Genomic DNA, 72089 nt, shown 5'->3' with positions numbered 1-72089 from the left:
ACTCATCATGGAACGAACCATATCTAACAAGGTTCTGTCTCTCCTCTCTGCTACACCATTTTGCTGAGGTGTACCAGGGGTTGTGAGTTGAGACTGAATGCCATGTTTTATCAAATAGTTCTGGAATTCTATGTCCATATACTCACCACCTCGATCCAATCGAAGTGTTTTAATCTTTCTACCTAATTAGTTCTCAACCTCAGCCTTATACTCTTTGAACTTTTCAAAAGTTTTAGACTTTTGGTGCATTAGATAAATATGCCCATACCTTGAATAATCATCTATAAAAATGATGAAATATTCAAACCCTCCTCTTGCTCTAACATTTAGAGGCCCAGAGAGGTCTGAGTGAATCAACTCTAGGGGTTCTTTGGCTCTAAGACCTTTTCCAGAAAAAGATCTTTTTTTTCATTTTACCCTGAAGACAGGACTCACATGGTAGTAATGAACTGTCTTCCAACTTGTTTAGATGACCGTTCTTAACCAATCTCTCAATCCTATTGAGATTTATGTGACCCAGTCTCAAGTGTCAAAGATGGGCATTTGGAGAAATCTTCCTTTTCTTATGAGTCCCAGTAGTTTTAAACATCTCTATGTTCAAAACAGTTTTGAACTCAGTTGGTTTTAACATGTACAAGTTATTTTCCAATTTTGCAGAGCAAATCTGTTTATTTCCCATATTGATGAACACTTCACCATTTTCGAAATAAACTTTATAATTTTGTTATAGTAAACAGGAGACAGATATTAGATTCCTTTTCATAAAAAGAATATAAAATACATTTTTCAAATAAATGTACTTATCTCCTATAAATAACTTCATATCTCCCACTGCTTTGGTTGAAACAATCTCCCTAGTCCCTACCTTAAAGATTGTTTCACCTTCTGTCAACTATCTCCAGGAACTTGTTTCCTGTGACATAGTAAATATATGACTAGCAACACCTAAATCAATTATCTAGATTTTATTCAGCATCCTCATCAACATAATTCATAATTTTAGATGAGTTGAGAGATAGAGGACAATCCTCTATTAAAACTCTGTTAGTGTAATCAGCCACTAGTAATTTTCTTGTTGATTTAATTTTACTGTTAATAATATCGGAAGTGAGTATTCTAGAATTCGACATGCTAATAAAATTCAAACAAATTCCAATTAGCAAATTGTAACTAAATCCAAAATAAAAATTTTAGCAAAAAGTAATAATACACCCATAACCATTATTTATTTGCAACGATATTTTAGTGAGTCAAAATATGTGCTACCAAGAGGCAGTCATATACTCCTTCGCTAAAACAAACAATTTTGACCAAAAACTATTCCTGGAATAACTTTTATTCCTATAGTCATTTAGTTTTCGTTTTCGGTCAAGTTTTTTACTAATAACTTAGTAATTCTTGTAAGTGTGACCCGCCATTTTCAGATCCTATAGAACGATATGAACTTGCTTCCGAAATAGAAGACGACATCCAAGATGGAACTATAAGACCCTATTCATTTTACTGAAGCCTGGGTTGTTCTGAATCCTATGTTACAACCCTCCGTGAGGATAGCCATCGCTAAATGACTAGCAAATGGCCGCTTAAAGCTAACCAGCAGGTGCAACATAGAAATCTCACGATTCAGACTAATGGAGAAGACTGTAGGATATATTGACACATATCCTTCACCCACTTACTATGAATTACTTCCTCCGTTTACCTTGATATTGACTCATACAAAACACTCTCCGTAGGGAGGCCACTTCCAGGGTATATAAATCTCACTGTGTAAACTATGTGGAGACGTGGCAGTTGAAATCTATTTATCATATAATAGACTTATGTTAGAACAACTTCCTCTTATTCACCAAAATCTAGATTTAAGCTAAAAATACTTTCCGTAGGGAGGTCACTTCCAGGGTGACACGAAGCACCGCTTAAATATGGATTGTGAACTCTTAGAGACGTGAGAGCTAAAAATAACGTATCATATATGTCATTAATCTCCCACTGAAGTTTTCTAATAACTCTATCATATAGAAGTTATTAAACTGCCACTGAAGTGTTCTATTTTGGGTAGATTTTTAAACTGCCCTTGAAGTGTTCTATAAAACAACTCTAAGTCTATGTGGTTTATCCAAGTATAATTCTTAAAATTGGATTTTAACCTATGATGTCTAGATGATAAACCATTTTATTACCTCACATCACTCACGTATGCTCATAAAACCGATTACTAACGCTCAATTATTCAGCCATAATCCTTAGGTAGGAGGTGCTCCGTAACCCATCAACTTAAGTACCCCTAGCCTTAGACAGGATTATATACCGGTTGAGTTTGTAACCTAGGTTTTATAAGTTTTAACAATTAAAACAGGTGGTCAACCTACGTGAGCATGCAGCTATTGTTTATGGATTTTAAATGTCTAACCCAATTTTATAAAAACTTATAAAACTTTAGACATGCTATTTATCCATAATATACATGAGGCATTCAACATTGAATATAACATTTATATTAAATACAAGAAACCCAAACATGCATACTATATATTATAACAATTGTAACATACTTTCAGTGCATGTAACATGCTTCCTATGGTGGGATTTTAAATCAAAATGGCATACTATATGCATATACAAGATTTATTTAATTATAACATACATCAAATGCATAAATAATTAAACACAGACTGATATGTTTTTAGTTTTGGCAAAAACAAGCAAACAAAACCTAATTATTACAAAACAGCTTCCTAACCGCTCTCGGACCACTCGAATCGCTCCAAAACGAACTCAAGTAGCTTGAACTGGACCCGAACTGCCTAAACTGGACCAGCCAAGTCTAAATCGAACCAGCCAATAATAATTCGAAGCTGAACCGAACCAGAACACAAGAGAACCGGTCGAACCGGCAGCCCTTGCACATGTTCAACATCTCGTTAAGTCTTATCGTTTAGCAATGACGACCATCGCCTTGCATTTTGCCTGATTGTTTAGCAAAGCTACACGATCGTGTAGTGTTTTCCTATTATCGCATAATGTCATCATCTAGTGCCGAAGGAAGCTATACGATCGCTTAGTGTCTCACACTATCGCTCAAGTCCATCGTTTAGCACGTGCAAAAAGAAAACGATCATTTAATGCCATCGCATAGCATTCAACGCATCGCCCAGCTACCACACAAAGGTATGCGATTGTGTAGTGCTATCGCATAGCAATTCACTGCATCGCTTAGCTGTCGATCAAAAGTAAACGATCGTAGTAAATGATTGCTCAGGTCTATGTATAGCTCTTCATCGCATCGCTTAGTTCTATCATATAGAACCAAACGATCGCTTAACACCATCATCTAGCACTTCATGTCATCATTTAGTGTCCGTCGTAGCTAAATGATCGCTTAGCTCCATCGTATAGAACATCATCATGTCGTTCAGGATCGTAGATAAGCAATTTTTTTAGTTCCATCAAATAGAAACTTCAGCACATCGCTTAGCACTTCGTCTACACGATCGCTTAGCTCTACATTTAAACGAATGCTCAGCGCTATCGCGTAGCACTTCATTGTATCGCTTAGCACGCATCATAGCTAAACGATCGCATAGTACCATCGTATAGTAAATTCAATGTATCGTTTAGTTCCCACACCAAAGCTAAACAATCGCTTAGTGCTATCGTATAGCAAATTGAACGCATCGTTTAGCTCCCGCAGGTACAAGATCGTCTAGCGTTCAACATCACAATGACCAGCGCCCATTGCTAAACGATCATCTAGTTTTTTTCACATCGTCAAATGCATAAAACTAAACGATTGTTTAGATACTGAAGCTCAGTGACGATAAGAACTGAGGCTAACTTTCTGGAACTGCAACTCGGCCTCTTCACTTGTTTCTTCGATTTACAGCATAATTTCAACTCTAATAACTCCAAATAAATTATAGACTCTTGGGAACACATTAAAGCTCATCAAGCAAGAGCCAATTACAAATTTAAATGAGAAATTAAAGAGAATCAAACAGCCAAAACTCAGAAAACCATATCAGTGCACCAGTTTCATATTTCTCATATAAAACACCCACCAAACCAAAATTAAATCGAAATGAATGCTTATTTGATGCTCTGATACCAATTGTAGGAACGTATCAACAGCAGTGGAAGCACAAGAATCATCTAAGCACTCAAATTCACTAATTTTGGCAAAATATAAAGCATGCTTTTGTAGAAAAAAATGAGTTTCAAGACATACCTCTTGTAGAACTTCTTCAAAGCTCCTTCACTAACTGCTATCTTCTCCATATCTTGTTGTAGACAACCTCAAGATCTTCCCCACTATTCTCTTGGTGTTCTAGATTGAGTTGTGGGACTCAAAACAAGCTTGAATCAAGGGTAGAAGGAGAAATGCTCACTGTAGAAAATTAGCTAATGAACACTTTCTTCAAACCAATTTTTCTCTCAAAATCTCTATGGATTACATGCCCGATTTTCACTCCAATCTCTTCATTATATTGCAGATCAACATGCAAAGATAAGAGTTGCATGAGTTGCAGCTCATGCTTGGAGAAGACAAGGCCAAGATAATGGCATTTGAGTGAGCTACTTAGGTGATGGATGATGGAAAAACTTCTTTTTTCATTTTGTGTGAATTGTTTTCCAATTTTTCAATTTTATCTAAAAATAAAAATATGATTTGATAAAATCTATTTTGATTTTAAAAAATAAAAAAAATTAATTAATTTCATAAATTAATTATTAAATAAAACTTAATTAATTTAATATNNNGTTTTCTTTTCCTTTTTCAATTTTATCTAAAAATCAAATTTTGATTTAAAAAATCTATTTGATTTTAAAAATGAAAAATAAATTAATTTCATAAATTAATTATTAAATAAAACTTAATTAATTTAATATCAAATATTAAATTAATTTTAACACATATCCATCTTTATATATTTAACTCATATTTAAATATATAAATTTTCCTATTCTATTTAATTCTAAAATTAAACATGTAATTATATCTCATATAATTACTAATTCCTTAATTCTAATTTGAACATTTCAAATTAACTTATCACGCTATTCTAGAGCTAGTCCGTTACGAGCTAGTATGGGGACCTCGCGGACCTACAAATCATGGGCTCAAACGATCCAAGATTAATTGGCTAAACTCATTAGACCAAATTAATCCTTATTCGTTAACTAATGGGTCATTCCACTAAAGCCCATAGTTGCACTCCCCTCACTATAGATATATTATATCCATATGATTTAACCATAATCAGCAAGTCGACCCTTCACAGGTTGTTCGTAATAACGGTTGGGTCAAATATCTATTTTACCCCCTAGATTATATCTTATTCCTCAAGTCCCTACTAATCCTCTAATGAACAACTGGTTTTTTATCCAATCCTTAAACCAAACTCTCTCAGCCCTGTGAGAGGGTGGGACCCCTTGTTCAAAACCTAGATTTAGTACTTAAGAAAACAACCTTTCTCTTATCCCTAAATCGGGTAGGTGTGAACTTCATCTTGCACCCTATGTCCCTAGCTATCTATCCGGTCTTATCCCTAAAATGGGAGTCTTATTGAGTTGGCACTGTTGAGCCAACCCTCAACTCTGAAAATCTAAGGGCAATCTCAAATAAACAGGAGTTCATAGTTAGCTCAGGATTAAGATCGAGTTACCTAGGTCATCTAGGTGAAACAGTCAGTCTTACATAAACAGCGTTATAAAGTAAGAGTGACTTATTTCTTGGTTCTGATTTTATGCAAACACATTGCATAGAACCCGCCACTTCTCATGTCATAACATGTACGAATTAGGATCACATCGTATGCAGCACTTTATAACTCTTTGTAACAACTACAGAGTAGGCCGCATCCAATGATGCTACCAGAATAAGGTACCCAACCTCATTCATGTACCATAGATCATTTTGATTATTTACTCGAACTCGATTCACTCTTATGTCTCTACATAAAGTTCAAGTACTCATACAATAGTCATGGGTCTTAGTTTATTGGATTTAGACTTTCATACAATTTATGAGATCAATAACAAGTATATTGATTATAGAAAATGTTTATTATTTTACAAACTGCAAGTTTTTAGGACATAAAACCCAACAGTTAGAAGATAAGATATGCATATTACACCTGCATCAACCTTCTCCTTTATGAAATGCTTGTCAACTTCAATGTGTTTTATCCTATCATGTAGAATTGGATTATGAGTTATAGCGATGGCAGCCTCGTTGTCGCAATAAACTCATATAGGGCTCTTTTGAGACACTTTTATCTCTTCAAGGATCCTATTGATCCATATACCTGAAGGGAATCAGACATGAGGATTTCTATGAGCAGTGGAAGGGGTCGTTCCAAATTTTATGCGAACTTAACATAAACAATTATAGTCTACAAACGAAAACTAACAGGTCATGCATAAATAGAAATTACAGCATGTTATATGATGATACAAGGGATAGAGGATGCATACCTTTGAAGACAAATTCTTCACGAATCCCTCAATCAATCTTCAAGCGTCCAAGAACAGCACACTCGAACGCAACGATCGATATAGCCAACGAACATGAACACAATGAACGACCAACAACTCCTCAAACTCAATCGAGTCTAACTCGATCCACGAACTGAGTGAGGACACCACCACAATGGTTACCTTGGTATTCTCGGTGTGAAAATCAAGGAGTTGTGGCTTTGTCTGATTTTGGCTTAAGGAAGAGACTAGAGGACTACGATCGAGTAGACGATCAAACAAATGAGAGAAATGACACTGTCTATCGTATAGACAATATGCTCGATCATTTAGTAAACAGTAGCCTATCGTATAGACTTAGCCACTCGATCGTGTAGCTAAGATCAACTGATTGACTATCGTATGTCAACACTACACGATCGTTTAGTCTCTGAACAGCTATCGCTTAGTAAAACTCTTTCACATGATAGCTTGTCTTTGTGAGTCCTTTTCCGAATGAGGCAACTTCTAAATTTAGGAAAACTATTTTCCTTTTATCTCACGGTTACCATAAAACTTCTAATAACCTCCCACTCAATTGGTTATTAGAGAAAAAGAATTAATTATCACATAATTAATTTATTATAAATAAATATGATAACTAACTTATCATATTAATAATCTATAGTTTTAATATTTCATCTCATGAAACATACAAACCATAGTTCTTTTCTATTTTATGGTACTTAATGTAAATCATATTTATATTAATTCCTCCACTTGATGTATCTCATACATTATAACAATTATATCATATATAATTGAATTTCCTCTTGTTAATTTGAACACTTCAAATCAACCCCAAAATCTGATTCTCAACTTGAATCCACTAAGCTACCAAGGGGACCTTATGGACCTGTAGCTTGAAGCTCCAACGGTACGTGAATAACTGACTAAACTCTTTAGTCACGGGATTCATCATCCATTAACTATTGGACACTCCACTAAAGACCGACAACTGCACTCTTCTCACTACAGATATATTTTTGTGTCCATATCAACCAATCAACAGTGCGATAACCCTTCACAGATCGCTCGAAAGTACAGTTGGGCCAATTTACCGTTTTACCCTTGTAGTTACATCTAACTCCTTAAGTACCACTGATTCCTCTAATGAACAATAAGTCATAGTCCTACTATGACTGGGTCCTCTCTTCCAAAGATTGGATGTGGCCACTATGTTCAAGAACCGAAATCAGTCGTTAAGGGAGCAATCTATCTACTTACCCTGCTTCGAGGAAGGAATGAATTCTATCTTGTGTAACTGAGTTCCCAACTCCTCAATCAGACAAATCTCCAAAAAGATAGGCTTGTTGAGTTGACAATCTTGCCACTCTTACCCATACTAATCAAAGCACCACCCTCATAGGCAGGAGTTCCCAAAACATTCAGGATTAAGGTCATGTCACCTATGGTCGTTTTAGTAAGATGTAAGTCTCAAGTATCAATGACGTTATATAAAGAGATTAATCTTCTCGTGGTCCGGTCTTGTACAAACTCTTTATATAGGACACCCCCGCTCGCATGTCTCCACATGAATGGTCAGGATCAAACCATCTATAGTAGTTCACAACACTTGTAAACCTATACAAAGCGGGTCGTATCCGTAGTGTCACCAGGATAAGGTATCCCTTCTTTATCCTTATACTACAGACCTTTTAGGTTATTACTTATGGCATGATCCACTTGTATATCTCATATACATGCTTAAGTTTACATAAAATAACCATGAATCTTTGTTTATTGGATATAAGTAAATGCAAATAAAATAACTTTTATCTTATTAATAACAATGTATACAATGTTTACAAACCACGAGACTCCAAGAGAATTAGGACACAAATCCCAACAATACCTTCACAAATTCCATGGACTAAGGTTCTAAATTCTGCTTCAGCACTACTCCTGGCTACTGCATTTTGTTTTTTACTATGCCATGTAACTAAATTTCCTCCAAGAAATGAACAATAGGCAGAAGTACACCTTCTACCAGTAGTGCTTCCAGCCCAATTTGCATCAATGTACACTTCAACTTGAAAGTGATCATGTTTCTAGAATAATACACCTTTTCCTGGAGTTTGTTTCAAGTATCTCAAGATTCTGTACACTGCATCAAATGAGTAGGACCCGGTGAGTGCATAAATTGACTCACCATACTAACTGCAAATTCTATATCTGGACATGTACAAGATAAGTAGATGAATCTTTGATATAAATCCTATCTTTGTTCTTTACTTCTTTAGGACTTGCAGCTTATAATTTCAAATTCGATTCGATAGGAGTGTCTGTTGTCCGACAGCCAAGTAAACCTGATTTCAAAGTAAGTCAATAACATATTTCCTTCGATTAATAATTAACATAATGTATGTGATACATTATGTTATAAAGTTTTGTTTGAGAGAAATAAATATTTGAATATGATTCAAACATTAATTATATGAATAAGATTCATATGAATACTATAAGCTAAAATTAATATGAATATGATTAATATTAATTACTGTAGGCTAAATGAAAGAATAATAAACTATAGATTATATGTTATTTGGGATATAACATATAGTATAATTATATTAAAGTTGGCTTAATATAATTATATTAAGGTTGGTTAGTTATACATTAATTTTGGATTTTTTGAATTTCAATTTTTTTTAAAAAAAAATAGGGAGTTATTTTGATAACTCCTCTTCTCTCCTCTTTTATCTCTCAAACACAACATGTAAGCGGTTATACGAGATATAAATCACAAAGAGATCTTCTTCTTCAGACTTCGTGCATTTTTTCTCAATATCAACTTCTCCATTGAGTCTCTATGTGATTTTCTCTCAAGAAAACTAAAAGTCTTACTTTCTTCCAAAATTAACCTACGTTAAAGCCCATAACTCTCACTCGATTCCTAACCTTAAGAATATTGAGGACTTGTTTGTGCTGATGTCCAACATTTGGGATTTCATTTGTGTGTTTGTTAATTCGAAGGAAATTTTTCTAATTGTTTGTGACCAAGGAGGAATCATGAAGAATTTGGTCTTCAAGGGTTGATCCTCTTAATCCCTTCTTCCTTTTTATTTCTTCTATGGATAACATGCTGTATAATTTAGTATTAGATGTTTATCTTGTAAAATTTATGTTTTCTCTGTATTTTCTATTTGGTTTCAAATTGAAATTAAAATCATATCACGTTCATGCAGTTCCACTTGGGATTTAATCCCTTCAAAGGATGAGTATAAGATACTCAATAAGTGACCTCATTACCAGGATTAGGCTAGCAATCACATGTGGTGATTACTTGGGGTTAGTGGGACATGCATACTGCAACTATTCCTAAATGGCCATCTAAGAGGATAACCTATCTTGCCTTAACTCGCATGTCTAGTGGCATGATGGTACACCGGCAGATAAAACATGAAAGTGAACCTATCAATTCACGGAGTCGTAACATGCAAAAGAACCCATCGGTTCAGCATGTCTAGTGGCTTGATGGCGCACCATCAAAACATGGAACGGATCCGTTGGTCAACTGTATCGAAACATGTGTCGAGATGAAACGATAGATTGCCTTATTGATCTAACATGTAACCCTTACATAAATATCATAGTAGTCCCACAACAAAAATCATGACACAACATATAGATTTAGCTGACATTATGTTCTTGGAATCCAAATAGTTCGAGCTGACACAACATATATGAGGTAGAATATCTAGCTGACATTAAGAGATGGCTGGCTTTGCAATTCCAAATGAAAAATTTGGGAGAAGCACAGTATGTTCTTGGAATCCAAATAGTTCAGAATCGCAAGAACAGAACATTAGCATTATCTCAAGCATCTTATATAAACAAGATATTGTCTAGGTATAAAATGCAAAATTCCAAGGAAGGTTTGTTACCTTTAAGACATGGAATTCACCTGTATAAGGAACAGAGTCCTAAGACACCTCAAGGGGTTGAAGAGATGAATCAAATTCCATATGCATCAGCAGTAGGGAGTTTAATATATGCAATGTTGTGTACTCGTCCTGAAATATGCTATGTCGTAGGAATAGTCTGTAGATTTCAGTCAATCCTAGATATGATCATTAGACTGTTGTTAAGAACATTCTCAAGTATCTTCGGAGAATGAGAGATTATATGCTCGTGTATGGTGCTAAGGATCTGATCCTTACTAGATACACTGATTCTGAATTTCAGACCGATATTGATTCGAGGAAATCAACTTTGGGGTCAATATTCACTTTGAATGGAGAAGCATCAAGTAGAGTTATATTGCTGACTCCACAATGGAAGCTGAGTATGTAGCTGCAAATGAAGCAGCAAAAGAAGCAATATGGCTCAGAAAGTTCCTGAAAAATCTGGAAGTAGTTCCTAATATGCACCTGCCTATCACTCTCTATTGTGACAATAGTGGAGCACTTGCAAATTCAAAGGAACCACGAAGCCATAAAAAAGGAAAGCATATCGTGTGGAAGTACCATCTCATCAGGGATATTGTACACCGAGGAGACGTAATTGTCACCTAGAATGCTTCACAAGACAACTTAGCTGATCAATTTACAAAGATCCTCTCGGCTAAAGTGTTCGAGGGTCACTTAGTAGGACTAGGTCTACAAGTTTTGTATCACTAGGGCAAGTGGGAGAATTTATGGGTATTGTAATGCCCTAGTTTATTGTATTTGTACATTTTATTCTCTCCATGTAAACTCAACATTGTATATATTTGTATATATTGATCCACTAGAGTTTTAGTCCAAGTGGGAGTATTGTTGGGTTTTATGTCCTAAAACTCGCAGTTTGTAAAATGATAAACATTATCTATAATCAATATACTTATTATTGATTTTATAAATTCTATGAAAGTCTAAATCTAATAAACTAAGACCTATGACTATTACATGAGTACATGAACTTTATGTGGAGACATAAGAGTGGATCAAGTTCGAGTAAATAGTCAAAATGATCTATAGTACATGAATAAGTTTGGGTACCTTATTCTGGTAACACTATTGGATGTGACCTACTCTATAGTCGCTACAAAGAGTTGTAAAGTGCTACATACAATGTGATCCTAATTCGTACATGTTATGACATGAGGAGTGGAGGCATCCTATGTAATCAGTTTACATAAGATCGGACCAAGAATTAAGTCACTCTTACTTTATAATACTATTTACTATATAAGACTAACTATTTCACTTAGATGACCTAGGTAACTCGATCTTAATCCTGAGCTAACTATGAACTCCTATTTATTCGGGATTATCCTTAGATTTGCATAGGTGAGGGTTGACTCAACAGCGTCGACTCAATAAGCCTCCCATTTTAGGGGTAAGATGTCACACCCTGCCCCAGACCACCCTCTTAACCTAGAGAAGGGCGTGACTGCAACAGTTATCAACCCTTTGGCTGACACTTACTGCCTAATAACTCTTGTGGAATACCTATGATACCAAAATATAACTTATATACAGCGGAATTTCTTTAGGCCAAAAATTTATTAATTTAGAAACAGAACATATTTAGAGTCATTACAACACTAGATTCACAAGTCCCAAAACCCAAAAACCCTAGTACCTATATAAACAACAATAACATTTGTACAATATTAACAATAACTACCTAACAGACGGGTTACAAATCTCGTTATTCCTTAGTGGCAGAGCAGATGCAGAGCTATCTTCAGAGGATTTGACCGCTACCTGTGAGGGGGGGGGGACATTTGAAAACGGGGTGAGCTTGCACCCAGTGAGTGACTTAAGAAAGATAATTGATTCTCATGTAAGATCTCAATAAAGAGTTTAACTGAAATATAAGCTTCTACAGTACTTGTACTGCAGTATAAATATTTTCCAAGCATAGAACATATAAAGCTGTTTTAATCATAAAACAGTAAAACTATTTCTCAGTTGAGGATAACCCTACTATGGGTAAAAACAATCCCAACACCAACTACTAGTCTAGAGAGAACCCTTTTGCTCAATCTCTGACTTTACCTACATGCACATGGCCATACTAAGTACCGTCATACCTTAGGTACTTCTGCTCAGATACTTTCTCAAACGTCCTTCAATATCTGGTTGGTTTGGTACCTTCTCAAATGTCCTTCAGTATCTAGTTGGGCGGATACCTTCTCAAATGTCCTTCAGTATCGCGTTTTAAGTAAAACAAGTCATAAATGACTTTCTCTTTAAAGCATGTAAAGTATAACACATATAAAACATGGCTTTAAAGGTACTAACGTATGTTTCACATATAAATAGCTTTTTAACAAACTTCTCACTCATGCATGCATTTAAAACATAATTCATAGCTTGCTTGGAAATCACTTTGTAAAACTAGTTGGCAAGAGAATATTCTTCTTTAAAACATACTTTCTATAACACGTTGTAATCAAACATTTAAGCAAATGTTTGAGTCAAAACGTTTTAGCCACTCACCTTGATTGCTTAGGAGCTTTTCACTCTAGTAGCTTCCTTTTCTACCTCGGGCTCCCTTTTCACCCCTAGAATCCAGATTCAATTTACAGCTCAAGTTACTCATAGTTCTAAATCTTATTTTGAGTTACTTCCTTCTACAAACATATTCTAAAATATCTCAGGAATCTTACCCTAAAATTTGAGCTCAGAATCTCTCGTGGTATGGCCGGAATCACAGAATCTTTAAGACTGGCCTAAACTGATTCGACAGCCTGACCCTTCTGTCTTCTTCTCAGTTTCCAGCCTAATCCCTTCGAGCTTTTGCTCTAGCAGCCCTACACTGAAAACTAGACTCTTAGAGCTTTCAGGTGGTTTTAGAATCACTCCAAACTCACAAGTAAATTGGGAGAACTCCTCATCCTAAGTTGATATATCCTCTTCAGACCTCACTGTCCAATGCGTCCTCTATGACTAACGAATGGATTTGGCTCCAACGCAAGGTTTGCTCAACTTACCCACTCTTTTTATGGTATTTCTGAATTGTGATCTAAAAATGAAGTCTTTTGGCCCTATTTATTGGCATCCAAACCTTCTCTAGAGTTGACACCACCTACTTGGCTACATGGTGAAGTGTCTCATTCTCACCCCATCAACGCAATGTTGTGATCATCACAAGTTAAGTGTCTTCCTCCTGTGTAGCCAACGCATGAGCTTCCAATCAGATGCCACCGCCTCAAATTCTTAAGGCTTAACGATTTCCTTCCAAGAAGACACATGGTTTTGATTATGTTCTTCTACTGATCTCATCCCTTGTATGCGTCCAAATCTTGGATGTTCAACACATAATCCATACTCAATGCATAGCTTATCATCAACGCATAGCAAGCCAAATCACTACCATCACAATTCAACTTAGCCATTGCAACAACTAACCATCACCAACGCATAGGGTGACCATCCAACCTCGATGCATGGCTCACTAGGTAGCATTGCACGGCTTGCTTGGCATAGGTGTATGGTGCTGGCCACCAACGCATAGGCGCGCTGCATAGGTTGGTCGCTCGATGCATGGGCATGCTGCTTCGACGCATGGGTGTGCGGTGTATGCTGGCCATCGCTCACTCGCTCAGCCGCATGGCAGGGCACCTCGACGCACAGCATGGTTGCTCAGCAGGGCACTCGCCGCATGGGTGTGGACACTCGATAGGGCGCTCAACGCATGGCAGGGGCATCTGGCCGAGGCTGCTCAATGCATTGCAAGGGCGCTAGCCGAGGCTTCTCGACACATGGCATGGCACTGGCCTAGGCTGCTCGACGCATTGCATGGGCACTGGTCGAGGCTGCTCGACGCATGGTTGGCCATTTGGCCAAGGTTGCTCGACGCATGCCACCCTCTAGCCCTCGTGCCATCCCAATGCCTCACTTCCATTTTCCTTCCTTCACCAACGCATCCAATGCATCCAACGCATCCATCGCATCCATCATCCAACACATCCAACGCATCCAACGCATCCATCATCCAACATATCCAACGCATCCAACGCATTGGTCCCTTCCAACGCATCCCACACAAAATTCTATACTTAGCCAAATTTTCCAAATTTTCCCCAAAAGTTAAACTTCCACATTTCCTCTTTCCTTCAAATCTCCACTTTTCCTCTACCATTCCACACTAGTTTCTACATCAACCTACTCATCACACTAGTCTTAGTAGGAAACATACTCAAGTAGAGAAATTAGGATTCGGGGTTCACATAAGACCTAATAGATAGCTGGGGACATAGGGTGCAAGACGGAGTTCACGCTTACCCGATTTAGGGATAGGAGAAAGGTTGTTCTCTCAAGTACTGAATCTAGGTCTTGAACAAGGGGCCCCACCCTTTCACTGGTCTGAGAGAGTTTGATTTAGTGATTGGATCACAAACCAATTGTTCATTAGAGGATCAGTAGGAACTTGAGGAATAAGACGTAATCTCGGAGATAAAATAGATATTTGACCCAACCATTATTACGAACAACCTGTGAAGGGTCGACTTGCTGATTATGGTTAAATCATGTGGACATAATATATCTACAGTGAGGGGAGTGCAACTATGGGCTTTAGTGGAATGATCCATTAGTTAACGAATGGGGGTTAATTATGTCTAATGAGTTTGTCAATTAATCTCAGCTTACCTAACAAGTGTCTTTATCTAATGAGCTTCCAATCAAATTGTAGTGTCTTTATCTTCTTACCTAACAAGTTTTCAACTTCAGCTTTATACTCCTTGAACTTGTCAAGGGCTTCAGACTTACGTTGCATTAGGTAGAGATACCGTACCTTGAATAATCATCTATGAAAGAGATGAAATATTCATACCCACCTTGAGCTCTAACATTCATCAGACCACAGAGGTCTGAATGTACAAGCTCCCAGGCTTCCTTGGCTCTGTAACCTTTTCCAGTAAAAGGTCGTTTGGTCATCTTGCCTGCGAGGCATGATTCACATACCGGTAAGGAGTTTTCTTCAAAACTCTTTAGAAGTCCACTTTTCACCATCTTCACAATCCTATTGAGGTTGATATGACGTAATCTTAGATGCCAAAGATGGGCATTTTCCTTAGGAGAAACCTTTGATCTTTTAGCTATTGTAGCCGTACTGAACATTTCAGTGTTAAACAAGGCTTTTATGACTAATGGCCTTGGTACATATAAGTTACTTTTCATTAAACCATAACCAATCTCCATACCCTTCTTGAAAATAAATATTTTATTCTCAGAAAAAGAGACGGTATATACTTGTTCAATGATACAAGAAACCGAGATTAAGTTTCTCTTAATATAAGGAACTACAAAAACATTATCCAGTAACAGATAATGTTTCTTGTCAACAGATAACTTCAGTTTGCCTACAGCAATAGCTAAAACAACCTCACCAGTACCGACTCGTAGAGTCATCTCTCCCTGTGGCAACGTTTGCCAGAAATTGAATCCTTGGTAAGAGGAACTGACACGATTGGTAGCACCCGAATCTAAGATCGAGGCATAATCATCATTCTCTACCATACACGTCTCCAAGATCAATAAATCAGATTTACTGTCTTTCCTCTTCTTTTGAAGAGTAGTGGGATCAGTGTCAGAACAACTAACACTACTGGTTTTGTCACAACAATTAAGAACGGATGTTCAAACATATCTTGCAATAAGGCCATGATATCGCGTGCCATGACCATGTTCTCAACCCTTTTGGCCAAAACATCAAATATGTTAGCCAAAATGTGAAGTCAAGCCAATGAATTAGCCTTCATTCACACCTCATACGCATTGCGAACACTTCGCGGTGCATCAACGGTCGGGACTTGAGGACACTCCTCAACCATGACAAATTCGAGGTCGTTTGCCACGAAATACGTTTTACACGATTTTTTCCACTGTATGTATTCGGTCATATTAAAAGCACTAAACAGAAATACTAGCGATTTGCTGAAAAGAAAAACACATTGACCTACATTAGGTTTTAAGCAAATACCCGTTGTAAAACTAACAACATCCAATAAGGTTTTAGCAAAACTAACATGAACCCTATGTGACATCTAGTTTTCGAAGAAAATTGGAACTGAGATTTCCATGAGTAGCGGAAGAAGATTATCCAAATTACAATCATGAATGAACAATACATTTACAGTCGACTTCAAAATAAACAGTTATACAATTCAAATGCAAAAATTACAGCATGAACAATATAAATGCATAAAGAGATCAAACTCTACGCACAATGCCAGATGCGTCTCCAAGCTCCGTTGCACACGAACGCTCGAACAATAACAGCCTTGAATGCCCGATCTACACGACCGCAACATCGCACAAACACAGCACGAACACTTCGTGCTCAATCACGAACTCCTTAACGATACGAACGGCCTCCACAGCACCACGAACGACCTCTAGAAAACCTCGACGGTGTAGAGTTGTGACACCACCAACAAGGCTACCTTGGTATTCTCGGTGTGAGAATCCAGAGGGTGCGCTCTATTCGGACTTGGTATGAGGCAGACGAAGAAGGAAACACCGATTGCGTACACGACTGGGAAAATGGGAGATGGCGGAGACCTATCGTATAGGTAGATGCCCAATTGTTTAGATAAAGCTAAACGATCATCTAGCAAAAGCTAAGCGATCGTCTAGCAAAAGCTATGCGATCGTTTAGCTCATTGTTTAGCTTGGTCTATTGCCTACAGACACTACACGATCGTTTACTTCGGGCAAACGATCGTCTAGCAAAACTATGTGATCATTTAGTAAATACTACACGATCGTTTAGCTCGCCCAGCCAGCATTTAGTAAATCTGTATTTACTTGACGACTCCGTGAGTTTCTTTTGCGTGGAAAGAAAACTCAAAACTTTTTCTAACGTTTGTGAAACTTCTTTTGAAAATAGGAAAACCATTTTCCTTTTAAACTCATGGTTACCATGATCCAATAACCACCCACTACTTTGGTTATTTAAAAGAAAAAGAATTAATTATCTAATAATTAAAATTATTATAAACATAAATGATAATCAACGGCGTTTAGGTGAGATACAAGCCTTTAGTATCAACGGCGTTATATACAGAGTCTAATCATCTCGTGGTCTAGGTCTTATACAAACTCTTTGTATAGGACACCTACACTCGCACATATCCATAGTGTCACCAGGATCATGTATCCCACCTTAATCTTTATACTACAGACCAATTTAGGTTATCACTTAAGGCATGATCCACTTGTATATCACATATACATGCTTAAGTTCACATAAGATAACCAAGGAGTTTTGTTTATTGGATATGAGTAAATGCCAGAATTAAATAACACTTATTTTATTCATTGAACAATGTGTATCTTTACAAAACAACGAAACTTCGGGAGAATTAGGACACCAATCTCAACAATCTCCCACTTGTCCTAATGACTCGGAAGACTAATGTACAATACAATATAAAAATGTACAATATACAATAAACTAGGGCATACCCTGTATCATCTCCCACTTGCCCTAGACAAGATGTCGCATGTCCCGCAAACCCAGACTCTCCAGGTGACCCTTGAATACTTTAGCCATTAGGGCCTTTGTAAAGAGGTTAACAACGTTGTATCCCGTAAGGATCAGATCCTTATCTCCATATACAAGCATGTCGACCCTCGTTTTCCGAAGATACTTGAGGATCATCTTGACCACTGTCCAGTGATCAAATCCTGAATTGGACTGATACCGACTGATAATCCCTACTGCATAGAAAATGTCGGGTCGAATACACAACATTGCATACATCAAGCTTCCTGTAGCAGAAGCATAGGAAATCCGTCTCATTTCCTCACATTGATCCTTAGACAGAACGATTCCATGCCTGAAGGGTAACAAACCCCTCTTGGAATCCTGCATCCTGTACCTGATCATCTTCATTCCCAATAAGTAGAATATCATCCACATACAGTACCAGAAAAGCTACTGAGCTATTGATAATCTTCTTGTAAACACAAGGCTCATCAACGTTCTGATCAAAGCCAAATGACTTGACAACAGTGTCAAATCTGATGTTCTAAGACCTAGATGCTTGTTTCAGCCCATAAATGGACCTATTAAGCTTGCAAACTCTTTGGTCTTGATCTGGAACTATGAACCCTTCTGGTTGAGTCATATAGATGGTCACCTCAAGATTACCATTAAGAAAGGCAGTCTTGATTTTCATTTTCCATATTTCATAATCATAAAATGTGACTATGGATAGGAGAATCTGGATAGACTTCAACATGACAACAGGTGAGAAAGTTTCTTCATAGTCAACTCCCTCAACCTGGGTATAACCCTCTGCTACGAGTCTAGCCTTAAAGGTTTGCACCTTTCCATCTGCACCTCTCTTTCGCTGAAAGACCCACTTACACCCAATAGGTCTGACCTCATTAGGTGGATCAATAAGCTCCCAAACGTTATTGAAGTACATGGACTCCATTTCTTGATTCATGGCTTTAACCCATTCATCTTTGTCAACATCCTTCATTGCTTTTTTAAAAGACAACGGATCCTCAACCCCTCATTCGTAATGACGTTTTGCGCTTCAGTCAAAGCCATGTAGCGATCCGGTGGGTTCATAACTCTCTCACTACGTCAAGGCAGTCTCAACTCTTGAGCTGGTTAACTAGACATTCCGACTTCAACAACTCTTGTTGATCTATCAACTTGTTCAACAACTCTTGTTGATCTGTCGACCTATTCAACAACTCTTATTGAACCCTTAGCAGTCTTAGTCTCACTAGAGATCTCACGTAAAACGAGCTTACTTTGTGGCTTATGATCCCTCATGTGATCTTCTTCCAAGAAGATAACATTAGTGGAAACAAACACTTTGTTCTCACTCATATCATATAAGTATCCTCCTCTCGTTTCCTTAGGGTAGCCTACAAATAGGCAAACCTTCGAATGCGGTTACAACTTCTTTGGGTTAGTCGCTAGCACATGTGTCGGACAGCCCCAAATCATGAAGTGGCGTAAACTACCTTTACGACCTCTCCAAAACTCAAAAGGTGTTTAAGAAACACTTTTCGAGGGAATGTTATAACATGCAGTTTGCACTCCATAACCCCAAAACGAGTCTGGAAGATGAGCATAACTCATCATAGACTGAACCATGTCCAACAAGGTTTTGTTTCTCCTTTCTGATACACCATTTTGATGAGGTGTACCAGGGGTCGGGAGTTGGAATGCAATCCCATGTTCTATCATATACTTTTGGAATTGGAGGTCCATATACTCTCCACCACAATCAAATCGTAGTGTTTTTATCTTCTTACCTAACAAGTTTTCAACTTCAGCTTTATACTCCTTGAACTTGTCAAGGGCTTCAAACTTACGCTGCATTAGGTAGAGATACCCGTACCTTGAATAATCATCTATGAAAGAGATGAAATATTCATACCCACCTTGAGCTCTAACATTTATCGAACCACAGAGGTCTGAATGTACAAGCTTCAAGGCTTCCTTGGCTCTGTAACCTTTTCCAGTAAAAGGTCGTTTGGTCATCTTGCCTGCGAGGCATGATTCACATACCGGTAAGGAGTTTTCTTCAAAACTCTTTAGAAGTCCACTTTTCACCATCTTCTCAATCCTATTAAGGTTGATGTGACCTAATCTAAGATGTCAAAGATGGGCGTTTTCCTTTGGAGAAACCCTTGGTCTTTTAATTGTTGTTGCCGTATTAAACATTTCAGTGTTAAACAAGGCTTTTATGACTAACGACCTTAGTACATATAAGTTATTTTCCATTGAACCATAACCAATCTCCATTCCATTCTTGATAATAAACACTTTATTCTCAGAAAAGAAGATGGTGTAGCCTTGTTCAATGAGACAAGAAACCGAGATTAAGTTCCTCTTAATATGAGGAACTACAAAAATATTATCCAGTAACAGATAATGTTTCTTGTCAATAAATAACTTCAGCCTACCTACAGCAACAGCTGAAATAACCTCACCAGTACCGACTCGAAGACTCATCTCTCCCTATGGCAACGTTTGCCAGGAATTGAATCCTTGGTAAGAGGAACTGACATGATTGGTAGTAGTTGAATTAAGGATCCAGGCAGAATCATCATTCTCTACCAGACATGTCTCCAAGACCAATAAATCATATTTACTGTCTTGTCTCCCCTTTTGGAGAGTAGTGGGAAGGAGGTCGTTTGCTACGAAATTCGTTTCATACGATTCTTTCCACTGTAAATAATTGGTCATTTTTAAAAGCTTTAAATGGAAATACTAACGAGTTGCTAAAAAGAAAAAACACATTGACCTACATTAGGTTTTAAGTAAATACCCGTTGTAAAACAAAACAACATCCAATAAGGTTTTAGCAAAACTAACTTGAACCCCGTGTGACATCTAGTTTCGCAATGACGCTTCAAAGGTTTAGAACAAAAGCCACCGAAGGGAGGTCAGTTATCCCTCCTCTGAATTGAGAAGTTCTCAACCAGTCATTATTACCAGAACAATTCTTGTTCCTATAACGACAAGCCATCATCGATTTAGCCAAGAGATAATTAACTTACTTAACAATCTCCTGTAAGTGTGACCCGCCATTTTAAGCCCTAGAGGCCTGTCCCAAAAGGCCAATCCAAAGGGAAAAAATCTAATTGGGGCAAAACCTAAAGCGACCCTATCTATTTCTGGAGTTCACCTTGATATTGATCAATTATACAAAACCCATCTGAAGGGGAACGCTCCAAAGGCGACACGAGGGTGTACAGAATGATCTCACGATGTGAACCAATGGCAGAGACCATAGGACATGTTGACATACACCCTTCACCCACTTACTATAAATACTCTCTCTGTTCCAACCTTGGATAATTGACTCATCGCAAAACACCATCCGAAGGGGAATGCATCAATGGGCATCTCGAGGCCAGCATATCTCACAGTGTTGAACATACAAGTGAGTAGGACTGTAGTGTGATAGACATATCTGATATGCCTCTTCCTCCCACTGAGTATTTTATAACCTAGGTTTGAGGCTTTACTTTAGAAAAACATGGCCTAGGATTTTAAACTAAGTGACTATTTAGTTTTTTCTAAAGTAATTTACCATTGGATAATGAAACAACTTTTTGATCATCATCCATTAAATTATTTAACGGAGTCTTTGACCAAATCGTCCGTGCAGCTTGTTGAAAAATCTATCTAATTCACCTTTCCCAGGTAGGGGTGTTAATGTTTCCGTCAACTTAAGAACCCTCGAGCCTAGGCCAGAACGCCACTTAGGCAAAAAGGTCCCTTATAGATAGGTTTACAACAAAATTAATCTTTTATTCAACCAATTTATCTATTAAACCAATTTTTAAAAGATTAATCTTAGGCGCGCTAATTCCCATAGAACCACGAACTTAGGTCTATCTCAATCCAATTTTAAAACCCTTTTAAAAACTTGAGTTCAACCCTAAGTCTGCATTTGCAACTTTAAAATTTATTGATTTTAGGTTCTAATTAACTTTATAACCTTATAAACGGAAACAACCAACAATGCTAAGTCTAACACATGCAAGCATTCTATAACGATTATAATACAGCCTTAAAGTGCATGCTCAATGCATTGTCCATTCATTGTTACTTTTTTATATAACACTATACAAAACAGCACATGAAACAAGCCAAAACATGTTCCATTCACCCTTAATTATAAACATTATTAATAAACGGATGAATGCATGATTAATGCTCACTTGGCATGCAAAAATATAACTCTATATTTCATGATGCATGCGCATGGCTTCAAGTATTTCTTTCATGCAATATTTAATTTAATAATACATGATGCATGAATAATTGCAAACCTAAGGTGTGTTTTAACTATATGACAAACACTTACTGATAAGGTACCATATAATACATGTATAAGCAATCAAAGTTGACGAACCGGGTAAAATTGCCTTAATAAAACACAAAAGGAAAGCTAACTATTATCAACAAGCAAAGAGTCTCTGGTTCAAACAGGCGAACCGGGTCTTGAACTGCTCGGGCAAAGCATCGCTTCTTCAACCATCCATCATGTACTAAGCACCCCGTGATCGTCTACACGATAAAACAAACTCTTTGCTCTATCGCTTACCAGCGCTCTACAGATAAACGATCGTTTAACATTTCCTAAACGATCGTATAGAAAAATCCAAACGATCGTTCAGCTGTAACTACACAATCGTGTACCTTTACTTGGCGATGAAGCCCGAAGTACACGATCGTGTAGCGCGCTCCGCAAAATGCCCACCTTCCATGATTGTCTAAGCGGATACGATGCGCGAAGCACCATCGCCTAAGCGATCGCTTAGCTAGCGCCTCCGTATCGCATAGGTAGTAACTAAGTGATGAAGCTTGCTAACTACACGATCATCTAGCGCGTGCCTTCTACTAAACGACGAGCATCACATACTCCCACTACGGTCGCCTACCTCCAGTGCCTACGCAACCATACGATATGGTAAACGATTTACCCTATCGCTTAACATTAGCTAAACGATTGTTTAGAAAATACTACACGATCGTCTAGAAAAAATAACTAAACGATCGCTTAGTTAAATCCGAACAATCGTTTACTTGAGGCTACACGATTCGACCAACGTTTGGTCTTCTTCTTCGTTGAGAACTGCATCGCCATGCATTAAAGCTTCATCACGAACGACTCGACAAACTCAAACGTTTTGAATTACAAACTCGATAGCCTTGTTAATTTCGCCCAAAAACACCAGGACCCTTACAATTAACACTTTGTAATACCGAAAGCTTTAACAAAAAGGCAATTTAAACCCGAAACATTCATCATATTCATCCATAAATGTAGAAAACGGTTAACCACAAATGAAAAAACCCACCGCGACTGAAAAATGCGTTCAATTCATATCTATAATTTGGAATATCAGAGAATCTGGCTCTCATACCAATTGAAGGAAATCGAAACTGAGATTTCCATGAGCAGCGGTACAAGATTAGTCCAAATTACAATCATGAATGAACAATACATTTATAGTCGACTTCAAAACAAATGGTTATGCAATTCAAATGCAGAAATTACAGCATGAACAATACAAATGCATAAAAAGATCAAACTCTATGCACAATGGCAGAAGCGTCTCCATGCTCCGTTGCGCACGAACGATCGAACAACAGTAGCCTTGAACGCCCGATCTACACGGCCGCATCACCGCATGAACATAGCACAAACACTTCGCACTCAGTCACGAACTCCTCAATGATACGAACGGCCTCCAGAAAAACTTGACGGTGTCGAATTGAGCCTGACACCACCAACAAGGATACCTTGGTATTCTCGTGAGAATCCAGAGGGTGGGCTCTGTTCGGACTTGGTATGAGGCAGACGAAGAAGGAAAAACTGATCACGTACACGACTGGGCAAGTGGGAGATGGCAGAGACCTATCGTATAGATCGATGCCCAATCGTTTAGACAAAGCTATGCGATCCTTTAGCTCATCGCTTAGCTGAGTGTATATCGCCTAAGAACACTCCACGATTGTTTAGCTAACTCAAAGTTGTCGCTTAGTAAATCTAATTTACTTGACAACTATCCATGAGTAATTTTCGATATTGGAATCTCAAAACAACCTTTTCTTTTTTTCTTTTCTTTTCCTTACTAAAATTAGGAAAACATTTTTTCTTTTATCTCACGGTTATCATGAAACTACCAATAACCTCCCACTCAATTGGTTATTAGAGAAAAAGAGATAATTATCCAATAATTAATATTATAAATATAAATGATAACTAACTTACCATAATATATTTATAACCTATAGTTTCAATATTTCATCTCATGAAACATATAAACCATAGCTCTTTTTCTATTCCATGGCTCTTAATGTAAATCTCATTTACATTAATCCTCCACTTGATGTATCTCATATACCATACCGATCATATCATATATAATCATATTACCTCTTGTCAATTTGAAAATTTCAAATCAACACCAAGAATTGATCCTCAGCTTGAATCCATTGAGCTACCAAAGGGACCTTACGGACCTGTAGCTCGAAGCTCCAACGGTACGTGAGTAACTGACTAAACTCTTTAGTCACAGGATCCACCATTTGTTAACTGCCAGGCACTCCACTAAAGATCGACAGTTGAACTCTCCTTATTACAGATATATTATGTGTCCATCTTAACCAATCAGCAGTGCGACAACCCTTCACAGATCGCTTGTAAGTACAGCTAGGCCAATAGTCGTTATGCCCCTGTAGTTACATCTATCTCCTTAAGTACCACTGATCCCTCTAATGAACAAAAGTCATAGTCCTACTATGACTGAGTCTTCTCTTCCAAAGAGAAGCTATGGCCACTATGTTCAAGCCCTGGAATCAGCCCTTAAGGAAGCAATCTCTCTACTTATCCCTGCTTTGGGAAAGGAGTGAATTCCATCTTGTGGATTGAGTTCCCACCTCCTAGATCAGACATGTCCTCAAAAAGGTAGGCATGTTGAGTTGGCAATCTGGCCACTCTCACCCATACTAATCAAAGGATTGGCCTTAAAGGCAGAAGTTCCCAAAATACTCAAGATTGAGGTCGTGTTACCTATGGTCGTTTAGGTGAGATGTAAGTCTCTAGTATCAACGGCGTTATATATAGAGTCTAGTTATCTTGTTGTCCGGTCTTATACAAACTCTTTGTATAGAACACCCCGCTCACATGTCTCCACATGAATGGTCAGGATCTACCATCTGTAGTAGTTTATAACATTTGTAAACCTCTACAAAGCAGACCGTATACATACTGTCACCAGGATCAGGTATCCGACCTTAATCCTTATACTACAGACCTATTAAGGTTATCACTTAAGGCATGATCCATTTTTATATCACATATACATGCTTACGTTTACATAAGATAACCATGGAGTTTTGTTTATTGGATATGAGTAAGTGCCAGAATGAAATAACAGTTCTTTTATTCATAAAAACAATGTGTATAATTACAATCAACGAGACTTCGAGAGAATTAAGACACTAATCCCAACACTTCCCTCCTACTTCTTGCTTGCAATGGTGGAGAAATTCTAACTACAGAAGATTCTAACTGTTTTATGTGCATAATAACTAGCTAACTATCTAATTTTTTATTCTGCATGTGGCTTCCCTTTTTATAGACAATTCTCTCAACAACTTGGTGATTTGATTGCATTAATTTCCATACCCTAGGACAGTTGCCTGCCACTTCTTATATGCTCAGACGCCGTCAGTCAGAAGCCTATGCTTACAAGTGGTGATTTGACAAAAAACACACGAACCGACTATACCTTTCATGCATCGAACAGACTCGGACACATTATGCGTTGGCTTCATTGCAACACTTAGTAAATTTCTAATTCCTACGTTGAAATGAGTTAGTGAAGCAACTTTTTACTAAAAATGATACTTTTGTATGGGTTTGCTATATATATGAAATTTCATGTGTTTTTCTCTATAATGAGTGCGTTTACATCATTAAAGAGCCTAATTATTCCAATTTTGAGAGAACAATAAATTTTATTTCTACAAGTTATCACACTCCAAAATTTAGAACAATGCTCATCCTCGAGCATTCCTAAAATAATTCCTTAACCTATTTTCATGATCTTAACGTACTGGCTCCACCTCTCATCATGTTCTTTAACCTACAAGTGTTTGAGATTGGCATTTGAAAATACAAGTTTGTTCCCTTTTCCAAAGAAATATATATTTGATCTCTTATGTGAAAAAACCCTTTCTTCAAAACACGTTTTGCTTTCTAAAACATTTCAATCTTTCAAAACCAGTAATGTGTTAAAAGGTTCTCTTGTTATAAAATTTCTTCTAAGTGCAAGTTAATTATTCTCTTCTAGGACTTCCCATGCATTGATTCAGGTGACTCATCTTCATTTTGGCTTGCCACCATGGGTGTCATGTGGGCATCCAATTACGAGTAAGTGCCCTTCACAACATAACTCTTATCTAAGCATATATGTGTTTTATTTTTCTATTGTGGATTAGATAGCGGAGTTGAGACGCGTTGGCCTTGGTTACTTAACTTCATTTTGGTTTACCTCCATAGGTGTCATACGAGCATCCAACTACGAGTAAGTGCCATTTTCAATATTAACTCATATCACTGGGATTTTTCCCTTGCTTTGACAGTGGAGTTTGCTTATTATGTCTGAAATTATTAAATCTTTTTCTTTTTTTTTTAATTCAAAAGATAAGAAGATTTTATAAACCAAAGAACGTATCAACTCAGACCTCTCCTACCCTCAAATTTTGGAGATTAGCAAGGTCCTCATTGTTGAAAAAGAACTATAAAAATGCCTTAGGAATTGCAAAAGGAGGTTTAAGTTAATGCTTGCACGCATGGGGAATAAAAAATATGTTTCATTTAGTAAGGTTCTAGACTTAGATTTCTAACGCCTATCTAAACATGTAAGTTTATTAAACATCAGTTTTATCATTGATTTATCAAAGCTTAACACAAGATATAAAAGTAATAAAAGGAAGTATAAACAAAATACTAAAGATAACTGCAAGGTTCAAAATGATTTAATGTAAACCCTCAAAATTTCATCTGAGTAAATTAGGTTAAAACTTGGATAGTAAGGACGTTTGAAGAGAAATAAAAGAGGAGAAAAATGCCTTAAGTGTTGAAACTAGACTTTAAGGGCTAAAACATAAGTTGTAGGTGAATGGAGTAAAGAGGACAAAAATTTGACTACATGTGGGAACCATGCATTGATGTCAGCTGTTGTGTGAGGACTTGGAAAGAAATGACTTTGTCATTTGGAGGTGGTGGTGACCTTGTAATTGGGGGAGTTAAGTTTATTGGTTAAGGGTAGAGGAGGAAAACGTGGAGGTTAGTGGATGTATGAGGTATGCGACCACCAAGGATTCTTTAAGGTTATGTGATCGAGCCCTTGCCAAGAACTAGAAATGATAGGATATGCGACCACCAAGGATTCTTTGAGGTTATGTGATCGAGCCCTTGCCAAGAACTAGAAATGATAGGATATGCGACAACCAAGTGATTCAAGGTTAGTTAAACACAAGAGTGGGGCGAGGCAAGTTCCTTGCGTTAAAGTCATGCGATGGCTAGGCCATCTTGAGGTTGAGAAAATCTCATGGACGCATTCCATAAGGATGGCCAAGGCGAGGAGACTTGGCATTGGATTGGGTTGGCATGCGATGGCCTATGTGGATGATGAGCGCATGAAAGGGATGCGTTGGCCAAAGAGGGTATGCACCAAGGAGAGCCATGCATGGGAAGAAGTATACTGCCAAGGGGGAGCATGCGATGATCTTGAGTTTAGTGTGGGCACAAGGAGAAGCCAAGCATTGGACGATCCCATGCAATCAAGAGGGGTCGGTCATAGGGTGGGTTATGCATTGACAAAGAGTGATTTGGAGAACAAGATTAGATTAATAGCTAATCTGGACAAGTGGCTACCTAAGGGTGATTTGGGCTTGAACAAAGGTGAGATGGATGCACAAGAAGACATGCAAAGTGAAGGTTTTGCGTTGGCCAAGAGAGATGCGAACACTTCAGGGTAGAAGTGTCAAGGTGAAGCGTTGGCAACAAAAGGAAGAAGAACCTGGACATGCAAGGAGGTGAGGGTGTCAAGACTTGGGCAAGTTTAGATGCCGATAAATAGGACAACTTGGGGGAGTTGGTTCTCACAATTCACTCGTGCAAATTAAGTGAAATTAGTGTAAGATTGTCCAGAAGATAGTGTAGTTAGTGACTCTAGGTTGCTATTAAGTTTGGAGTTGAGAAGAGGGAGGAATCTGTGTTGGAAAGCCAGTTGGATGCATAGGACAAGCACCAGCACCATTGACCTAATGTCCAGCGCATACGTGCACACCCCACTTCTGTCGCTAGGCGCGCATGGACGCCCAGTGCCAAATGCACATGAATGCTCATTGCCAAGCGCGCGCAGACATCCTTCAGCACACATGACCACACGATTGAGCGCCTCTCTACACACTTGCATATGTCACATCGCCCAACCCCCGCGCGCACAATCGCCTAGCATCGTGCCATGCCCAGCGTCGTGTCACATCTTATGCGAGGCCTGATGCCTAGCAGCGCCCATCTGTATGCAACAACGCCCAGCCTTGCAACCACAATGCCCATCAGCCTACAAAATAACTTTAATAAGCTGTGTTTGGAAAGTTAAGCTTATTTTTGGGTATTTTGAAGAGAGTAAGCTGATTGTTTTACTTTAAGGTTATTTTTAAGACTGAATGAAATTATTGGAGGAACTTTGGACTGATTTGGGATTTCTATGAAAAGAAGTGGATTTCAAGGAATTCAAATCAGGTATTGTTCTAGGTGAATTCTTGAGGAAATAACAAGAGGACTGTGAGTGGTTTTTATTATTTTCATATGTTTGAATTATACATATATGCTATTATATATATATATATATATGCAAAGTTTGAAAAATTGGCATGATCGAAAAATGTGTTTTTCTAGATTTTATTGGATGATGAGATTCTTGTGATTTCGCTTGTTATGATTTGCATTGGAAACTGGGATTGTACCCTGGAAAATTATTAGCGTGTCTATAACACATCTAACGGGATATTGTCGACATGTGCACATTTGACAGACTATAAGGATACTGGGATTGTTTCCACATCATTCATATCGAGAATTCACCGAAATACCCGAGGAAATGTATGATCATACGAGGGATATCCAGTTATCAGGCTGGGAGGGTTACATTCTTATGTGTGATGATTGCTTGAGTGTAAAATTGGTTTTCCCAAAAATGTTTCCTTAAAACAAAGCATGTTTTAGTTTAAAAGGTGCCACTCACTTGGCTTTTTAGCTCAATTTTTTCAATGTTTTATTCTCTCCCCAGGTAGTGGAAGTAGGACGTTATAGGAAAAGCCACCCAAGGTCTAGAACTGCTACTCTCTCACAGAGCGAGACTCGAATTGGGTTACCTATAAAAGTCATTAGGATTGTTAAAGCTAATAATGTGTAATAGTATGAACCTTTATAACTGGTCATAAAAATTAATTAAGATTCCTACATATTAGCTATCTATAGTTGGTGAAAGTTGGGAAGTTGACATCACAAGAGTGGTGTCAGCTGTCTTCACATATTCTTTTGGGTTTGGGGATAAGGCTCGGGAGAGGGTGTGCCATTTAACTTCATTCATTGCTAAAGAAGTTTACATGGAATTCCAAAAATATATAAACACATACAAAAGAGAATATAATTGAAATCAATACAAAAGCCAACACCCCCAAACTTATTACGAGGCTGATGCGTCGTCCCTGTGTTCAAGTGCAGGGTCTTCGTCCATGAATTTAAGATGATTTCTTAGGTGATGTGGCAAAGGAGGAATGGCAAACATTCCCATTAAGACCTGGTTGATGTACTGCGATGTGAAATTAAATCGGTCTTGACTTCTCTGCGTTTGTTGTCGTAAATAATCCCTTAGAACTACATTTTGGTGCTACAGGGTTGCCAGCTGCAAATGAAGCGCTTCCATGGACGTGGCCACGGGTCTTATTTGTGCTTGGATGAAGTGTTTGAGTTCATCCAAGTTGGCTTGGAAAAGAGGTATGGGTGCGTCGGGCAGGATTGGCAGGTCCTCACGCATCTCCTCAATTGGGTTATTAGTGGTTTGGGTGTTGTTGGTTCCTAACCCCGTTGGCTCATAGATGGTTATGGGAGGATCAAATATTGGAAGCATGGGTGAGCTGAAAGAGGAAAACTTAAGGCTTTGTGTCTCGCCAACTTGATCTCTATGTGTTTTGTCTTGAGGCGTTGGATCAATTGGGTCAGCAAAAGAAGTTGAGGTTAAGGAAGGGAGAGGTAAGTTGAGGTCCACGATAGTGGTGTCCTCATACTCTAACTCCAGCTCAGCTTTAGATTCTTGCTCTTGTGAAGCTTCATCGCTTGGTTCATTGTTGGAAGGCTTGACATGTGTTCTTTTTGCCACACGTTTTGAAGGTTGAGGTTTTGATGCCTTGGTTTTGGAAGGCAGACTTGGTTGGTTAAGCAAGCCTCGAAGCAGATGCTTGATCAGCTTGATGTCCATTAAAACTTCAATTTCTTCAAAGTCATCCCCCAGGGGGGATGCCCATGCGTTCACACAATGCACATACTAGCCATGAAAAATAAAGCTGCCTGCATGGCTTCCTCTTAACTGCTTTGATTTACTCCACAATGATTTTTCCAATGTCGAGAGGGATGCACTGCATGATGCAGTAGATGGATTCACTCCCTTGAAACAGTTTCATCATGCGTTGTGTGCATGATGCAATTCTTGATCAGATAGAGACACAGGTTGGCGTTAGGGAGAAAATTCCTGTGAGCCATCGTCATAATGCCCATTCGAGATATTTACCACAAAATCCCAAGCTTAGCCACCACTTTTACTGCATCTTCTAGTTGGTTTGAAGTTGGTTTCTCAAGGATGTGATTATCCTCTACGTTGAGTTTGTCTTCTACGTCGAGAACTTCGTTGATAATTGTGGAGGAAAAACGAACTACCACGTCCTCCACCAACGCCACGTCTTTCTTTTCATCAAAATCACTTCCGTAGAAGGTGCAGACTAGTTGAGGCCAAATTCTAGTTGGGCCTTCATAGAGCCGACGCTAGCCCATTGTGCCGATCGTGTCAGTGATGTACTCTGGCAATGGACTACATCCAGGAAAGAAGCCCTTTTTCGATGAGAATATCGTTGAATTGTCGTTTTCTTCCTCTGGTTTGTTTTGGTGATGTAGCTGCTACAAGAGATGTCCACGAGGCAGGGCGGGGCCGAGGATGCCATTCCCTGTCCCCGTCTCCGCTCCCCATTTCATTCTCCATCCCCGTGAAATTCCCCACGGGGATCGAGGCGGAGATTCCCCGCGGGGAATGGAAATTTGTGGGGATCAAGTTCCCCGCGGAGAATTTTTTCTTGTTACCTTTTTTTCAGTAAAAAACAATTAATTCAAATCATTAATGTTAGCAAATTTTAATTAAATAATTAATTTTATCACTAAATTGTTTATTATGGTTAGTTTTATATGACAATTTGAATTTAAAAATAAATTACTCAAATTTTGGCCTAAAAAAACTAATTAATTTTTTAGTACAAAGAAATAAATATAAATCAAATTATACACCTATATAATCTAAATTTAAACATTCAATTTAAACGTATTCATTATCTTTTCCAATAAATAATCAAATTTGAAATTTAAATGTAATATTTATATAATAATAATAATAACAACATACCATTAAATAATTATACTAAATAAATATATAGAAGCTAAATAAACATTCAATTTAAACATAAATAATTATATTAAATAATTATGTATTTTGTGCAGGAAAATGCATTGGCACAAGGCGGAATTGCGATTTTAGAATTTAGCATATGAGCGCATTAAGAAACTACAACCGCAAGGCTATGCGATCATATGTGTTTGCGAAAATCTGATCAAGAAGGTGGCCGCATAGAGCCGGTGCATCAAGGTGAAAGCTTAATAAATCACGATGGGACAGAAAGTTGATGACGGTCGAATCCGAATTTAGTTGACAAGCCGTTAACGACACACTGTAGCAAGTACACTCAACTTTTCGGTGAAAATTATTCGGCGCATCAGACAGAGAGAGAATTAATAAAATCCTATCAGTACAATCATTTGAGAGAAAAAGCTCTTCACCTTGAAGCTCTATAAATACCGAAGGCCACCTTCGTTAAAGAAGTTCAGTTCTATTCCAGCTGAGCCATATAGAGAGTTCACCACACAGAATATAGTTAGCCTTTGCTTATAGTTTCCTTATACTTAGAAGGCAGAGGCAAGTGAAGAGAGAAGACGCTGAAAGATCGTCCTGGTTAACTCGGAAGAGTGTCGGAGAGTGTTGAGAACAAAGAGAGGGTCGACTCTTACAGAAGCAAGAACATCTTTTGGGCAGAATAGAGAAAACTTAGTGTAAAAGCCTTGGGAAACAAGATATTGCCTCCAGGCTCTCTATCCTTATTTTCCATTGTCATTTTGTATTCTAATCTTATTTATAAATTGGAAATTGCATCTCTATATTTGTCCACTCTCTTTATATTACACATGAGTAACTAAACAGTCGAATGAGTTGAGAAGCACTTAGCTCGCATAACCTGAGATCTTCACTTTATGCGATCATCTTGTATTATGTATGCATCATTCGTCCTTTAGAGATGCTTGGGAGGGTGGTCTGAGGATAGAATCTAGGCTTGGAAAAGTCATATTAGAATCGCATAATCAAGAGATAAAAACTTAGGAATAAGTTATATTTGCTATTAACGCATCGCATGTACCCTAGAGATAGGATATGATGGTATGCGGTCATCTTGTACCTGTGCGCATCATTCATCATTGCATAGGCAAGAAATAGAGACTTAGGAATAAGTTCTATAGACATCATCGCATACATCACATACGTCCTAAAATTAGGAACTATAGCATTTGCATTGGAAGATGAATTGTTGTTGTATGTGTGTAGCGTGATCGCATAGCTTGAACGCAATCTCAGGAAGCGCTAGCTAAACACCTTCTATTGTACTTTCGCTGTTATTGACTCTTTTCTCAATTCCGCCGCATAGACTTTATACCCTAAACAACATACCAACCAATGCATTATTTTATTTATCACTGCAAAGAGATCTGAAATTACCATCGCATACTATTTCCATAGTCCCTGTGTTCTACCCTAGGCTTACCAGGCAACTTAGTAGGATTTATAATTGGATCTTGCTAAGAAAACTTGCATGCACAATGCATATACCACCATCGCAGTTTACACCATTATTTCATCACATTAACCACGCATCAAGTTTTTAGCGCCATTGCCGGGGACTACGACAATACATTGTGCTAACGGTAACTTTTTTATTTTCTTTGCAAACTCTCCATCTCTGTGCACTGCCTCTTCTTAGGTAAGGGAAGAAGTGGGCGTCGTATGATCGAAGGACAAAATTCTAAGCCCAATTACGACCCAGAGATTGAGAGAATTTTCCGAAGAAGAAGAAGAAACAACCGCCAACAACAACAACAAGAGAAAAATCCAAACATGGCGGAGCAACCAGAAGATAGAGCACCAAATGCAAATAATATCATGGCGAACCCCATCCTATTGGCGAACGACCGCAATAGGCCCATCTGAGACTATGCGTCACCCAACCTCTATGATTTCTCACTAGGAATCATGAGGCCAGCTCTAGACGGATCAAGGATCGAAATGAAACCGATGATGTTGTAGATGATTCAAACTGCCGAACAGTTTGGCGGTAGGCGTGGCGAGGATCCGGACGCTCACCTCCGGAGTTTTAGTGAAATTTGCAATACGTTTGTGTTCCCAAACATCTCCGTTGAATAGGTTTGATTAACATTGTTCCCATTTTCGTTGTGTGACCAGGCACGGAAATGGGCTTATTCTCTCGAACCAGGGGAGATTACATCATGGGAACAGGTAGTGGAGAAGTTCATAAAGAAGTACTTCCCCTTGACGAAAAACGCCAGAAGGAGGAAGTTGATCACTAATTTTGAATAGGATATTGACGAATCGTTCAGTGACGCCTAGGCGAGGTTTAAGAGGCTGGTAAGAGATTGCCCGCATAATGGCTTACCAGATTGCTTACAGATGGAAATTTTCTTCCACGGTTTGAACCCTGCATCGCAGACGGTTGCCAATGCGGCAGCAGTTGGAGGTCTGCTTGATAAAACCTACGATGAGGCTAAGAACATACTTGATCACATTTCAAAAAATCACGAAGACTGGAGAGAAAGCAATCAATAATTGAGGATCAAAGACAATGATGCAAATAATGGGGTCATCGCATCCCTTCAAAACCAAATGACTGCGATGATGAATTTGATACAAGGAATCGCAATCAGTAGCCCAGAAATGCAAAGGGGGCAGGCCAACGCAATTGACCAAGTAAGTGTAAGTTGTGCTACTTGCGGTGAAGGCCATCCAATGGAAGAGTGTTCGAGGAACCCTCAGTCTGTCTATTTTGTGAAGAATAATCCATTTTCCAATACGTACAACCCTGGGTGGAGAAACTACCCCAACTTCACATGAAAAAATCAACAATAAAATTTTCAATCACTAGCGCAAAAAGTAGGGCCACCAAGATTTTTCCCACAAACAAATGGTCAAATGCAAAATCAAGCCAGCAGTTCGCAGGCGCCGCAATCTTCATCTTTGGAGAGTTTACTGAAGCAATATATTGAGAATAATGAAACAGTGCTTTAGAATCAAGCGACGTCCATCTGCAATCTTGAAATTTAGATAAGACAGATTGCGGGCGAACTCAAGAGTAGACCGCAAGGGGCACTGCCGAGTTCAACAGAGCTCCCGCACAACCCAGGGAGTACGAGAAAGAAGCAATGTCAACTTGTGACGTTACGAAGCGGAAAGACTGTGGCAGAGAAGAAAAAGGAGCCGAGTAGGACTGCTTCAATTGCGATAGAACCGCAGAACCCGTTGACTCAAGAAAAAACTGAAGAAAATGAGGCGATGGAACCGAAGATTGCGTCCAGTTCAAAGCCAAAAGAATAGGGAACCGTGAAAATACAGCTGCCACCATTCCCCCAGAGACTTAAAAAGAAGAAAAATGATGAAGTGTAGTATCAACGCTTCATGGACATACTGAAACAGTTGCATATCAACATTCCTTTCACTGAAGCGATTGAATAGATGTCGAAGTATGCAAACTTTCTTAAGGATATGGTGATGAAGAAAAGAAGCACTGGTAAGTTCGCAACGGTGGCACTAACGCAAAGTGCAAAATCCATAATTCCACCAAAAATGCGCGACCCCGGAAGTTTCACAATACCCTGCTCAATTGGAGGGTTATACATTGGTCAAGCGCTTTGCGATCTCGGGGCCAGCATCAACTCGATGCCCTTTTCAATCTTTAAGCAGCTGAATGTGGGGCAATTGATGCCCACGACGGTGACTCTCCAGTCAGCTGATAAATCCCCTGTGCATCCAGAAGGGAGGGTGAAGGATGTCTTAGTCACGATTGACAAATTTATATTACCGGCAGACTTCATCATCCTGAATTATGAAGCGGACAAGGATGTACTCATCATACTGGGGTGACCATTTTTATCCACTGGTCGCGCTCAGATTGATGTGTACAAATGGGAGATCACACTGAGCGTGAATGGACAGAAGCTCAGGTTTGATATTATTAGAGCCATGAAATACCTAGAAGAAGAAGACCTCGCTGAATCTGATGATGAACCAAGTTTGAATGAAGAAAAAAAGTCTGAAGATGAAAATGAAGATGAGGATGCGACCGCATCCATAGTAGCCTGCAATGCAATCACAGAAATAATAACCAAAGAAGACAAGATGATCGCATACAAGGAAGAAGACAAGCTGACAATGAATGAAGAAAAAAAAAACACCAAAACCATCCTTGGAACAACCACCGATAGTAGAGCTGAAACCCCTCCCAACCACCTGAAGTATGCTTTTCTGGGGCAGAATGAAACGCTTCCAGTAATAATTTCCTCTGCATTTAATGAAGATCAAGAGAATGCGATGCTGAGCATCCTGAAAAAGCACATAAAAGCAATTGGCTGGACGCTAACAGACATTAGAGGAATTAGCCCCGCATATTGCATGCACAGGATTTGTCTCGAGGATAATCAGAAAGGATTGATCGAACATCAATGCAGACTCAACCCTGCGATGAAGAAGGTTGTGAAGAAAGAGATAATCAAATGGTTAGATGCAGAGATTATCTATTCCAATAACTGACAGACGAGGGTCGGCCCCGTGCAATGCGTGCCGAAGAAATGAGGGATGACGGTAGTCCCAAAATGAAAATAATGAACTGATACCAATGGAAGACCGTCAATTGACAAGCAGAATTTGCATGGACTACCACAAACTGAATACAGCAATAAAGAAAGGATCATTTCCCTTTGCCTTTTATCGACCAGATGCTAGACCGTCGAGCAGGAAATGATATTCTATTGCTTCTTGGATGATATGCCGGCTACAACCAGATCATTGATCGCTCCTGAGGATCAAAAGAAACCACATTCACCTGCCTCTATGGAACATTTTGCTTTTTGACGCATGCCATTCGGCCTATGTAATGCGCGAGCACTTTCCAGAGTTATATGACGGCCATCTTTTCTAAATATCTTGAGATTCTATAGAAAATTTTCATGGATGAATTCGTTGGTTATAGGCAAACATTATGAAGTTTGTCTCTACAATTTGGAGAAGATACTGAAAAGATGTGAAAGACGAACCTTGTGCTTAAACTGGGAGAAATGCCACTTCATGGCTGAAGGAAGGTATTGTGCTTGGGCACAAAGTCTCCAAGGATGGGCTAGAGGTGGACAAGGCGAAGATTGAGGCGATTGAAAAAGCTTCCACCTCCAGGCGAATGTGAAGGCTGTCAAGAGCTTCTTAGGACATGCTGGCTTTTATAGCGTTTTGTGAAAGACTTTTTCAAAAGATTGCACGGACCATTGAGTGTGTTGCTTAAGGCAGAAAGGCGTTTGACTTTGATGACCAATGCCTCAACGCATTCAAGATACTAAGAACTCTATAACAACTGCACCTGTGTTGATCCACCGAACTGAACACAGGCCCTATGAATTAATTTGCGATTGCAAGCGGTTATGACTATGGGGCCGGTGCTGGCACAAAAGAAGAAAACAATGCTACACCCCATCGCATATGCGAGTAAAACCTTGAACCCTGCTCAAACAAATTACACGACCATAGAAAAAGAATTGCTTGCGGTGATATTTGCATTGGAAAAACTCAGAGCTTACTTGCTGGGAACTAAAGTAATTGTTCACACTGACCACTCGGCGATAAAATATTTGATGACAAAGAAGGATGCGAAGTCGAGATTGATTCTATGGGTTCTTCTCCTTCAAGAATTCAACATGGAAATTATTGATCGCAAGGGGTCGGAGAACCAGGTTGCGGATCATTTGTCAAGATTAGCAAATCAAGAAGTCGACCGCAACCAGTCAGAGGTGAACGTAACTTTCCCAGACTAGCAGCTATTTAAAATTGAAGAATTACCATGGTATACGGACGTGCTCAATTTTCTGGTTTGTGAACAATTTCCTGAAGACTATACAGCCCACCATAGAAGGCAGCTCAGACATGAATGCAAATCATATTATTAGGATGAGTCAAATCTCTAAAAGAGGGGATCAGACCAGATTTTGCGCTTATGCGTACTAGATGTTGCTCACCAACGCATACTATCACAATGCCATGACTCGTCATATGGAGGACACTTTGGAGGCCAACGCATAGCAGCAAAAGTGTTACAAAGTGGTTATTTTTGGCCAACATTATTCAAGGACGCAAGAGACTATGTGATGAAATGCGACCAGTGCCAATGCATGGGAAACATTTCATGGAAGCATGCGATGCCTATGAACATCATCTTAGAATTGGAATTGTTCGACGTCTAAGGTATAGACTTTATGGGACCATTTCCACCATCAAATGGTCACAAATACATTCTATTGGTCGTCGATTATGTTTCCAAATGGGTAGAAGCAGTATCGTGTGTCACAAGCGATACGGCGATAGTCTCCAAGTTCTTAAGGAAAAACATTGTCCTCGTTTTGGCACTTCATATGCCATAATAAGTGATGAAGGCTCCCACTTTATTAATCACATCGTCAACAATTTATTACTCAAATACAATATCCTCCATAAAGTGGCCACTGCATACCATCCACAAACAAATGGTCAAGCTAAAGTGTCCAACAAGGAAATCAAGCTGATATTAGAGAAGGTGGTAAAACCTTCACATAAAGATTGGGAAATGAAGCTGGACAATGCCTTGTGGGCATAGAGGACCGCCTATAATACACTTATAAGCATGTCCCTGTATGTGCTGGTGTTCGGAAAGGCATGTCATTTACCGCTTGAGCTGGAGCATAAAGCAATGTGGGTAGTGAAAAAGCTTAATTTTGACTTAAAGGCCGCAAGGGAAGCAAGGAAACTTCATATGGTCGAGCTTGATGAATGAAGAACACAAGCTTACGAGAATGCCAAAAATTACAAAGAGCACGCAAAACGTTGGCATGACAAACAGCTATGCGAGAAGAATCTCCACGTCGAACAAAAGGTCTTATTATTCAATTTGCGGCTACGACTCTTTCTCGGTAAATTAAAGTCACGCTGTCTAGACCCTTTATAATCAAAGAAGTATTCTCGCATGGTGCAGTCGAATTGACTAATGAGGAAGGGACCCGCGCATTCAAGCTTAACGGGCAAAAGATATATCGCGGAGGTGATTTTCATCGGGAAAATACCTTCATAGACCTAAGAAATCCTAAATGAAGAAAAATCGAGCGGTCCCTGCATTATTATGCGACAGAAAATCATCAGGGGCACAAATCTTTTGGAGTATCCTTTTCCTACCATTGATTAATGAACTCACACTACCCTTCTTTTATATCTATTACCATTTACTTGTCTTTTTTTACTCCTTGTTCGAACTAAAAATGTATATATGTTTTTGCTAACTCTGTCTTTTATTTGACCTTCTCGATGTTTTCTTTGTAACGATCGTGGTGAACGATTGCGGAGGAGCTACACGAAAGATGCAACTAGTTTATTTCGCCACCACAATAAAAAAAGCAGTTCGCCGCAAAGAAGTATGCGATCACAAATAATGCGGGTGACAGAGAAAATTTGGGGGTTGTATCTTTCCTTGACTTTGTCTATTCCAAATTTTTCACTTTCGCATCACATTTTAACTTTGATAATTTTATCATCGCATCCTCTTTAGTCGGCGCAATCATTACACATTGATTAATTTAGTAAGTCATCGCATTATTTCTCTTTGCCAATTATGATTTCAATGATGACATGCATGCCTCTATTTTTCATCATATGTATTAGTGTCAACTTAATTTTAGGACAGTCAACTCATGAAATATTTCTAGAAGTTAGTGGTCCACCAGCTTTCTTCAAACTGACTTTTACGAAACTTCCTAAGAGCATCGCATGAATTCTTTCAATCTTTCAGCAATGAGAACATTGTTGCGTTTAAATTTGAGGGTGCGATATTTATTTTCAGCCTTGCTATTTTAAGCATTCAAAAAATAATATCATAACGTTGCGATCGGATCCTACTCGTAGTTGGATGTCCGCATGACACCCGTGGGGGCAAGCCAAAACGAAGGTAGGAATCATGATCAACGCATAAATAAAATGGTCGCAACTCCGCTGCCAAGTGGGCATGAGTTTAAACTGAGAAAGAACGCCTTGATCGTAGTTGGATGCTCGCATGACACCCGTGGGGGCAAGCCAAAATGAAGGCTAGGCACTTGGATCAGTGCAAGGTCATAGAAAAAATATCTAAACTACGCAAGGATAAAAATTATTTGAAAACACCCCTGTTGAAAAAAGTTTTTTTATGAAATAAATCATGTGATGCCCTGGAAACAAGTAAAGTCCTTTTGAAGGTTAAACTTGCGGTCCCTAAATTTTAGAAATATTTCAAGAAAAGACCTGAATAGGAATTAAGGAGATTTTGGTACATAGGATTTGAATAAGGCACCTCGAGAAATCTAGGAAAGGAGAAAGCAGCTGACTTTCTAGAGAAAATCTTTAGTTTATGCTTGAGGACAAGCATTGTTTTAAATTTGGGGTTGTGATAACGGGTAGAAATGCACGTTATTACAGTGCAAAGATATAAAACAATAAAGGATTGCGACGGTAAAAATATATAAAATAGCGTCCAAAAGAATTAAGTTTAGAACATTGCGATCGCATGCGTCCATCGCATTAAAGCAGCTAACTTATGTATTTTGTGCAGGAAAATGCGTTGGCACAAGGCGAAATTGCGATCCAAAGAATTTAGCATCCGAGCGCATTAAGAGACTACGACCGCAAGGCTATGCGATCATATGCATTCGCAAAAATATGCTCAAGAAGGTGGCCACATAGAGCCGGCGCATCAAGGTGAAAGCTTAATAAATCACGATGGGACAAAAAGCTGATGATGGTCGAATCCGAATTTAGTTGACAAGCCCTTAACGACACACTATAGAAAGTACACTCAACTTTTCGGTGACAATTATTCGGCGCATCAAACAGAGAATTAATAACATCCCATCAGTGCAATCATTTGAGAGAAAAAGTTATTCACCCTTAAGCTCTATAAATACCGAAGGCCACCTTCGTTAAAGGAGTTTGGTTTTATTCCAGCTGAGCTATATAGAAAGTTCACCACACAGAATATAGTTAGACTTTGTTTATAGTTTCTTTATACTTAGAAGGCGGAGGCAAGTGAAGAGAGAAGACGTCGAAAGATCGTCTTGGTTAACTCGGAAGAGTGCCGGAGAGCGTTGAGAACAGGGAGAGGGCCGACTCTTGCTAAAGCAAGAACATCTTTTAGGCAGAATAGAGAAAACTCAGTGTAAAAGCCTTGGGAAGCAAGATATTGCCACCAAGCGCTCTATCCTTATTTTCCATTGTCCTTTTATATTCTGGTCTTATTTATAAAATGGAAATTGCATCTTTATATTTGTCCACTCTCTTTATAATACGAATGAGTAACTAAACTATCGAATGGGTTGAGAAGCACTTAGCTAGCATAACCTGAGATCTTCACTTTATGCGATCATTTTGTATTATGTACGCATCATTCGTCCTTTAAAGATGCTCGGGAGGGTGGTCTGAGGATAGAATCTAGGCTTGGAAAAGTCATATTAGAATCGCATAATCAAGAGATAGAAACTTAGGAATAAGTTCTATTTGCTATTAACACATCGTATGCACCCTAGAGATAGGATATGATGGTATGCGGTCACCTTGTACTTGTTTGCATCATTCATCATCACATAGGCAAGAAATAGAGACTTAGGAATAAGTTCTATAGACATCATCGCATATATTGCATGCGTCCTAAAACTAGGAACTGTAGCATTTGCATTGGAAGATGAATTGTCGTTGTATGTGTATAGCGTGATCACATAGCTTGAACACAATCTCAGGAAGTGCTAGCTAAATACCTTCTCAACCCGTTCCCCCGCATACTACTTTCATTGTTATTGACTCTTTTCTCAATTCCACTGTATAGACTTTATACCTTAAACAACATACCAACCAACGCATTGTTTTATTTATCACCGCAAAAAGATCTGAAATTACCATCGCATACTGTTTCCATAGTCTCTGTGTTCGACTCTGGGCTTACCAGGCAACTTAGTAGGATTTATACTTGGATCTTGCTAAGAAAACTTGCATGCACAATGCATACACCACCACCGCAGTTTACACCATTATTTCATCGCATTAACCACGCATCAGCTACACTCTAATTTCTCTAGGGACGTCTTCTACTCTATCTTTACCTTGATTTCCTAGTTTAGTTTGTTTATTTGATTATTGTCATTTTGGATTTACGACTACTTTCTTGGATGTGGTATGCGCACACTCCGTGTAGGTGCGATAATAATTCTCCTCGGTGCGCAGTTTCAATGGAAGAATCCTCTTCATCATTCAACGCATGGCTATAACCGTATGAATTCTAAAGTATGGTCACAAGTATTATTCTACTCGAAGGTTCTTTTCTTGTTATCTTTTATGCATTATCCTTTTGAAATTCTCTTTTCTCAGCTTGCCTACCTTTGCGTTGAAAAATTAGCATCCATGATGATACTTATAATTCACTACATTCGGTAACTAAACACCGCAAGGTTCACCTCACTTTAATAGCTTCTTCAAGGTTTGACAGTCTAAGTTTTATCATGTGTAAACTTCTGCTCAAACATTTGTTACTGCATTCTTAATGAGTTTGTTTTTAGCTTTTCGGCAAGAGCACTACCACTTTCTAAGTTTGGGGGTGGCAGTGGTCCAGGCAAATGCATCCATCACATTGCGATGCTTCAAAAAAAAAAGGTAACAAAAACTCCACTGTCAGCGCAAAGGAGAAACCCAAGCTGATAAGAGTTAAAGTTGTGAAAGGCACTTACCTGTAGTTGGATACTTTGCATGATACCTGTGCAAGTAAGCCAAAACGAAAGTAAGTGGCCAAGATCAACACATAGGAACAACTCCTCTGTCTGGCACAAGCCCAAATTAAGCTAAGGCAAGAGTTGAGTTGAATATGGCACGCAACCGAAGTTGGATGTCTGCATGACACCCGTGGGGGCAAGCCAAAACAAAGAGCTAGCTAGGTTCAACACTACACTTTAAGAATATATCGCAAAGCTTTGAATTGTTTGAAATGAACGCATTGTAAAAAGATAAACGCAAAGTTGCTAGGAAAGGGTAAAAAGTTTTTTTTAACAAAGGCTTACCAAATTTAAACTTAGAAAATATCCCTTTGAAGAAGTAGCCAAAGTTGAGGAGAGTATTGCTGCCAAGGTTAGAGGTACAAGTGAATTATGTTTTGAGAACTTGGTCATCGAAAAAGGAAAGCTAAAGGATGAAGTTTGAATTTCCTAAGTATAAGGCATGCTTGAGGACAAACATGATTCTAAGTTTGGGGGTGTGATAACTAGTAGAAATACAAGTTATTGCAGCCTCTTATTTAGAATTATGAGGACTAATAAGTAGAATATGTGGTGATTATACTAAGAATTCATGTGAAAAGTGAGCTGCGTCGATCAGCATTGAAAATCTCGGCTAACCCAATATTATGCATTATTCTGCACAAAACATCTATCTTTTGTAGCTATGGCAGGAACCAATCGCATATGGTAAATCCCAGACCATCGCAAGGGTGATCACGTACGTTCATCGCATGGATGTTGCAGCTACATAGTAATAACCATGATAAAAGGGTGATCTCAAGGGTGGTGGAATGCGATAGTACTTCGGAAACCAAGCATGAATGCATACCTTGAGAGTATAAAAAAGATGATGTTGACATTTCACCACCACGCCGTTTGTAACAGAGATTCAGAGCAGGTCCATCGCGCTGTTAGTGGCAGAGACTTGGAGTGGGACCATCAATGCTTTCGGTAATTAAGCTCTATAAATAGAGCCTTAAAGTCCAAATTCAAGCCATCCGAGCTTCTGGCTGAAGAAAGATCCTTGTGATCACAGATGAGAGCATGAGAAGACATCCTTTGAGAGTTCTTTATTCCTTCACCCATTCCGAGTGACAACTGAAGCTTTGTAAGAGATAGATCTCGAGAGAGACTACTCCACCGCCCATCCATGGCACCACCGGCAGCCTTGATACACATCTGATGGAAGCAAAAGATTGCCTACATCTAGCCCTCCACTTCTCTTCTTATCTCTGTATTGTATTACATTTTGGCTTAAGACATTAATACATTTTGTAATCAATGCATCTCTTTATTTCCTTCGACTCCATCTTCATTAACTTCTTTATCATCCCATACTTTCATTGCAACGAACTAAGTAAGATTGCAAGAGTATCGCATACTTAATCATGCAGCATAGACATTTGAAGCATGTAGCAAACCACCGAGAGGTGTGCGTTGCGCGAGTATAGTGAGTAAATCCTCTTTGCTTAGTGTGAGACTGTAGCAACGCTTGTCTATGAGCTAATCAGCGACGACTAACTGCCCGAGAGGGTAAGTAGTAGTGGAACACATTAGACAAAGTAAGCAGTGTTCCTAGAGATAGGAATAATCTTATGTCAACCATGCTTTATGTGATCATCTTGTCTTATGTATACATCACTCACCCTTTGGACATACTTGAGAGAGTAATCTAAAGATAGAATCTAGGCTTGAGAGAGTGGATTAGAATCACATAAACAAGAAGTAGAAACTTGGACATTAGTTCTATGTGCTATTTACACATCGCATGTGCCCTAGAAATAAGATATGGTGGTATGCGGTCATCTTGTCTTATGTGCACATAAGCAAGAATAGAAACTTAGAGATAAGTTCTATCGACATTTTTGCATATGCATCGCGTGCGTATATTTGTGTATAGCATGATCGCATAACTTGTGTTGGTTAGGGTTACCCTTGCGATTAAGCTTAATGATGAGGTGAAGTTATCCCCTCCACCATTTTATCTATTTTTCCATGCATCTTATTACGCGTTAACAGTTGTCGCATCTCTACCAACTCTCATAGTCATACTTCCATTACTTAATCTGTTTAGTTAGGAGTAGGAGTAGCGCATAGTCTTTTAACTTCATTATTCTTTTATTCTTCGCCGCAAACACATTACTTTGCAACATTTAGTAACAAGTCCCTGAGTTCGACCTCGGATCACCCTGAGAAACTTGCGTTCTCATTATACTTGGCGAGAGAGCAAGAAAACTTGTGGCAAGAATGCATGATCATCACATATATTCTTAACGCGTATTGCATATCTCAGTCCAACGCATGACCATCGACGCATGGAGATCAACGCATATCATAAGATGCACGCATATTTATTCTCCATTTTCCACGCATCAACGATGGGAGTTGGAACTGGGCACGTCGTCTCAGCTGTGGCAGTAGGAGGTCTCCGATTGACTTTACAGAATAGGTTTATCATTCTAAATAATGTATATATTGTTCCCAAGTTAAGGAGGAACTTAATTTCTGTAAAGTCGTTGCTTGAATGTAATTATTCAATACATTTTTATATTGATAAAGTGTTTATTATGAAAAATGGTATTGATATATGTTCGGCTCAACTAGAAAACAATTTGTATGTGCTAAGGTCGTTAGCAACAAATTCCCTCTATAACATAGAGATGTTTAAATCTGTCGTAACTCAAAACAAAAGACTTAAAGTTTCGCCTAAAGAAAATGGCCAACTTTGGCACCTACGTGTAAGGCACATTAATCTCAAGAGGATTAAGAAGTTGGTGAAGAATGGACTTCTAAATGAATTAGAAGAAAATTCTTTACCTATGTGTGAGTCATGCCTTAAAGAAAAAATGACCAAAAGACCTTTTACTGGAAAAGGTTATAGGGCCAAAGAGCCTCTAGAGTTAGTGCATTCAGACCTTTGTGGTCCGATGAATGTGCGAGTCAGGGGAAGCTATGAATACTTCATCACTTTTACTGATGATTATTCAAGGTATAGGTACGAGTCTGAGTCCTTTGAAAAGTTTAAAGAGTTCAAGGCTGAAGTTGAAAACGCATTAAGTAAAACGACTAAAACGCTTCGATCTGATCGAGTGGAGAATTTTTGGATTCTGAGTTCCAGAACTATATGATAAAACATGGAATCGTTTCCCAACTCTCAGCACCTGGTACACCTCAACATAATGGTGTATCGGAGAAGAGAAATCAAAACATGTTTGTAACATTCCGAATTTTTTTATTATTTAATTCACCGTTTTTGTAATAATTGAGGACATTTTTTTGTTAATTTTGAAATTCAGTTTGTTTAAAGGAAAATTTTAGTTTTATGCCAGATTAATTTTATTTTTAGTTTAATGTCGAATTTTTTTAATTTTGATTTTGAAATTTGAAAAGAAGAAGGAAAGAATTTTAAAAATATATGTATAGTAATATATATCTTTGGTATTGAAGGAAAGGAAAAAGAAAAATAAGTAAAAAGGAATAAAATACAAGGAACAAAATAAAATAAACTTTAATTTTATTATATTAAAATATTTTTATTTCTTTTTCTTTTCTTAAATTAAAACCCTGCCCTTCCTTTCCCTTTACCTCACGCGACCCTCCCCCCTCTCGAAACTCTCTCCCTGCCACACCCCTAGCCGTCGCACGCCTCGCCAGTCGCCATGCACCTCCAACCGCCACAGCCGTTCACGTAAGCTCTAGATGACGTCGTGCCGCCTCACCTGAAGGTTTCGATCGCTCCTCGTCGGGTTAGTCACCGACACCGACTGCCACTAGTCCGTCATCGTGTCTGGCTGCCGTTCAAACTTAGCCTCGAGTCATCACTGTCGTCCCTTTGATTTCCGCAGGATTCTGGAGATAGATTGTGTTTTGGGTAAGATTTAAATTATTTTGAACGATTAAGAGTTTCTTATGTTTGGTCTTGGAATACTCATTAGATTTTGGGTTAATTGAATCTAGACTCTAAAGGATTGATTTGAATTGTGAGGATTCATTACTTTGGATCATGGTTGCTAAATTAAGCTCGGTAATTTCTATTTTAGGTTTTTCTTCAAGGTTTCCAAGAGTTTAATTGGTCGAATAAAATATCTGAATTTTTCTTCGAGGTAAGTAATCTTACTGCTGGAACCGCCATAAACTGTAGATTTAATATTGAGGATTCTGCAACTGTTTTTTAGGATAATTTTGATTATTTTGAGGTTGAATGGACTGTTTAGGAAGAATATATGAGCATGTGGTAATATATCTAAATATGATTATATATGAGCTTGATTTAGAATTTTATGAGTTATATTAAAATGATGATTGAGCATGATCCTTAAATTATGAGTTAAGTGGCACTCCTACTAGAATGTCTTAAAGCTAGATGAGGATTAGACATTTGTTGATCTATATAGTTATGCGATATATTATGAGAATATGTAGACCGTACGATATATTATGAAATCCCGAATACTTTATTGTTTACATGATTTAGTGCATGAAAGTGATGTGCTACAGTTGATCCATTTAAAACTAGATTAAATACGTATGTTGAGGTTAATTAACATGAAGTTGATGAGGAGATTTTAGAGGACTCAGGATTAAGTGAATGTTATATGTAATATGAAGTTAGATGCAATCTCTTTTCCTTTCCAGACTATGTGGCTGCATGAAAGTGATGCATGCCCGAAGGCACTAGTACATGAAAGAGATGTATTAGGGTTGGTGTGTATGAAAGTGATACATACCTAAAGGGTACTGGGGGTGTACGTAAGAGGTGTACGCTCAGTGGGTTATATGTATACGAAAGAGGTGTAAACATAACCATGTGTACGAAAGAGGTATGCATCCCTACATTCATAGAGAAGATCTGGAGTTTACAAAAAAGGCCAGTGGGTTATGTAGGTGTATACATAACCATGTGTACGAAAGAGATACACATTAAGTGGGTTATGTGTATACAAAAGAGGTGTATGCATAACCATGTGTACGTAAGAGGTACACATTAAGTGGGTTATATGTATACGAAAGAGGTGTATGCATAACCATTTGTACATAAATGGTACACATTCAGTGGGTTATGTGTATGAAAGAGGTACACGTCTCTACTATCATAGAGAGGACCTAGAGTGTACGTAAGAGGTGCACTCTAGGGGAAAGGGAAAAAAAGTGAGTCATTCAAGGGAAAAATCTTCAGGTCCCACTAGTAGAGAGTTTCAATAAATGTTGCATTTATTGGACATAAATGCTTAGCTTGACCCTAGTAGGGGGTTACTTACTAAGTATTTTATACTCACCCTTTCTCATGTTTATGTTTCAGGTAAGGACAAAGACGCACTGGCGAATGACAAAAGGAATCCTTGAACGGTCCACTGGGGACCAGTTTTATGCTTCCGCTCATGATGTTTAGATTCTTACATTTTTTTTTCAACTTTCAGTTTTGATGTTTAAAACTTACTATTAAGATTTATTTTCAGACCTATTTATTATCATTTATAATTTATGGGTACCTTATTGTCTATTTTTAATATTTGAATTTAATGAAGATTTTTTATATTGACCTTATTTATTTAGCATTCATTTCACTATAAAAAGATGTCGTTTTAAGTTCCATGCTGCATGTGTTTAGTAACGGCCTAACTTGAATCCTAGGAGGTCGGATTGTTACACTGTTGGAAATGGTTCGGTCAATGATGAGTTACGCTTCCTTACCGAACTCGTTTTGGGATTTTGTAGTAGAGACTGCAGCTTACATCCTGAATTGCATTCCCTCCAAGAATGTTGTCATAACTTAAAATGACACCCAAATAATTTAAGATAACTAAATTAGAAACTTGTCTCAAAATTTGATGGTTACAATTCATATGTTGAAAATGTTACATGAGTCCCATGATCTCCATGTACGTTGGATGCTAGAATAAGATGTTTTGATGTACGTTCTATGTTGGTTGATGGCTATTCAAGTGGGAGTTACTTATTAAGTACGTTTATACTAATAATCTAACCTCGATAAGAAATTATGATGTGCCCTTGTACTTTTACTTTTGTAATAATTTAGCCCCATATTTTCAAATTTTATCACACATTGGTATTTAAACTATATCATGCAATAATTTAGTCTCCATACATTCAAATTTGAAATGATTTAGTTCTAATGATGAAAATTATTGCTGAGATTTAAATTTCTTACATGTGTAGATAAATTGGCTAATTAAGGATCAAATGGATTTATCATGAATACTAAGTCATTACATAATCAAAATTAGTTGATTTTGATGAGATTTTTTATCATAAGGATTAAATTGTCACTTTTTTTGACAAAATATTTATTACATATTTTAAGGTAGATGGACTAAATTGTTACAAATAAAGTTTGGATGCTAAATTGTTATCTACTAAGTTCATTTTTTTCACTTTATAGAATTTCTAGCATTTCTACATTAAAAACAAAAGAAAAAAAAAAAACTATACTTAATTGCTAAACGTAGAATGGTTCGTCTCTTTGTTAAGGGATTACGAATGATTTAAAAAAATATTTCATTTTTTTAAATTTAGAGGTCTAACTTGAAATAACAAATAAATGAAAATGAGTTACGTGGATTATCACTCATAGATATCACTCATAGATAGTGTCATTTTGCTATACTTTAAAATATTTTTAAGCAGTTTTACTATTTAAAACAATTATCTCTTGAAATAGTAAAAATTGATTCAGGGTCATTTTCCAACCATGAGTTTATTGGCAATTATCTTTTTTTAAAAAAAATCTACATAATTTTGGGTCAAACTTTAAAGCATACATTTTATAATATAAAATTTTCAAATTCTGCATAGGAAACCAAAGAATGTTAAATTTTTCCTCAAATTTAAAATCATTTCAAAATCACTCTAACGATGATGAATTCTCCCATTAAAAAAACAGTTTTTAAGCGAGCACATGTTTTCATCGATGTTACCAAGAATTCTGTCATGTAAGTTGAAATTTCTATCCAATTTCTTACTTAGAATTAGGAATTAGAAACTTTTCGTTCTTTAATTGCTTTTTTTTTTTCCTCCTAAGTTTTCATCAATTTACTTAGTATTGGGTCATGTAAGTTTATGAGTAAGAAAAACAGAGGGAATTAAATCAAACTAGAATTGAGTGGGAAAGAAGAAAAAAAAAAAAACTCCAACGTTAACAATTAAAACATATATCTGACAATAAACAAATAATTATTCATTTATATTGTTAAAAATTATATTTTTTTATTTAAAAGAAAAAAAAATTGCTAATGGATTGATTTTTCAATATTCCTTCAAGTTTCAAAACTTTCAACTACGTCTTGATGGGATTTAAAGATAAAAATATTCCCGCTTGTATATTGCTTCCTCCTTTCCTTAATGGTTCTCTTAGTATATTATACTGGGATAAAAAAAAATGCATCCTATTTAGAAAAATAATAAGTGGAAATTCTTATGAATTGAAAATTTCTAAAAATATTTATAATTTATAACAAAAAGTTTCAAAAGTGTTTATAGTTTTGAAACTTTTTGCTATAAATTTTAAATATTTTTTATATTTAAAAAGACCCATAAATAAGTGCAACATTATTTTATCTTTTTATTATTTTTTTTAAGAAAATAAGAGCAATACTATTGTTCCCTTTCAATTATATTGAGAAAAGAATATTTTTAAATAAAAAATTGTCATATAGCAGCATGTGATTATATATTCCAGTGAGATGTACAAGGATAGATTTGGGATGCACTAAATGTTTTTCTTTAAATGAAAAAATAATAATAATAATTTCTTATAAAGCAATTTTGGAATTACCCAAAACATCTCAAATCAAAACACATTTTGGGCTGCTTCAAACTCGGCCCAAATAAATAGATATGTCATGGATAATTTGAAAGGCCCATTTGTCATGAGTTTCGGTTCTAATACTTATTTACCGTCGGTATTCATTGATTTAAACTTAATCTATTTTTTTGTCCGGTTAAATCAATATTAAAATTAGGGCCGATTGGACAAATGACAAAAAAAATGACGTTTTTTAAAAATTGTCAAACGTTTTTTGTTTTTGTGAAAATGATCGCTATTTAAATTTTAATATCAAATATAAATACCCCTACTACCTAATTCCTATAATTATGTTGTATTTTAAAAAATAAAACTAATAATCTAAAATAAGATCTAACAAACTCAATCAATCAAAATTTAATCTTAATTCTAAAAAACTACTTTCTAAAATAATATCACAACAATCAAAACTAATGAAAGAGATGTAGAATCTTAAATATATATATATATATATATAATTACAAATTAATGTTGAAAAGTAGATTTTCATCCAAAATTTAACATTAATCATCAATAATATTTAATTATAATTAATATCTCAAAATTTATGCACGAAATAAGCAAATACTTTTATTCAAAGTAGCTATCAAATACCTTCTACCCATCAACTTTAAAAATATATCTTACTAAGCCCTACAAATACCTTCTACTCAGAGTCACTCAAATAATACAAATAATATGTATTTTTTTAAAAAAAAATGTCAACTGAATTCACAAATACCCTAAACTAAAAATCTATATATATGTTGGAAATGAAAGTTAAAGTTAGTGTAAAGCTATGCGAAAATTGTAATATTTACGTTGTATTTTTGTTGCTAACAAAAATAGGTATACTGGAACTAAGAAGTGAAAATACAAAAACATAAATTAATCAAATATCTAAGGTTATCGATTAGAGTACAAAATGAAATACCTAAAGTTAAAACAAAATAAAACTCATCAACAAGACGGAAGATAGACTTTTTTTTGCTGAATTGTTATGTGGTGCTGGTTAATAATCCATACTATAGTTTGCTTTCAATTCTTGTTAAAAATTCACACCATATGTTGTTTTCAATTTTTTGTTGCTGAAAGGAAGAACCCTTTTTTTGTTGCTATGTTGATCGAAATCCTTAAGCAGTAAGGTTGTTCATTGTCAATCCTAACCCCTTAATCGGCGTTTAAACTGTCATGTTGATCGAAACCTTCAAGAAGTAGGGAAAAAATTTAAAATCAAATTCCAATAAATCTTAATTTTAAACTGACGTGGGTTTTCCTAAAATCATGAAAAATTTTCCTAAAATCATGTGACTTTTTTTTTATATGTTGTTGTGGGTTTTCCTAAAATGAGAAAAAATATCTATCATCTATAGGAGGCATGAGCAGAATTGAAAAAATAAAACATGAGGTGGGGCCCTATAGCCCACGATTTTGGCCATAAATCATATAATTAAAAAAACGGTCATTCTTCTAATTACATATCTAAATTTGACCATTTTACATAATTACTCTTAATATTAAGGATATACATGGATTGGATTAGGTTGAGGGTGCTTTTTGGAATAACTCAAATATTCGAGGTGGTTGAGTTGACAATCCAAAAGATTTGAATAAAGTCTCAAACCTAACCCAACTCAAGTCTTAAATTCAGGTTATAGCTTAGTATTTTTTTCTTTTTAATTAAAAATATGTAAATTTATCTACAACACAAGACTGATAACTAAAATCTCATAAACTTCAAATATTAAATACCAAATATTTATGATATTTACTACAAACTTTAAATAAAGACAAACATCATAACAATTTTGAAAGAAAGATATTAAAAATTTACAAATTAATTAATCCAAAGTAATCAAACTTTCAACAATGAGAAATATATATATATAAAATTTAGGTTGGGTTGGGTCAACTTAAATTCAATTTTTAACCAACTTACAACTCAACCCAACTAGACAAAATAGAAAAAGTTAGGGAATTTGAGCGAAGGACAGATTTTAGGGTTTGGTTGAAAAATGGCAAAATCAACAAATAATAAGATTTATGGCAATTCATATGACATGGCCACAAATTTTTAAATCCCCGTTTTACCCTTTTTCTAGTTTGTGGCTTTTGTTATTGATGAAACTACAAGTATAGAATTATACACAATGACGGGGTTTTGTATAAATTGTTGATACCTTAATTTTCATCTTCCCTCGATTCATTTGAAAAACTAAAAATAACTGACTTCCTCGTCCTTCCTGATTTTCCTAACGTAGTTAACATTTTAATGCATATTTCATTATTAATTTAGATTCTGTTTAACCGTTTTTCGAATTAATCTCACTTGAATTAAATATTCAGATTTTTCTATCAATTTTATATTTTAAATATTCATATATTATCAATTTTATTTATCTAATCAAATGTTTGAATTGTTTTTCATTATTTTATGCATAATCTTAATAAATTAATTGGATATTTTTCTATATTTTTTAATGTTTAAATTGTTTTGAATATGTTATTGATACAATTGTAGGCAGCTCCAGGAATCCTCAGAGCTTATCTATTTATAGAGTTCTCAGATGGGCTTCTTGGGTTTGGTTGGTCTCTAGGTTGACTTTAGGTCCAATTAATTGGTTTTGAGCATGATTGAATATTTGAGTCCAATCAGCCTAATTTTGGGCTTAATTGGACTTTAACCTAAATAATAATATTAAATTGTGCCAAATTAATTTTATCCGATTCAACGGTCATGATAAAAACACGTGTCGACATCGAAATTTGTCTTTAAACGAATTGGAATTTCGTATTAATTTAGTAAATGACATGGCGATTTGTGATTAGTCCAAAATTTATCATTCAATAAATGTTCTTTTTGAGATTTATGTGCATATATATATATATATATATGGGTGGATGAATCTCGAAAAATATAAATTTGGAATCGAAACTCAAATATATGTTCTTGAATTTGATCTCAATTGATGTGTAAGTCAAACTAAATAAAATTTGGAATATGACCAAATTTTAATTTGAGATTTTAACCCAATTTGATTTGGAAATAGAGATAAAACCTAAATTTGGTTGAATTTGATATAAAATTTGGAAGATGCCCAAATTTGAAATTTACATCAATTTAAAATTTTATCCACAATTTAATTTGACTTGAAGATAAAAGTCTAAATTTGGATGATTTAGATTTGGGATAAATTTTGGAATATGTCCTTGGATTGAGATTCTATATACAATTTAATCTCAAAGTTGAACAATTTGATTTTTTTAATAAAATTTGGAATATGGTCAAATTTTAATTTGAGATTTTATCACAATTTGATTTGGAAATAAGATAAAAACTAAATTAGATTTGAGCTTGAGATAAAATTTAGAATATGACCAAATTTTATTTTGAGATAAATTTGAAACTTTATCTCTATATTAATTTTTGTTTGAAGATAAAAGGCTAAATTTGAATGATTTGAACTTGGGAAAAAATTTGGAATATGACCAAATTTAAACTTAACATTTTATTTACAATTTTAATCTCAAAGTTGAACAGTTTGAATTTGGATAAAATTTGGAATGTGACTAAATTTTAATTTGACATAAATTTGAGATTTCAATTTGATTTGGATTGAAGATAAAAGCTAAATTTGATTTCAATATGAGATAAAATTTGGAATATGACTCAATTTTAATTTGAGATGAATTTGAGATAAATTTGGAATATGCCCAAATTTAAAATTGATGTAAATGGATTTGAAATCATTTGACTTAAGGCCAATCCGTTCAAACCCACCAAGAATCTTAAATTCAAATTTAAAAGATAAGATATTTTGATTCAATTCTTATCAAAAACTTTTAGAAAGATAAGACTTTCGTAGAAAATCCAAATTCAATTAGGAATTTGAGTCCATCTTGCACTACAAGAAATCTTACTTCTCCTGACGTCACATTTCTTCGGAAAAGTGTGGAAAATTCGTCGTGAGAGCCTCTCCTGACGAATAAACGGTCGTTGGGAGTTATGGGGAACTCCCGACGCCCTACATGTGCATCCGGAGTTCCCACATAACTCCCGACGCCGTTTTAAAGTGCGTCGGGAGATCCCGAACTCTCGACAGTTGTTCTATGCGTCCGAAGTTTTCGAACTCCTGACGGTTTTATTTAAAACGTCGGGAGATACAAGAACTTCCGACGCAGTAATATATGCATGGGGAGTATTCAAATTTAATCTATCGTTTGTAATTTTTTAAAATTTAATCTGAAAGCCTGTAAAACATATTAAACCAAAAGATTCAAAAACGAAAATGAAATCTATATTATAACAAGTAAATAAAAAATTACAATATCCAAACGAAATTGATACTAAAAGTCCATAAACATTCATATCACAAATACATAAAAGAAATAAAATCAAAACAACATCTAGAACACGTCTCGAACACATTCAACAATTGTCCCAACTCATCTTCGAACAACATTTTACAATAAAACAAAAACATTCAAATGTTATATCGATAAACATCCACAATACGTTCAAACTTCAATACGGGTGGTAATGAAACTCTACCCACCCCCCACGACAAACATGTAACCTCTCGAACATCAAAAACACACAAAACGCCTCAAGAATGACCAACACACATAAAACTCAAATTTGTCCCCAAAATGGTTTAACCCAATCTCAACCCCCTCCCCCACCACAAACACATAAACTTCGTAAACATTCATAAATACACAAGAACTCCGAGTTCAAGGACAAAACGGGTGTAATGAAACTCTACCCACCCCCCACGACTAACATGGAACCTCCCGAACATCAAAAACATACAAAACGCCTCAAGATTTAAATTCAATTTTCTATTAGACACAAAATTTAGTTTTATGTCTAGTAGATTCTTTAAACTTTTTTAAAATATTAAATGTGTTAGGGACCTATTAAGTACCAAATTGGAGGTTTAAAGATTTATTTTATATTTTTTATATTTATAGATTTATTAGACACAAACATATAAGCATAAAAAAGTTCATATACTAAAAATAGCACATAGCATCTATGTACTAATTTTCTTTCTCCATTCAAGGAAAGATCGAAATGTTAAATCATGCATGCTTAGGTTCCAAATAACCAACATCATATCATTTTCTAAACATAAACATAGTGTTATAATCAACTTTAAACTTAAAAAAAAATTATAATGTTTATCTCTAATGAATTATGACATGTTCGTTATAAAATTACTCTCAACAATTTCAAAGAATTATAAAACAAATATATTCTGCAAAATTTACGAGATCTTAACAAAAGCGAATATACACACATTTGAATGGGCATGATTTGTACAAAAGATGTGAACTAATGATTTAAATAAATATACAAGATAAAATAAAATGAGTAGATTACCGGCAGCGGTGGTGGCTGAACGAGACGAGGAGACGACGACGGCGGCAAGCAGTTGATTGCAGCAGCTGACCAAAAGGAGGAGCGACAGCGGCGACAGCAAAAAAATGGGGGAAAATGGGAGAGGGAGGGAGAGGAGAGATGGCGACACTTATAAAAGAATGGGAAAATGGGGAGAGGGAGGGAGAATAGTGGAGAAGAATGAGGAAAATGGAAGAACGCTTTTCCTTTGGCGTATACCTTTCCGTGATCGGCCACGTTCTCACATCTCTATGGTGAAACAGGGATGAACGTAATGAACGCAAGGTTGCTTCCATCTCTGAAGTACTACTCGCTTTAGTTAACGTATTCTTCTAACTTTCAGCGGCGGTGAGGGGAAAATTGGAGAGGGAGGGGCGGAAGAAAGGGGGAAGATGGGGAAGAAGTAAGGGCGGCGCCAAAATGGGTTAGGGTTTTTGGAAAATGGGGGAGATGGGGAAGAAGGGGTCTGGTTACCATACCCCTTTCCCGACGCCGCCCGATGGACGTCGGGAGAGCCGTCAGGAGTTCCCTGAGAACTCTCGATGGCTAACAAACAGCGTCGGGAGTTCCACGATCTTTTACGGCGTCGAGAGTTCCCCAAGAACACCCGACGGGCCTTTACGTCATTGGGAGAGATGGTCTCTCCCAACGACCTAACTCCCGATGCTCTATTTAGGCATCGGGAGAACTTATTCTTGTAGTGTTGACCTCTATAAATAAAGCTCACCATATACATCTTTCACTCTTACCCTATTTTTCTCTTTCTTTTTCTCCTTTCGTTTCTTCTTCTTGTTTTTTTTTTCTTTTTTTATATATATACTAACTTGCACCCACCCCTTTTTTTTAGTTCGTCCACCGTGGATTGACCACCATCCTCCAGACTTAGTAGAGCATCTTCCACTTCCCATTCGGTCATATCATCTTTGGACTCTTCAGTGATGGTAATGTGCTGACATGAAGTTTCACTTTCCTCCAGTCTAAGCTTCCATTTTGAGGGTTAGTGAACACAACATCGCACATTTTCACCTTTAGTGAACCTTTTCTTGTGTTTAGAGTAACAAAGATATTTCTCTTCATTCATGAAGGGACGATACTATGAATCTCTCTGCAACTTCTTCCCTCACAAGATGATTTCTCATCTAATGGCCTTTTAGTATCCTTATGGTCGAGGCGTTGCCAGATTGATGTGTGAGGTATCGACTCCCTCTTTCTTAGGGCTATATTAAGGACGACACTACAAGTTTTTCCCTTACCCTTGATCTCACTGGAGACATGTCTGCTGAAGTGATCCTTCGCGTTTAAGGCGATCAAAACGGGTGCATGGGGTTTTCCTTTTCTTTCCTTCGAAACTGCACCTAATCTTTCAAATGTTGATGGTCGTGTCACCACTGGAGATTAATAGACGATTTCCTCTTCTCCTCTGTAAGGCAAAGTCAACCTTCGAAAGGTTGAGTGTCGGGTAGATCCAGGGGTCGTGCATAGACTTTCTCTCTCTACTTCCGTCATGCTCAATCTCTCAAAGGCCAAAGCGCGTGCGACAAGCAGTCGTACAGTCGAAGGCTAAGGTTCTTTTATTCTTGCCTTCCTTTTCTCCTGCAATATCGACTTCTTCTGCAAATATATGATTGTTTTCGACCACCTTTTCCTTCGCCCTTCTAGTTATGCGAACTAGCTCTGACGACATATATCCATGTCCCTTCTTTAACGCAGATATAGCGTGCCCTTCCTGCAAAAGCTTCTTCTAGTTTGAGGAAAGCTCAGGTCGCTCATAAATGCTCAAACTCTTAAACTCGATGTGAGTTGTGAAGTCATACACTGCTTTTGCTAGCAATTTATAAGTTTTAGGATCGAACCTATCCATTGTTCGTGTTTCGAGCAGATTTACCTAAGTCAAGTCTCCCTCAGGTTCATGGATTTCCTGCTTCGTTATCAGCGTGAGTGGTGTAATGAAACTTTCTTTTAGTATTTTAATATCCCCGACCTTCAAGCCTTTTGAGCACTTCGTAAAAGGTGATTCACCTTTTTGCGCCTTGACAAAGGAACATAGCATAAGATCGGAGGACTTAGAGACTTATCATCCTTTAAAACCAGTGTCCATGTAATGTTGGTGGATGTTTCATTTCCTTTTGAGCCAGAGGCTTGTGCCTTGTTGCCTATTTTTCTCCTTGTATCAGCCTGTGATTTTGACTGGGATTCACCTTTATCCCTTATTAACGGAGTCTCTGCGGGCATTTCCCCACCAAACTCTCACTTTTCAAATAAAACTTCTCATCTGCAAAATGAAACTCAGCTTCTGAAAATAGATTAGAATCAGCTTCAACCTTCTTAATCCCATCTTTATAGAACTTGAAACATTGATGCAGCATCGACGTTATCACACCATTTCCATGAATCCAAGGATGTTCCAACAATAGCTTATAGGTGGTCTTCGAGTCTATGACATAAAACAACGTGTCGGCCTTCAGGTCGCCAATGAGAAGTTCTAAACATATTATGCCTATTGCTCTTTGGCTACCTTGATTGAACATTTAAATTACTAACTTTTGTTTGGCAATGCCTCCAAAAGGATGCCCAATTGTTCCATAATCGTTTTAGGCATTATATTTCGGCTGATCCATTATCGATGATAATTCGACCAATTCTCTGTTCTTGAATGTATCCCGAGACGTACAAAGGCCTATTTTGCAGCTTTGAACCTAACAGTAGATCTTCATCTGAGAAACCTATGGATGTACAACACGAGGCATACATGCACGCTGTAGAGGTTGGTACACCAAATGTGGTGGATTCTAACAATGCATCAATGAAGGTTGTCTTGGCTGCTTGAGAAGTGACAATAGGTCATTTATGCTGAACGATGATAAGTATTTTGATTCTTCCATCGTTTTCGATGAACTCAGAGGAATATCCTCTTCTTTTGTCGTGCTGATGGCGTGACATGCAACAACCTCTGGGGTTTTCCTCGAACCGCAGCCATAAATCTCCTTAAGAAAGAAAACTGCTAATGTCATCTGTCACCTGGATTGAGGGAAGTCTTCATCTTCCTCATTGACAAGCTTGGGCTCCCGAGCCTTCTTTTTTTCCTTCCTTTTTTGAGTGTTTCTCCCTCTCTTGTAACTCTGATAGGAGTGCGACTCTTTTTTAGTAGAACTCAACTCTCTCTTCTTTCGACGCATTAAAATAATCCAACCTTCATCATCGTCATTATCAATGTGTTCTTCTCTATTTAAAAAATATGTGACTTGGATCTCTTGCTGAAATCGTACAACCACAAGTTCGAGAGTCCAAACTGGACCAAACTCTCTCTTTCATCATAACATATAATCGATGTCGGAGCGCTTGAAGTTACTGCCATCGCGGCATGATTTGTTTGAGTAACCTCGTCCAGATCTAGTTCAATCTTCCTCCCCCAAGCCAATCTTACGATCTCCGTTAACACGAAGCATTTTTCGATCGGGTGGCTAACGATCTTATGATACTTGCAGTAGTTAGGATCACCTACCTACCCTGCTTGTTTTAGTCGTTTACATTCCAGTAGCTAGATAAGATGCTTTTCTAGCAGTTGCTCAAGCATATCTGCAACATCGAAGTTAGGAAATGGATAGACTTTTTCTTGCCTCTCCTTCAAAGTCAAGTGATGTCTTTCGTCTTCATCGTCATTCTTTTCAATTTTCTTCTCCTTCCCTTTCGAAGAAAACTTCAACGGGGTCACATTAATAACCATTGATTCTTTCGTGGTGCCTTTCACAATCCTCTCAACGGCCTTTATCTCTTTCTTTACCCTTTTTCATCCTAGGGATCAGGAAATCCTTCATTCCTCTATTGGCGATGCTCAACTCCATATCGTGGGTGCGGATTACGTCAAAAAATTACGTCGTATCGATATCGTTATTGTTATGGTTACCAAATTTTGTTACTGTTTAATATATATATATATATATATATATATATATATATAATTTTTTACGCATTTACTGTTACCGTTACAGTTTGTCTCTCAAAGGTAAATGTAACCATATTGGTAATAGTAAATTTGACAAAATTCTTAATTTTAAGTAAATGCAATAAAAAATGATCTAATTATATTTGTGATTGAAGTCCATTACAATTGATTTGTTAATGGAATTCGATTACGATTTCATCCATTTTCATTATAAATTAGTAAACGTAACTATTATTTAATAATTGGCATACACTCTATCACGAAGTCTAAGTTTCAATTTTTGCCACATGTTAACAATTCATTTCTAGTTTTCTTAATATAAACTCACTATTCTTTTTTAATCGTTCACAGAAAATGTGCTAAAAGTTTAAATATGGCATCGAAAACCCTATTCCCAACCACAAATCGCTGGTCAGCAAATTTTCTAAATATTTATTTTCTTCAACTTTCAAAATTATTTTATTTTGGTTTTCTAGTTCCTACTTTGTTATAAACTAACTATTTTTATTTCTGCCTCTGTTTAGCTAATTTTAACAAATTGATATCATAATTTATAATATGTGTTATTAACGTGTTACTTGAGTATGTATTCCAACCCCAGATGCGAGAGGTAGATATTAGGTCAAAACATAATAGGGTAGGAAATGTATTTACTGAAAAATCAAGGTAAAGAGTGTAAATCTTAAAACTTAATGATAAAATTGAAACAAAACTCAAAACTCAAAAATAAAATTGTTATATTTTAAAATCTAGGAATTAACTTAAAATCAAATTTCAAATTTGAGGGCCAAAAGTATAAATATTTTAAAATATAAGGAACAAATAAAATCCTAGATTCAACACCTAGAACCAAATTGATATTTTTTTCTATATTTTTTTTCAATAAATACTATTTGAATGCCTATACTTTAAAAACGCCTATTTTAGTCTCTAAACTTTTAAAAAACGTTTATTTTGGCTCATATTGAAAATTATGTCGACTATTTAGGGATGAAATTGCATCTAACATGAGTTGAGTAAGATGAAGGTGAAGTAAAATATCAACAATCAACATGTCAAAATAGTGAACGATTAAAATCTTAGATGCAAAATAACTTTTGAGATATTCTATAGAAAATCGTTTTAGCACTTATTCAAAATTGAAACCCTAAATTTTTTTTAGCATGACTAACTTATTTGGAAGCTTAATCATAAAAATAAAAAAAAATAAAAAAAACTACCACTATTATGTCTAAGAATTAACATAACATTGACCAAAATAAGCGTTTTTTAAAAATTCAAATAAATTTAGAAAATAAAATAGAATTTAAACTTTTTTTTTCCAATTAATTATTTAAAGTCGAACGTGCTTACGAATGCACCGAGTTATTTTCCGTTTCCCACTTCGCTCACAAATTCAAACTACAAATTTGGCATAAAGATTCTGTTTTGGAAATATTCCTTAGGCACGCCGATAACTTTTCATACCGTAACCGGCCATTTATATTCCTTTAAATATATATATATATTCTTAAATACTTTTTCATTAGACTACTTTTCATTTTTCAATTTTAGTTTATTAGGTTATTTAATTTTAAGTTTGTCTTGTAATTTGAAGTTTATTTAAATTTAATTCTTATATTTTTAAAAATTCATACACATACAACCAATCATAAATTTAATCTTAACCTACTAGTTTATTGTTGTTTTAGAAAAGAAAAAAAAATTGAAGGACTAAATTTAAAATTTATTGAAAATACATGACATTTGAAAGTGTGAAAATTAAAATCGAGTGAAGTTGAAAATATAAAAATTAAAATGATATTTTAACCTATTAAATTTCTATCTACTTTACTTTACAATACGTTAGGCGTTTTAACTGGTACTTTAAATAGTAACTTTTTTTACTTTCTTAATACCTTAATAAAATAATCCATACATTAAGAAATGTTTGATATGCTATTATGATAATATTTTAATAAATTTAGGGAGTCTAGTGTTTTGTTGAATTCCAATAACAGATTTAAAAATAAATAATAAATTATTAGAATAGTCCATTTTTAAAAGTACATATAACAGACGAGTCTTTTGAAAATATAAATATTTTTAAGGATATACGTCAAAATGAGATTTAAGTACTTTCTTTCCAAATCTGATGTTGAAATCTCATGCACTCATTTGTAATATTTGTTTTTTTCTTTTATGAAAAACTAAATTAAAATTTTGATCATATATTAAAAAAAAAAATTAGTTGTTACGATTTGATAAAATCTCATAAATAATCTCTATGATTTGATAAAATCCTCATAGAGATTATTTATGAATGTATTTTATCCAGTCATAAGAATTAAATTCTAATATAAACAGTAGAAACTAAATTTTAACCTTGACAAAAGAGACCAAATTTGCCATTTAACCAAAAGAACCACAAATCTCTATTTCCAATGAAATTAAAATTAAAAGATAAAATGGATTTTTTTTTAAAAAAAAAAAACAAACATTTATCCCTTTCAAGATTCGGTTGTTGGTTGCAATTGTTATACAACTTCAATTATAATGTCAGAGCATTTTTCAATATTAATTGAGATGTGTATATCTTTCTATCGAGTAGGGATGGCAAAATTCTTCGTAGAGTCTGATCACCGCGAGTCCTCAAGTCAATCGGGATGGAGAATCACTGGTTTGACCGGATATGGAGTCAAAATAAAGATTTAAATCAAATCCTCAGGGACAGGGGATCCCCACCCCGTTCCTGACCAAGAACCCAACCCCCATCCCCGCCCAAATTCTTTTAATTGTTAATTTAAATAATAAAAAAAAAAAGGAAGAGACTCGAATTTCCGAACAGGGATTCCTCAACCTGACCCCGACTCCCAAAATGGGAAATAGATTGGAGACCGGAATTAAAAATTCCCATATAGATGGGGATGAGGAGTGCATCTCTTTCCCATACTGGTCCCATTGCCATTCCTACCCTCAAATATTAGAAGTTCAATTTTCTAAACAGAAAAAATATATATAGAAGAAATCAAGCGGTGAATTAAGTTTAGTTGATAAAGGTCTCTATCATATTTGGTCCAATATAAACCCAATTCAATTTTATTCTTTTAGATACATAGATACATTCAAATGAAACAAAAATTTGGGTACGTAAAAAGGAATATTGAATTGAACTAAATCGATCAACACTACGATCATTTAACAACTTGAATGTAAAATGAGGACCATTTTAATATCACACACAAAAAAAGGGCCCACTTCATTGATTTTTCCGATTAATACTAAAATATAGATTTTAACATTTTTCGTAGCGCCAGTCTTATATTAAATGAGCCGGAAGAATGATAGGTCCTTGACGAGAATCTTCGGCAAAAAATTTAGGATAAACACTCATTTTAGCTTTTTCAACATGTATTAATTTTCGGTCTATTTTTTTTCAAAGAAAAAGAGAGAGAGAGAAAAACGTCACACTTTGTCTTGTATGAGACTTTAGTTCAAGAAATGATAAAGGAAAAAAGTAATGAATTGGAGATTTTCAAAAATAAAAAATAAAAAATATATATTTATATAAAATAACAAGATTTTAATCTCCTTCAATAGAAGTTGATAATTTTAATCTACTTTAATAGAGACTGATCGTAACATCTCGAATTTCAGAAAAATTTAAGTTAATTATCTAAAATTATTGAGTTTAAATTTCCCTTACATTTGAAAATTTTGGGTTAAATTGAAATAATTGAAAATTTTTTATTGGTTAAATTGAATTTAATTGATTAGATATTCGAACGGATTATCTTGAAAATATTGAATTTTGCTTCCCCTTTGATTTTGGATTTTAGGGTCAACTCTAAAAATAAATTAAAAGAGATAATTAATTTCATGTGGTTTTGAATTGATTTAAATATTTGGAATGATTTAATTTGTATCAAATTGATGATCTTATGTCCTTTAATTTTGGTTTTTGAAACCTAAATTAAGATAATTTGAAAATTTCTAAATTTAATAGAATCTTTGGAGATTTTGGAGATATTGTGATAAAATATTTTATTTATATTTTCAAAATTTGGAAAAAAAATAAAAGAATTGAGATTTTTTCAAAATTAAATGAGAGTGAAAAGAGGTCAAAAATTGGGAGAAAGCAATTCGATTTTTCAGCGAAAACTTCCACAAAATTGTCGATTGCCAGAGTTTGAATTGTTGGATCGTGCTCAAATTTGGTCGGTATGTTCGAGACATATAGAGTTTCATTTTGAACGGTTGGATCGTTGTTTGAAGCTTTGGTTTGTTCGTAATCGCTGCTGAATAAAATCTGTAAAACTTGAAATTCCCCTTCTCTCTCACTCTGGCAAACCCTCCTCATGCAAGACTCTCACTATCAGCTGCTAGTCTAAACAATTTATGTCGTCCGACAACAACACCCATTGCCTATCTATAGTATCCACGAGCCGACGCACCATCTACCGCCACTGTCTGATCTTTGTCAGAATTTTGAGGAAAACCTTGGATAAGACTTATTTTCCTTATAATTTGGGAGGTCAAATTCACCCATTTGATTTCATCAAGTTAGAGACCATTTTTCATTTTGCAGAAAATTGGTAAAGATCGATAAGTTTTGGGTAAGTTGTTGGTTGGTTATTCTTTTGGATTGAGATTGGTTAATTGAATCAAGTTTTGAAATTTGTCTTGGACCAAGCCACAACTTTGGGTTGATTCAAGTTTTCCAAAGGTTTTAAGAAATTATTTTGCATGGACTTTTGTGACCAAGTTGAGGTAAGTGGTACTATTACCGGTGCCTTTGTGCAAGGCGATCTAGATTAGATTTATAAATTAATTAATGGACTTTAGAAGCATGATTTTGTCATTGTGATATACTTGTTGCATGACAGTTATGAGTATTATAAGCATGTTCAAATTTCTAATCAGTACTTATATTATGTATGTGATGCATGAATAGACCAATAGGGCAGTTTACCATGCATGTTTTATTTCAAAGGAACTACGGGTCTAGTTTCATGTTTGACGGTGTACCTACGGGCTNAGTTTCATGTTTGACGGTGTACCTACGGGCTGCTAGACATGTGTGAGTTGAAAGGTTCACGTTCATGTTATTTTTCCATGTTTGACGGTGTGCTAACGGACTGCTAGACATGCGTGAGCTGACAAGTTTACGTTCATGTTACTTTTTTTCATGTTTCATGTTTGACGGAGTCCCTACGGGCCGCTAGACATGTGTAAGCCGACAGGTTTACGTTCATGTTATTTTTCATGTTTGATGGCGAGTTTAGGGGCAGCTAGACATGCATGAGCCGATAGGTTTACATTCATATTATTTCCATGTTCGACGGTGTGCCTACGGGCCGCTAGACATGCGTGAGTCGATAGGTTCACGTTCATGTTATTTTCTTGTTTGACGGTATGCGCCGCTAGACATGCGTATCAAGGCAAGATAGTACGCCTTTTGGTTTTCCTTTCATCATAAAAAATCGATGTAGTTGTATGAGCCACAGGCCATCATTCTTTGCTCCTGGATGCATAGCCTCATCCCGATAATAGGATCACTTACTGAATATTTTATACTCAATCTTTATCTTTATTTTTTTTTCAGATAAGGGCAAGGATACTCGGGCGACTGACAAGAGAAATCCATGACAATGCCAAAGGAACTAAAACCGCTTCCACATTTGAACATTTATGTTTTCTCATGTTTTGATTTGATTACATCTATGATTTGATTATTATTATTATTATTATTATTATTATTATTATTATTTATTTCATGTTAAAGGGTACCCGGGTCGAACGATTTAAGATCTTGAGTAATCTATTTTATTTTTACTTTAATTTCCTCCGTGCGAATGTTTATGCATGCATGCAGTAACGATCCTTTTTTAATAGTCCTAGAAGGTGGGGTTATTACACTGATGAATGACTATTAGTGTCTATCAATGATAAAAACTTAAAGTCTATAGTTTTTTTTTCCTTTCTATTTTTGTAAATAATTTTATATTTTTTCCATCTATGAATATTTTCCTATTTACTATAACCAGTAATTGAATCTAAACAAAATGACACTAGAATATTCTTTTTATGATTATTAATGTTGGTTAAGTTATTTAATGGCTCGAGTTTATATATTAATAAAAAAAATTATTAAATTTTAATTTTTTATGCTATTAGAAGTTTATGATAAAATAGATGCCGTTTGTTAAGTTTAGGAGTAAAAATTGATTTTCTCTGAGAGATTTATTTTTTTAGATGTATTATTTCTCTTTTTTTAGTACAACAACAACAAAATGGAAAATCTTATCAATTACCTTTGAGATAAGTTCACTAATATGAGATATATTATTTTTAATGTCATGTTAAATAATTTTTGTCTCATATAATTCTTTAACCATGATAAGTATGTTCATAAATGAAACCACACTTCAAATCTTATGTAAAACAGCTTTTAAAACTCTTTATTCATTTACTTATTAAGAAAAATTCTCTCTATATTCATCATCTTGGACTTAAATGCTTAAGATAGTGTTGACATTATTAAGTATTTTAAAATTACATCTAATGCTACACTTAATGATAAAGATTTCCATAAATGTTTGATTATGTTCATGTAGAATTATAAGCCAACTTGAACTCATCTTAGTTATGATATTTTATTATTTATCAAAGGTTGAAATGTGAAATATTAATTTTTAGATATATAATTAATACTTAAAAGATTAAATTATAAATTTCCTTCAACTTTTAAAAATTACATCAAATAGATCTCTAAGTTTTAACAATTACATTAGAAGTTCCTTAACTTTCAATATTATTTCTAATACATCATTAATTTTTTTTTTTCAAAAAATGTCTAATTAATCATTAAACTACGACTTTCTGCTTACTACATTCTCGATCTTTAAAAAAATACATTGTAAAGAAAAGATCTATTAGACACATAATTAAAAGTTCAAAGAAATATTTCTTTTAAAGCCCGAATACGCATTTAACACAATATCCAAAACTTAGGTAAGATGTATATAATATTAAATTTCCGTCAACATGTCAAGGGTTTGACATCAACATGAGGATTGAATCAATATTTCAATTATATTGTAGAAAAAATCCCCGAAACACGCACAAAAAAAAGCATCAAAATGCCACTACTATAAATATAATATAAATAATAGACACGTTAACTTGTTTGAAAATTATAAAATGTTTATTTTTACTAATTTAAATTTACTTTTTGAATTTTTTGTTTTTATAATTCTTTCTGAAATTTCACTCGAGACCGATATTTTATCGATATTTTCATTAAAAAAAATTCGTAAAATTAAAATTTCAACATTTTAAACCTTATTTAAAAATAAAAATAAAAATAAAGAAGGGTTGAGAGACCTCCTTAATGGTTTAATCTATCTAAAATTATGATAAAAGAAATAAATAAAAATTGGATAGATAAGGTTTATAGTTAATTTTTTTTTTTTAAAAAAAAGGATATTTGTGTAATTTGACATTAGAGATGTGAGGAAAGGAAAAGAAGAGTGAGAAATGAGAATAGGGAAAGAATTATTCTTTGCTTGAAGAGGGAGGAGAAGGGTGGGGCCCACATAAAAGGCCCAATGGGCCCATTTGGAATAATTTTTGACGAACACTTGCATTATACGGCCACCACCACCCACTGCTGCCAGTTTGGATTTATTCCAATTTCCCACTCAACTAAAAAATCACAACCTTCTGAGTCTAATGAAATAATAATAATAATAATAAAATCTCTTGTGGCATTGTCAAATAATAGTAAAAGTCAAAGGTTCAAATCTTCATTATTTCATTATATGGAGTTAGTACATCCCCACATCCTATATTATCTCAGTGTTTGGAGACCATTATCCTATCATTTTCCTTCCGTGTATCCTATATCATCTCAATACTTGAACATATTCGATCGTTCATACTCGATCAGAACTTTTCAGACATCAGAACTTCTCACATCTTATATCATTTCAACATTCCAAACAATCCCTATGAGTTAAAAAACAATAACTTTTCTCTTAGGAACATTTTTTTTTTCATCACTCTCTTTCTTCGTTGCAATCTCAATAAAAACTTTGTATCGGGAGCTCACCAAAAGGGAGGGGAAAAAAAAAAAGTAATATTCTTCCTTTAAAGTTCGGATTTATAGAATCTATCAATGTCTTTATATTTACGCATTATTTCTAGTGAAATCAGATTCTGTTATTTCACTAATTTGTTTAGTGGGACAATTCCAAAACTCTAAATTGTACCGATTTAATTTTAGAAAGTTGGTCATTTGATTTTTTTGGGTATGTAATTATTTATTTTTTATTTTTAAAAATTAAGTCTATTTTCTTCCATTTTCCTTACAATGATTTGCATATAAGTACACTGATAGAATTCTTAGTCAAATTCTAGAAAGAAAAAAAATCAAGTTTTAAAAAAACTACTTAGTTTTTAAATTTTCGCTTGGCTTCTAAAAACATAGATAAAAAGTAGATAACAAAGCAAAATATCTAGAGGTGGAAGAAATGTTTGTAAACTTAATTTTCAAAAACAAAAAAACCAAATAGTTACGATCTCGTTAGGTAACCATTTTGTTTTTTGTTTTTTTTTTTTTTGTTTTTAAATTAAGCTGATGGACACTACTTCCACCTCCAAATTTCTTCATTTATTATCTACTTTTTACCAATAATTTAAAATACCAAGTCAATTTTTTAGAATTAGCTTTGAAAAAGTTGTTCTTATTTTTAGAATTTGGTTAGAAATTCAACCATTGTACTTAAAAAAAGATGCAAATCATGTTAATAAATGTGAATGATATAGGTTTAGTTTTTAAAACAAAAAAAAATAAAATAAAATGGTTACTAAACATATCGTATAAAACATGACTTTTGCTTCTTATTTTCTTAAAATAATGAGAAACGAAAACTTAAAAAAAAAAACACTAAAATTACCAAACGAAGCTTTAATAATTAAAGGAAATTTAAAATTAGAAAGCTATTCAAAACACTCATCAATAGACCGTACAAAGAACAAAAGAACTCCTAATTCACATGCTATATAATTATTCCACCCTAAAAAAAATAAAATAAAGCATTGGATATAAATAGAATAGGAAGTGGTCACAAAAATAATACCGTTGTTGAACATTGAATCCATTGCATTACAAATTTAATATATATAATATATATATATATATATATATATATATATATATAAAAGGAAAATGAAAATGAAAATGAGAGATCCGACGGGATGTTTGGAAGAAGGATGACTGAAACAGTGAATGAGAATGCGAAGATTCGTTTCTTAACATCAGAAGAACCCAACCCCATGTTTTTTCAATGCACACTTTCCCATTTTCTTTTCCCACTTTTCCTTTTTTTTTCTTTTTTTTTGGGATCATTAAATAAATAAATAATAAATAATAAAATAAAATGTTTTTGTGTATATATTTTTCTTTGACTGATGGAATTTGACCAACCAACAACCACAATGACTAATCATCCAGGCCCATGGGCCCACTTCTTCTCTTTGGCCCACCACCCCATTTACGTCCTCTCTCTCTCTCTCATCATATTATTATTTTATTTTTTAAATTATAATAATTATAATAATTTATAAGAAGATAAGTTTGTTTGGGATCCAAAGAATTAAGAGTCTGACAGACTGACTGAGTGGAAATTCACTGAGTGTATTGCCAGTTTTATCGTTTACTAGTTTTTTTTTTTCTTTAAATAAAACAATAAAGTTTCAGTTAAAAATCACTTTTAAAAGTGACTATTTAATTTTTGAATTTTAATTTGTAACGATTTAGGCATTGAATTTTCAATTTTGTAATATTTTAATTTTTTAATTTTATAATATAACAATTTCATCATTGTACTTTAGAATTTGTAACAATTTAGTCCCTATTGAGAAAATTAATAAAAGTTAATGAGATTTATTTTATAAATAAATCGATAAAATAATTAGAGATTCCATATTTTAATAAAATACAAGTCTACATCATAAAATAATTAAAATTAACATTTAATTCTGATAAATTTGCTTACGTTAGAGACTAAATTGTTATGAATTTGAAAGTATAATGACTAAATTGTTACATACTAAATATTAGGGACTATATTGTTACAAAATTGAAGGTAGAAGGACTAAATCATTATGAATCAAAATTTACTGACTAAAATGTAACATTCATGAAAATTTAGGGACCAAAAGAGTGTTATTTAGCCTAAAGTCTGTTTGATGAATTATGCTCATATTATTAATTAGTTTTATATTTTTTTTTAGAATAATGGAAGATTCAAATGTGCTTTGTGGTTATTAAAATTATTTAAATAAAATATAATATTAACGTTTTATTATAATTTGTCTATCTTTCCCTTTTACTTTTTATTTTTAAAGAATTAAGCCATATAATCGTAGGAGCTAAGAAAAAATTTAGTTGATTTAATATTTTAGTTTATTTTTTAAAACATATTAAATTAGGTTTAAAAAAATAGCAATAACCATAGGTCATCTATTAAAGGATTATGGTCAATTAAATTAGTCTTTAATAAAGCAACAAATAGGTTATATATATATATTTATTTAGTTAAGCAATAATGATAACCCAAATGAAAGGTTAAATATTAATTAAGTTCATTAATTAATATCCAAGGTGTCTCCCACTTTATTATCCCATGATTAAGCCTATGAATGGCAAAGATTCTATATTTATAATTTTTGAACCATCAATTATTATCTTTTGTTTTGGGGCATGAAAATAAAAAGTTCCACAGTTAACAAGACTACTAATACAACATTTGTTTGGCTATGTGTGTGTCTGTGCATAGTGTGCTTGATATATATTTTTTTCTTTCCACACCTACCATTATCAATCTTGTCCCAATCAGACACACTAATTTCTTCAATAATTTATTTGAAATTTTGTGAAGATATCAATAAATTTGCCACGTGTTTGAAAGTTTTTATGGTGTCAATTTGTATAGGACTATAAAAAGAAAGTTATTCAAGAATATTTTCTTGGTTGAAGAGCCAAAATATAGCCATACAATTCAAATTTATTAATTTGACTCTTTAAATCGATAAGTTGTTATCGAATTCATTTTTCATTGAAAAAATTAGAAATTTCTTTGATTTTATTTAGAACTCGAAAACCTCGTATAAATAAAACATAACAACTAAAGCTACCTTTAAAATATAACATGGGAGGAGAAACGAAAAGAGCGACAAATTATATTCATACAATTTCCATTTGTTTATATGGATTTCTATATACTTAGAAAGGGAATGAACTACATAAAGTAAAGGTACCTTGTGGCTAATTTGATTTGTTTATTTTTATTTTTATTTTTTTTTAAAAAAAGGTAGAGGCTTGATTGATCACTGACCAAAAATGTTTGGCCAAACATAGGAAAAAAATGTTCTGTTGTACCCTATATATTTTTATAAAAATAGGAATGGTAGTAAATATACAATTCTAGACATTATATTATTTAAATAGCAATGTTTCTTTTTCATTTTTTTTATTTGTAATATAATGTATCTATTATCAGATATTAACATGAGTATAGCAACAATCATCTCCTCTATTCCTTGATTTAAAATTTTTAAATTCTAACCTCTTATTTGTGGTAGGAAAGAAAACCAATAACTCTTCCTAATTTTAGGAGATATGATAGATGATATGATTAAATTTACCTTCATCAAAGAAGACATATAATATGAATAATAAAAATATATATATTTTTTTGTGAACGACAATTGAATGTAACTTGACGGTTTACGTTTGTAAAAATATTCCTAGTTTAACTGACATTTAACATGTAATATTGAATCTCAAGTGTACCATAAAGATTCGATACTCTCATTATACATATCGTAAAAGAAAAAAATAATACTCTACATATTCCACAACATAAATTTTAGATTGTGCTGACATTTATATCCGTCGATGTTTTTTTATATCGATAGAGTACATACGTAGTCGTAGTACAAGAAATAAAATAAAAATAAAAAAGAAAGAGAAACACTCTGACCAATGAAGGAATTAATTGTTTCACATCCATAAATTTGTCATCTTATTCATGATTATGATGGCAAATCAAATTTATTTAAAATGAGACAATTGGCTGATGGATAAAAATGAAATGAAAAATGTGTTATTCTTTTCTTGTTTGGGAATATTTGGAAGAAACAAACATGAATTCCATGCCAAGTAGCAATTTTTTTTTTCTTTTAATTGACGAAAATGTCAAGTAACAATCTATCTGTACGATATTCAGATGGCAATCTCATAAAAGACACGACAGAAAGCAAACCAAAGACTTTTTTCTTTTTTCTTTTTTTTTTTTTGTGGGGAAAAAAATAAAATCAATTTATTAATAATTGTTTTTGAACAGAAAAACAGAAGACAGTTCCGTAAATGGTGGACCATTTTCATCCTCTTTATAAATAATAATTGAAAGCGATTGTCACTTTT

The 72089-nt window shown here is 35.5% G+C and overlaps 1 long non-coding RNA gene and 1 other non-coding gene across 2 annotated transcripts; one reads left to right on the top strand and one right to left on the bottom strand.

The window, feature by feature from the left end:
• Positions 1–33953: 33953 nt before the first annotated feature.
• LOC120089625 lies at positions 33954–34060 on the bottom strand. The gene has a single exon (XR_005485298.1). It is a non-coding gene; the product is annotated as a small nucleolar RNA R71 (small nucleolar RNA).
• Positions 34061–46028: 11968 nt separating this feature from the next.
• On the top strand, positions 46029–47949 carry LOC120088566. The gene is made up of 3 exons (XR_005484963.1): positions 46029–46340; positions 46510–46572; positions 47769–47949. It is a non-coding gene; the product is annotated as an uncharacterized LOC120088566 (long non-coding RNA).
• Positions 47950–72089: the final 24140 nt, after the last annotated feature.

This window comes from Benincasa hispida, chromosome 10 (assembly GCF_009727055.1).
Source record: "Benincasa hispida cultivar B227 chromosome 10, ASM972705v1, whole genome shotgun sequence".
NCBI classification, from domain to species: Eukaryota; Viridiplantae; Streptophyta; class Magnoliopsida; order Cucurbitales; family Cucurbitaceae; genus Benincasa; species Benincasa hispida.
Note: the sequence above shows the minus strand (reverse complement) of the source record. Positions and strands in the feature narration are given on the sequence as shown.